At 36.9% G+C, this 72,089-nt stretch overlaps 1 protein-coding gene across 1 annotated transcript; it reads left to right on the forward strand.

The window, feature by feature from the left end:
- Positions 1–41,516: 41,516 nt before the first annotated feature.
- Positions 41,517–47,193, forward strand: ncbp2 (nuclear cap binding protein subunit 2). The gene is made up of 5 exons (XM_085376115.1): positions 41,517–41,638; positions 41,985–42,071; positions 42,769–42,863; positions 44,199–44,337; positions 46,671–47,193. The coding sequence occupies exons 1-5, from the start codon at positions 41,564–41,566 to the stop codon at positions 46,767–46,769; spliced, it is 495 nt and encodes a 164-aa protein (XP_085232241.1). The 5' UTR covers positions 41,517–41,563; the 3' UTR covers positions 46,770–47,193.
- Positions 47,194–72,089: the final 24,896 nt, after the last annotated feature.

Genomic DNA, 72,089 nt, shown 5'->3' on the forward strand with positions numbered 1-72,089 from the left:
GCTAACCTACTTAGCGAGGTACGAAGAACGGGCCCCTGTTCTTGACATATCTACTGAGATTCGTTTGTCTTGAAAGGCTGATTCAACCCCGTTGTTGACTTTTATTTTGCCTTCCAGATTTCCTCAGTTGTATCGTGAGTGTAATTTCAAATAAAATAAAATAAAACTCAGAAGCGTCTGTGTGTTGTATTCTTCTTCTTCTTATAATTATTATTATTATCATTATTGTGATTATGCTTCATTTTCATGTACTGGGGTATCAATGACCCCCACGCTGCCACAGCAGCTTCTGTGCGCGGCCCCCCAAGTGCTACGTTTTCTTTCCCGATCCCCTGACGAAACCCATTAGAATTGCTCTGGGGCACTTGACGACCCCAAATGATCGTTCTGTTTTTTTTTTTCATTTTCATTCACCTGTCTCTACTGAGGGTGGGGTACTCTGGGACCCCCGGGGTCTGGGGCTGCCCCGAAGGGGAGCACAAGGGTTAACAGCGGCCTCCCATGGACGAACGTCATAGAGCCTGCCCGAAACAAGGAGAAAAATTGAAACGGGATTGGCATTCAGGGAGGGAAACGTGGGTGTACGGGGCGCGGGAGCCAACCCTGATGTGCGGCCTGCGAAATGCAACCAAGGGGTACTCTATGACAACCGGGGTCCGGAGCTGCCCCAAAGGGGAGCACAAGGGCTAATGAAAACAACAGAATTTGAATAAAAACAGTAGAATTAGAATGAAAACAAAAGCATTTGAATGAAAACAACGGAATTTCAAAATAAAGAACGGAATTTGAATGAAATGAATAGAGTTTGAATGAAAACAACGGAATTAGAATGAACAGAACAGAATTTGAATCAAAACAATGGAATCTGAATGAAAACAAAAGAATTTGAATGTACAGAACAGAGTTTGAATGAAAACAACGGAATTAGAATGTACAGAACCGAGTTTGAATGAAAACAACGGAATTAGAATGTACAGAACAGAGTTTGAATGAAAACAACGGAAATAGAATGAACAGAACAGAGTTTGAATGAAAACAACAGAATTAGAGTGTACAGAACCGAGTTTGAATGAAAACAACAGAATTAGAATGTACAGAACCGAGTTTGAATGAAAACAACGGAATTAGAATGTACAGAACAGAGTTTGAATGAAAACAACGGAATTAGAATGTAGAGAACAGAATTTGAATCAAAACAATGGAATTTGAATGAAAACAACAGAATTTGAATGTACAGAACAGAGTTTGAATGAAAAAAACGGAATTAGAATGTACAGAACAGAGTTTGAATGAAAACAACGGAATTAGAATGTACAGAACAGAATTTGAATGAAAACAATGGAATTTGAATGAAAACAACAGAATTTGAATGAAAACAATGGAAGTTCAAAACAAAAACAGAAGTAGAAAGAAAACAACGGAATTTGAATGAAAACAACGGAATTTGAATGAAAACAACAGAAGTGGAATGTACAGAATAGAGTTTGAATGAAAACAACGGAATTAGAATGTACAGACCAGGGCCCTATTTCAGGAAGCCGGTTTAGAAAACTCAGAGTGAAAAACGATACGCAGGGTTGAGTAACCCCGAACTGTCCAACTCGGAATATTCGGTTTCAGAAAGGCTGATAACAAGTAGTTCAATCAACGCGGAGTTGCTTTAACCCCAAGTGAAGCGCGCGGACGAGGATACATAAAGCCCTGATAAGCGGAGCACAGATTAAGCGAGTCATCATGGAGACGGAGGGAAAGAAGGCGCGGTCAATGTATTTTACAGCGCTTGAGGCCGAAATTCTGATGGCAGCATATGCCGATAACATGCAAATTCCGCGGAAAAAAGTAACACAGCCACAGCTGCAAAAGAAAGGGAGCATGCATGGCAAAACATAGCCGACAGAGTCAATGCGTGAGTGTTAATATAAACATTGATCTAGGGATTTCCACCCATTTAACACGTTATTTTATCATATGTTATTTTATTTGTTATGTTATACATTTTATTTTGTGACGTGATGTGAGCGCAGGTGCAACCCAACAGGCCCCAAACGTGCCTGGTAGCAAGTAAAAATGAAATATAAAAATATAGTCCAAACAGGTAAGGTGTAATTGTATTATGAGCCATAGTGCTTGGTCTGTTTGTCCTATGTAAATCAATTGCAGTTAGAGGCTACATTAATTTCCCCTCTGTAAGCACTTATTGAAATTATCTGAGTACATTACAAGTACATATTTGCTTACTCTGTATGCTCAAATGTGGCCCGTTATAGCCAACAGAAAAAAAGCGGAGGCCCGAAAAACAGGTGGGGGTCCTCCACCACCACCACTCACAGAGGCTGAGCAGTTGGCCCTCAGCCAAAACAGTGGGCGCCCTGTGGCCGAAGGCATCTCTGCGGGGACATCCTCTGAGTCAATAACCCCGCAAGACAGAAGTGCCTACATAGGGGGTAAATTCAAAATAATACATGATGTGCATACATCCTTTCTTCACAGTCACCTTTGCAGTGCTACTCATTCATTTGATAAACTCTTTACCATAATGGAGTATTTTGTAGTGAAGTTATTTTCCTACTGATTTTGCCTTCCCTCAGTCTTGGTTGTCTTTGAGAGCATAATGACAATGAAGTGTAAGGTGATAGGTATGTTTGTTAATTGCCATTTGGTCCCTTGTAAGTTATAAGTGACCTGTATGAACCTCATATTCTATCAGTTGATGGTGATGGTGTACTGCATCTGGTGCAGCCTCCTGTTGAGCCAGACCAACATGCAGTTGTGAGTACTCTTAATACTCCACAGATTATATGAGTTTACAGTAGAACAGCAATGTTGTTTATTTCTTTACTACAGGAAAATAATGAAGAAACATTGACAGCTGTTACAGAGGAGGAAGCAACAGAGACACTTTATGAGGTTTACATCTTGTAATACTTTGTGTACAGGAAATACAGGCGACCAATAAAGCCAGTTGAACAAAAAATCTGTTTATTCTTCTTTCAACATGTTGAGGTGATGGGTCAAAAGAAATGATTGTGACATATGGTGTCTCTGACTGCTCTTCCATCTTGTATGTCCGTGCGAGGGTCAGGATGTTCATGGTTTGGATCACTGCTGATGTTTGGTTCAGAAGGACAGTGTTCTCCTCTAATTGTGGCAATGTTGTGAAGAATCACACATGCCACAATAATGTCACATGCCCTTTCTGGGGTGACCCTGAGTCTTTGCAGGCACTGGAACCGGGCCTTAAGCATTCCGATAGTCATTTCAATTCTGGCTCTTGTCCTGCAATTAGCCAGATTATATCGCTGCTGTGGGCCCGGTTCAGGGTCAGGGTAAGGGGTAAGCAAATAGGGTAAACATGGATACCCCCTATCACCAAGCAAGTAGCCAGTGAACTCTCCTAAGACAGAAGGATACACTTCAGTTCAAATGTCCCTGTAGCAATTGGTCTTTATATATTTTAAAGTATTCTCAACTCACCATGTCCAAATTTTGTGCTCAGTGTACATTCACGGAATATTTGTGAGTCATGGACAGAGCCTGGCCACTTGGCTTCCACATTTGTGATGATGTTGGCAGCATCATATATGATCTTCACAGTGCAGAGAACACAAATTAGCATCCATTACTATAATGAAATAATTTGTTAGTTTGAAATGCTACAGGGAACTATGTACCTGTACATTAATGCTGTGGAAAGACTTCCTGTTCACATAGTCTCCTTCATTTACTGAAGGAGCAATGATTGGAATGTGAGTGCCATCTATACAGCCAATCACGCCTGGGAACCGTGAAAATAAATGTAAAATTTAAGTAGTAGTTCAAATATCACCACATCATGAATTAAGTTTTGTTCATCCTGATACCTGCAATTTTGTGGAATCCCTCTTTGATAAATCTTGTGGGTCTATGACCGGGGAACACCACAAACGAGTACAGGAGACGTTTCAGTGCAACTGTAACATTCCTGACTGCCCGACAGACGGTAGCCTTGGAAACGTGCTCAGCGTCACCAATATTATACAGAAAGCTCCCGTTTGCAAAAAACCGAAGTGCAATACAAATAATATGTACAGAACTGAGAGCATGTCCGCGATGTGTCACATGCGTAATATATGGCCTGAGGATGTTATCCAAATAACTTATAGATTGTGCTGAGAAACGGTAACGTTCGCACAGAAAATCATCAGGAAATGATAAAATGTCCAAACACGCTCTAATCACTCTCTCCCGGCGGAGAGCTCTGCGGAGAATTTGGGCTTCACGATCTACTGGCTCTTCAAGGAAGGGACACGCCATGTCCGACACTTCCTACTGTCAGGTTTCCGACAAAGGGGCGGAGACAGTCAGGGTTAGTTGTAGTAAACCTGCTAGGGGGCAGGTTAACTTCACGGAGTGTGTCGTCATAGTGACTCACTCAGGCTTCAGCTGAACTCGCTTTGTGAAACCGGAAAACCAGAGTTTTCGTTAACTCAGGATATACTTAGTCAGACTTTGCACTAAACCGGCTTCCTGAAATAGGGCCCAGAGGTTGAATGAAAACAACGGAATTTGAATGAAAACAACAGAATTTGAATGAAAACAATGGAAGTTTAAAACAAGAAACAGAATTAGAAAGAAAACAACGGAATTTGAATGAAATTCAAATTCCGTTGCCCAGGGCCCTATTTCAGGAAGCCGGTTTAGAAAACCCCGAGTGAAAAACGATACTCACGGTTGAGTAACCCCGAACTGTCCAACTCGGAATATTCGGTTTCAGAAAGGCTGATAACAATTAGTTCAATCAACGCGGAGTTGCTACAACCCCAAGTCAAGCGCGCGCACGAGGATACATAAAGCCCCGATTAGTGGAGCACAGATTAAGCGAGTCACCATGGAGACGGAGGGAAAGAAGGCGCGGTCGACGTATTTCACAGCGCTTGAGGCGGAAATTCTGATGGCAGCATATGCCGACAGCATGCACATCATGCAGAAAAAAAGTAACACAGCCGCAGCTGCAAAGGAAAGGGAGCATGCATGGCAAAACATAACCGACAGAGTCAATGCGTGAGTGTTAATCTAAACATTGATCTAGGGATCACCACCCATTTAACACGTCATCTCAGTATATGTCATTTCATTGCCTATGTCATACATTTTATGTTGTGATGTGATGTGAGCGCAGGTGCAACCCAACAGGCCCCAAACGTACCTGGCAGCAAGTAAAAATGAAGTATAAAAACATAGTCCAAACAGGTAAGGTGCAATTGTATTATGAGCCATAGTGCTTGGTCTGTGTGTCCTATGTAAATCAATTGCAGTTAGAGGCTACAGTAATATACCTCCTGTAAGCACATATTGAAATTATCTGAGCACATCACAAGTACACATTTGCCTACTCTGTATGCCCAAATGTGTGCCGTCACAGCCAACAGAAAAAAAGCGGAGGCCCGACAAACAGGTGGGGGTCCTCCACCACCACCACTCACAGAGGCTGAGCAGTTGGCTTCCACATTTGTGATAATGTTGGCAGCATCACATATGATCTTCACAGTGCAGAGAACACAAATTAGCATCCATTACTATAATGAAATAATTTGTTAGTTTGAAATGCTACTGGGAACTATGTACCTGTACATTAATGCTGTGGAAGGACTTCCTGTTCACATAGTCTCCTTCATTTGCTGAGGGTGCAATGATTGGAATGTGGGTGCCATCTATACAGCCAATCACGCCTGGGAACCCTGGAAATTTATGTACCATTTGAGTGGTAGTTCACGTATCACCACATCATGCATTGAGTTTTATTCATCCTGATACCTGCAATTTTGTGGAATCCCTCTTTGATGAATCTTGTGGGTCTGTGACCGGGGAACACCACAAACGAGTGCAGGAGACGTTTCAGTGCTACTGTAACATTCCTGACTGCCCGACAGACGGTAGCCTTGGAAACGTGCTCAGCGTCACCAATATTGTACAGAAAGCTCCCGTTTGCAAAGAAACGGAGTGCGGTACAAAGAATATGTAATGGACTGAGCGCATGTCCGCGATGTGTCACATGCGCAATATATGGCCTGAGGATGTTATCCAAATAACTTATTGATTGTGCTGAGAAACGGTAACGTTCGCACAGGAAATCATCAGGTAATGATAAAATGTCCATACGCGCTCTGATCACTCTCTCCCGGCGGAGAGCTCTGCGGAGTATTTGGGCTTCAAGATCTACTGGCTCTTCAAGGAAGGGACACGCCATGTCTGACACTTCCTACTGTCAGGTTTCCGACAAAGAGGCGGGGACAGTCAGGGTTAGTTGTAGTAAACCTGCTAGGGGGCAGGTTAGCTTCACGGAGTGTGTCGTCATAGTGACTCACTCAGGCTTCAGCTGAACTCGCTTTGTGAAACCGGAAAATCAGAGTTTTCGTTAACTCAGGGTATACTTAGTCAGACTTTGCACTAAACCGGCTTCCTGAAATAGGGCCCAGAGGTTGAAAGAAAACAACGGAATTTGAATGAAAACAACGGAATTAGAATGTACAGAACACAGTTTGAATAAAAACAACTGAAGCAGAATGTACAGAACAGAATTTGAATCAAAACAGTGTAATTTGAATGAAAAACACAGAATTGGAATGTACAGAACAGTTTGAATGAAAACGACGGAATTAGAATGAACAGAACAGAGTTTGAATGAAAACAACGGAATTAGAATGTACAGAACAGAGTTTGAATGAAAACAACGGAATTAGAATGTAGAGAACAGAATTTGAATCAAAACAACGGAATTTGAATGAAAACAACAGAATTTGAATGAAAACAATGGAATTTGAATGAAAACAACAGAATTGGAATGTACAGAACAGAGTTTGAATGAAAACAATGGAATTTGAATGAAAACAACAGAAGTGGAATGTACAGAACAGAGTTTGAATGAAAACAACGGAATTTGAATGAACAGAACAGAATTTGAATCAAAACAATGGAATTTGAATGAAAACAACAGAATTGGAATGTACAGAACAGAGTTTGAATGAAAACAACAGAATTAGAATGTACAGAACAGAGTTTGAATGAAAACAACGGAAATAGAATGTACAGAACAGAGTTTGAATGAAAACAACGGAATTAGATTGTACAGAATAGAATTTGAATCAAAACAATGGAATTTGAATGAAAACAACGGAATTTGAATGAAAACAATGGAATTAGAGTGTACAGAACAGTGTTTGAATGAAAACAATGGAATTTTAATGAAAACAACGGAATTGGAATGTACAGAACAGAATTTGAATGAAAACAACGGAATTAGAATGTAGAGAACAGAATTTGAATCAAAACAATGGAATTTGAATGAAAACAACAGAATTGGAATGAACAGAACAGAGTTTGAATGAAAACAGTGGAATTTGAATGAAAACAACAGAAGTGGAATGTACAGAACAGAGTTTGAATGAAAACAACGGAATTTGAATGAACAGAACAGAATTTGAATCAAAACAATGGAATTTGAATGAAAACAACAGAATTGGAATGTACAGAACAGAGTTTGAATGAAAACAACAGAATTAGAATGTACAGAACAGAGTTTGAATGAAAACAACGGAAATAGAATGTACAGAACAGAGTTTGAATGAAAACAACGGAATTAGATTGTACAGAATAGAATTTGAATCAAAACAATGGAATTTGAATCAAAACAACGGAATTTGAATGAAAACAACGGAATTAGAGTGTACAGAACAGAGTTTGAATGAAAACAACTGAAGTAGAATGTACAGAACGGAATTTGAATCAAAACAATGGAATTTGAATGAAAACAACGGAATTGGAATGTACAGAACAGAATTTGAATGAAAACAACGGAATTAGAATGTAGAGAACAGAATTTGAATCAAAACAATGGAATTTGAATGAAAACAACAGAATTGGAATGAACAGAACAGAGTTTGAATGAAAACAACGGAATTGGAATGTACAGAACAGAATTTGAATGAAAACAACGGAATTAGAATGTAGAGAACAGAATTTGAATCAAAACAATGGAATTTGAATGAAAACAGAATTGGAATGAACAGAACAGAGTTTGAATGAAAACAGTGGAATTTGAATGAAAACAACAGAATTGGAATATACAGAACAGAGTTTGAATGAAAACAACGGAATTAGAATGAACAGAACAGAGTTTGAATGAAAACAACGGAATTAGAATGTACAGAACAGAGTTTGAATGAAAACAACTGAAGTAGAATGTACAGAACAGAATTTGAATGAAAACAACGGAATTAGAATGTACAGAACAGAGTTTGAATGAAAACAACGGAATTAGATTGTACAGAATAGAATTTGAATGAAAACAATGGAATTTGAATGAAAACAACAGAATTGGAATGTACAGAACAGAGTTTGAATGAAAACAATGGAATTTGAATGAAAACAACAGAAGTGGAATGTACAGAACAGAGTTTGAATGAAAACAACGGAATTAGAATGTAGAGAACAGAGTTTGAATCAAAACAATGGAATTTGAATGAAAACAGAATTGGAATGAACAGAACAGAGTTTGAATGAAAACAGTGGAATTTGAATGAAAACAACAGAATTGGAATATACAGAACAGAGTTTGAATGAAAACAACTGAAGTAGAATGTACAGAACAGAATTTGAATGAAAACAACGGAATTAGAATGTACAGAACAGAGTTTGAATGAAAACAACGGAATTAGATTGTACAGAATAGAATTTGAATGAAAACAATGGAATTTGAATGAAAACAACAGAATTGGAATGTACAGAACAGAGTTTGAATGAAAACAATGGAATTTGAATGAAAACAACAGAAGTGGAATGTACAGAACAGAGTTTGAATGAAAACAACGGAATTAGAATGAACAGAACAGAGTTTGAATGAAAACAACGGAATTAGAATGTACAGAACAGAGTTTGAATGAAAACAACTGAAGTAGAATGTACAGAACAGAATTTGAATGAAAACAACGGAATTAGAATGTACAGAACAGAGTTTGAATGAAAACAGTGGAATTTGAATGAAAACAAGAGAATTGGAATGTACAGAAAAGTTTGAATGAAAACGACGGAATTAAAATGAACAGAACAGAGTTTGAATCAAAACAACGGAATTAGAATGTACAGAACAGAGTTTGAATGAAAACAACGGAATTTGAATGAACAGAACAGAATTTGAATCAAAACAACTGAAGCAGAATGTACAGAACAGAATTTGAATCAAAACAGTGGAATTTGAATGAAAACAACGGAATTAGAATGAAAAAAACGGAATTAGAATGTACAGAACAGAGTTTGAATGAAAACAATGGAATTAGAATGTAGAGAACAGAGTTTGAATGAAAACAACGGAATTAGAATGTACAGAACCGAGTTTGAATGAAAACAACGGAATTAGAATGTACAGAACAGAGTTTGAATGAAAACAACAGAATTAGAATGTAGAGAACAGAATTTGAATGAAAACAATGGAATTTGAATGAAAACAACAGAATTGGAATATACAGAACAGAGTTTGAATGAAAACAACGGAATTAGAATGAACAGAACAGAGTTTGAATGAAAACAACGGAATTAGAATGTACAGAACAGAGTTTGAATGAAAACAACTGAAGTAGAATGTAGAGAACAGAATTTGAATGAAAACAACGGAATTAGAATGTACAGAACAGAGTTTGAATGAAAACAACGGAATTAGATTGTACAGAATAGAATTTGAATGAAAACAATGGAATTTGAATGAAAACAACAGAATTGGAATGTACAGAACAGAGTTTGAATGAAAACAATGGAATTTGAATGAAAACAACAGAAGTGGAATGTACAGAACAGAGTTTGAATGAAAACAACGGAATTAGAATGAACAGAACAGAGTTTGAATGAAAACAACGGAATTAGAATGTACAGAACAGAGTTTGAATGAAAACAACTGAAGTAGAATGTACAGAACAGAATTTGAATGAAAACAATGGAATTAGAATGTACAGAACAGAGTTTGAATGAAAACAACGGAATTAGATTGTACAGAGTAGAATTTGAATGAAAACAATGGAATTTGAATGAAAACAACAGAATTGGAATGTACAGAACAGAGTTTGAATGAAAACAACTGAAGTAGAATGTACAGAACAGAATTTGAATGAAAACAACGGAATTAGAATGTAGAGAACGGAATTTGAATCAAAACAATGGAATTTGAATGAAAACAACAGAAGTGGAATGTACAGACCAGAGTTTGAATGAAAACAACGGAATTTGAATGAACAGAACAGAATTTGCATCAAAACAATGGAATTTGAATCAAAACAGTGGAATTTGAATGAAAACAACAGAATTGGAATGTACAGAACAGAGTTTGAATCAAAACAACGGAATTAAAATGTACAGAACAGAGTTTGAATGAAAACAATGGAATTTGAATGAAAACAACAGAAGTGGAATGTACAGAACAGAGTTTGTTTTTTTTGTTTTTTTTTTATTATTAATATTTTTGGATGGACAGAAACATTAATAAATAAATATACAACTGCAATAATCATACTGTCAGTTCTCTGTCCATTTCTAAACAAACAAACAAACTAAGACAAGCAAACAAACAACACACTAACAAACAAAAAAAAAAAAAAAAAAAAAAAATTACATGAATAAATAAATAAATAAAATAAATAAAACCCAGGAGAAACAAAATAATACACCGCCTCCTGGAAAACATCAGCAAAAACAAAAACGAATAAGGGTAAAACCCCCTGGTGCAAAAAAAAAAAAAAAAAAAAAAAAAAAAAAAAAAAAAAAAAAAAAAAAAAAAAAAAAAAAGACAACAACCAAAATACCAATGACACATGAAATATCCCTCTAAGAGACCATTTATCATAATGTCTAAGAGACATTGTCAATGTACCGCAAAAAGGGACCCCAGACCTGCTCAAAAATATCTTCTCTTCCCTTCATTCTATACATAACCCGTTCATATGATGCCATCCTAGACATTTGTTCGGTCCATTCCTTGAAAGAACAGGGGCTGGATGACTTCCAATGCCTAAGAATTACCCTGCAACCAGTTATAAAAGCCAGACGCATCCACAATCTCTGTTTTTTTGAGAGAATGTTATCGTCAGGTAGTAGGCCCAGGACGCATATAGCTGGAGATTTAGAAAGATTAAGTTTAAAAATATCATTCACCAAGTTGATGATCCCATCCCACAAATAATCATTTTTCCGACATGTATACAACATATGAACTAGAGTCCCGACTTCCTGCTGACATTTCCAACAAATGTCCTTATCTGCGAGCTTCAACCTGACTAATTTACTGGGTGTCCAATAGTTTCTGTGAAGCAACTTGTACTGGATAAGTTGAGACTGTGTTTCAGGTGAGCAAACATACCATGATGAGATCAGCATCTTCCAACTGTCCTCTGAGATCTGGATACCCAGATCTTTCTCCCAACACCGCCTCAGTCCCCCCAAACTGGGAGCATGTGCCTCTCTGAAGCTCCCATAAAATTTAGATGCCCTGATTCTGTTATTGTCAGGGGTTGCAAACATCTTCTGAACACTAGATGGAGGGTCTAGATTATTTTTCAAAATGGCTTTAATACAATGTCTTATTTGAAAAAACCTCCAAATTTCCCTTGGATCCAAATTGAATTCTCGTCTGATTTCTGCAAACGATTTCATGCCAGTCTGCCCAAATAGGTCCCCCATCTGATTAATACCTGTCCTAGCCCAGGCCTCCCACCAGACCGGTTTCTTCCCTATTAATACTTTCTTATTATACCAAATAGAGGCTCTAGCGGTGAGATAAGGGCTGCTGTTGGTATATTGGTGAGCTCTAAGCCAGGTCTCTTGCATGAAAGACAGTACTGGATCTTTAAACGGTACTGGCCTACCCTTCTGAGTAAGGAAGGCCTCTAAAGACGAAGGGGCCACAAGACTTTCCTCAATCCCAACCCATGATGGCTTATCAGTAGAGGAATTATGTATCTTAACTAACTGAGAGAGGGAGAAAGCGTAATGATACCAGACCATCTTAGACAATGCCAACCCACCACTCTCTTTAGCAGCATATAATTTAGACCGATTGAACAATGGCTTTTTACCTGCCCACACAAAACCCTCTACACATGTATTATAAAGCTTTAGCAAATTATGTGGGACTGCTATCGGTAACATGTGAAGAAAGTACTGAAGTTTAGGGGCAATAATCATCTTCACCAAATTAATTCTGCCCAAAAGGGACAGATTTATTTTAACCCAATTCTGCAACAGCGAACGGATGTTTTGAATCACTGGGGAAATATTTACTTTCATTATGTTGTCTAAACCAGGGGTCAATTTAATCCCCAAATAAGTCAGACCCTCGGGCTTCCACTTGAAATGCCATGAACTCCTCATAACAGGCGGACACAATTTAGAAATAGGCATAGCTTCAGACTTAGACCAATTTATAGTGTATCCAGAGATTACAGAGAAAGAATCAATAATTGAGGAAATTGCAGGAACGGCCTGTTCTGGGTTAGTTGAAATCAGTAAAATATCATCTGCATACAAAAAAGTTTTATGTTCTTCTTGACCCAAATCCACCCCTCTAATTTTCTTACATTCACGTAAAGCTATGGCTAAAGGCTCCAAAAACAGAGCAAAAATGAGAGGTGATAAGGGTGAACCTTGTCTAGTACCCCGACTTAACGAAAATGAGGGTGACATTATCCCATTGGTAATAACTGTAGCCATTGGATCTGTGTATACCACCTGAATCCACTGCCTAAAAAAGGGACCGAAACCAAATCTCTTCAAGGTATGAAACAGAAAAGGATACTCAACTTTATCAAAAGCTTTCTCTGCGTCCAAAGAGAAGGCAACGACAGGGTCTAGCTTAGTCCTGCTCTTCCAGAGTATATGCAATACCCTACGTAGATTATCCGCAGAGCTTCTATTTTTCACAAAACCGACCTGATCCCTATGCACCAAATACGGAAGAACTTTTTCAAGCCTAAAAGCTAATATCTTAGAAATAATTTTTTCATCCACATTAATTAATGAAATTGGGCGATAATTCCCACAATGCTGTGGGTCTTTCCCTTTTTTATGTAATAACGTGATCACTGCCGATCGCATACTAAACGGTAGTCTCCCTCTTTGAAACGCATCTTGATATACCGACAGTAGTCTTGGAGCTAGTTCGTCCACAAACACCTTATAAAAATCTGATGGAAATCCATCATTACCTGGAGATTTACCCACTCTAAGGCTGCCGATTGCCTGCTTAACTTCAATTAATGTAATCTTACCTTCTAATATACTTCTTTGATCTTCCGACAGGCTGGGAATTTTAATAGAAGAGAAGAAATCTGACAGCCTCTGTTCCTCCACCAGTCCATTAGAAGTGTACAGCTCCTGATAATATTTAGTAAAAATATCATTTATTTCTTTTTTACTAGTAGTCAACTTATTATTATTACTAGGATCAAAAATAGATGGTATAAGGTTACTAGATTTTATCTGCTTAACCCTGTGTGCCAACATTTTACCTGTTCTCTCCCCTTGTTCAAAGTACTTCTGATTTAGACAAAACATTGCATATTCCACTTTTTTCTCCAATATGCTATTCATCTCAAATTTAAATTTAATTAATTTGTTCCATAAGTCCCTCTCTGGGAGCAACATATGTTGTTTTTCAAGCTCCTTGATATCCTGTTCCAACTTCATCAGCTTATCCCTCTCAGCTTTTTTAATCAAGGAGCAATATTGAATAAGGCGCCCCCTTAAATAGGCCTTAAAAGCATCCCAGGTCATTCCAACGTCGTCAATAGAGCCCTCATTGTACAACCAAAACTCCTTTATCATTTCCCTTATACATTCGCAATGACCCTTATTCTTCAATATTGAGTTATTCAAGCGCCACCTAGGTGACGGTTTAATATTATCAGTGTCAGTAAGAACAAGGTCAATACAGAACAGAGTTTGAATGAAAACAACGGAATTAGATTGTACAGAATAGAATTTGAATCAAAACAATGGAATTTGAATGAAAACAACAGAATTGGAATGTACAGAACAGAGTGTGAATGAAAACAACGGAATTAGAATGTACAGAACAGAATTTGAATCAAAACAGTGGAATGCGAATGAAAACAACGGAATTTGAATGAAAACAACGGAATTAGAATGTACAGAACGGAATTTTAATCAAAACAATGGAATTTGAATGAAAACAACAGAATTGGAATGTACAGAACAGAGTTTGAATGAAAACAACAGAATTAGAATGTACAGAACAGAGTTTGAATGAAAATAACGGAAATAGAATGTACAGAACAGAGTTTGAATGAAAACAACGGAATTAGATTGTACAGAATAGAATTTGAATCAAAACAATGGAATTTGAATGAAAACAACGGAATTTGAATGAAAACAATGGAATTAGAGTGTACAGAACAGTGTTTGAATGAAAACAATGGAATTTTAATGAAAACAACGGAATTGGAATGTACAGAACAAAATTTGAATGAAAACAATGGAATTAGAATGTAGAGAACAGAATTTGAATCAAAACAATGGAATTTGAATGAAAACAACAGAATTGGAATATACAGAACAGAGTTTGAATGAAAACAACGGAATTAGAATGAACAGAACAGAGTTTGAATGAAAACAACGGAATTAGAATGTACAGAACAGAGTTTGAATGAAAACAACTGAAGTAGAATGTACAGAACGGAATTTGAATCAAAACAATGGAATTTGAATGAAAACAACGGAATTGGAATGTACAGAACAGAATTTGAATGAAAACAACGGAATTAGAATGTAGAGAACAGAATTTGAATCAAAACAATGGAATTTGAATGAAAACAACAGAATTGGAATGAACAGAACAGAGTTTGAATGAAAACAACAGAATTAGAATGTACAGAACAGAATTTGAATGAAAACAACGGAATTAGAATGTAGAGAACAGAATTTGAATCAAAACAATGGAATTTGAATGAAAACAACAGAATTGGAATGAACAGAACAGAGTTTGAATGAAAACAACGGAATTGGAATGTACAGAACAGAATTTGAATGAAAACAACGGAATTAGAATGTAGAGAACAGAATTTGAATCAAAACAATGGAATTTGAATGAAAACAACAGAATTGGAATGAACAGAACAGAGTTTGAATGAAAACAGTGGAATTTGAATGAAAACAACAGAATTGGAATGTACAGAAAAGTTTGAATGAAAACGACGGAATTAGAATGAACAGAACAGAGTTTGAATCAAAACAACGGAATTAGAATGTACAGAACAGAGTTTGAATCAAAACAGTGTAATTTGAATGAAAAACACAGAATTGGAATGTACAGAACAGTTTGAATGAAAACGACGGAATTAGAATGAACAGAACAGAGTTTGAATGAAAACAACGGAATTAGAATGTACAGAACAGAGTTTGAATGAAAACAACGGAATTAGAATGTAGAGAACAGAATTTGAATCAAAACAACGGAATTTGAATGAAAACAACAGAATTTGAATGAAAACAATGGAAGTTTAAAACAAAAAATAGAAGTAGAAAGAAAACAACGGAATTTGAATGAAAACACCGGATTTAGAATGTACAGAACAGAGTTTGAACGAAAACAACGAAGTAGAATGTACAGTACAGAGTTTGAATGAAAACAACTGAAGTAGAATGTACAGAACAGAATTTGAATGAAAACAATGGAATTAGAATGTAGAGAACAGTGGAATTTGAATGAAAACAATGGAATTTGAATGAAAACAACAGAATTGGAATGTACAGAACAGAGTTTGAATCAAAACAACGAAGTAGAATGTACAGAACAGAGTTTGAATGAAAACAACTGAAGTAGAATGTACAGAACAGACTTTGAATGAAAACAATGGAATTAGAATGTAGAGAACAGTGGAATTTGAATGAAAACAATGGAATTTGAATGAAAACAACAGAATTGGAATGTACAGAACAGAGTTTGAATCAAAACAACGGAATTAGAATGTACAGAACAGAGTTTGAATGAAAACAACGGAATTAGAATGTAGAGAACAGAATTTGAATCAAAACAATGGAATTTGAATGAAAACAACAGAATTGGAATGTACAGAACAGAATTTGAATGAAAACAATGGAATTTGAATGAAAACAATAGAATTTGAATGAAAACAACGGAATTAGAATGTGCAGAACAGAGTTTGAATGAAAACAACTGAAGTAGAATGTACAGAACAGAATTTGAATGAAAACAACGGAATTAGAATGTAGAGAACAGAATTTGAATGAAAACAATGGAATTTGAATGAAAACAACAGAATTGGAATGTACAGAACAGAGTTTGAATGAAAACAACGGAATTAGAATGTAGAGAACAGAATTTGAATCAAAACAATGGAATTTGAATGAAAACAACAGAATTGGAATGTACAGAACAGAGTTTGAATCAAAACAACGGAATTAGAATGTACAGAACAGAGTTTGAATGAAAACAACGGAATTAGAATGTAGAGAACAGAATTTGAATCAAAACAACGGAATTTGAATGAAAACAACAGAATTTGAATGAAAACAATGGAAGTTTAAAACAAAAAACAGAAGTAGAAAGAAAACAACGGAATTAGAATGTACAGAACAGAGTTTGAATGAAAACAACGAAGTAGAATGTACAGAACAGAGTTTGAATGAAAACAACTGAAGTAGAATGTACAGAACAGAATTTGAATCAAAACAATGGAATTAGAATGTAGAGAACAGTGGAATTTAAATCAAAACAATGGAATTTGAATGAAAACAACAGAATTGGAATGTACACAATAGAGTTTGAATGAAAACAACGGAATTAGAATGTACAGAACAGAGTTTGAATGAAAACAACAGAATTAGAATGTACAGAACCGAGTTTGAATGAAAACAACGGAATTAGAATGTACAGAACAGAGTTTGAATGAAAACAACGGAAATAGAATGAACAGAACAGAGTTTGAATGAAAACAACGGAATTAGAATGTACAGAACAGAGTTTGAATGAAAACAACAGAATTAGAATGTACTGAACCGAGTTTGAATGAAAACAACAGAATTGGAATGTACAGAACAGAATTTGAATCAAAACAATGGAATTTTAATGAAAACAACAGAATTAGAAAGAAAACAACAGAATTAGAATGTACAGAACACAGTTTGAAAAAAAAAACTGAAGCAGAATGTACAGAACAGAATTTGAATCAAAACAGTGGAATTTGAATGAAAACAACGGAATTTGAATGAAAACAATGGAATTAGAGTGTACAGAACAGAGTTTGAATGAAAACAACGAAGTAGAATGTACAGAACAGAGTTTGAATGAAAACAACAGAATTGGAATGTACAGAACAGAGTTTGAATCAAAACAACGGAATTAGAATGTACAGAACAGAGTTTGAATGAAAACAATGGAAGTTTAAAACAAAAAACAAAAGTAGAAAGAAAACAACGGAATTTGAATGAAAACAATGGAATTAGAATGTAGAGAACAGAATTTGAATCAAAACAATGGAATTTGAATGAAAACAACAGAGTTTGAATGAAAACAACGGAATTAGAATGTACAGAACAGAGTTTGAATGAAAACAACGGAATTAGAATGTACAGAACAGAGTTTGAATGAAAACAACGGAATTAGATTGTACAGAATAGAATTTGAATCAAAACAATGGAATTTGAATGAAAACAACAGAATTGGAATGTACAGAACAGAGTGTGAATGAAAACAACGGAATTAGAATGTACAGAACAGAATTTGAATCAAAACAGTGGAATGCGAATGAAAACAACGGAATTTGAATGAAAACAACGGAATTAGAATGTACAGAACGGAATTTTAATCAAAACAATGGAATTTTAATGAAAACAACGGAATTGGAATGTACAGAACAGAGTTTGAATGAAAACAACGGAATTAGAATGTACAGAACAGAGTTTGAATGAAAACAATGGAATTTGAATGAAAACAACAGAATTGGAATGTACAGAACAGAGTTTGAATGAAAACAATGGAATTTGAATGAACAGAACAGAATTTGAATCAAAACAATGGAATTTGAATGAAAACAACAGAATTGGAATGTACAGAACAGAGTTTGAATGAAAACAACAGAATTAGAATGTACAGAACAGAGTTTGAATGAAAACAACGGAAATAGAATGTACAGAACAGAGTTTGAATGAAAACAACGGAATTAGATTGTACAGAATAGAATTTGAATCAAAACAATGGAATTTGAATGAAAACAACGGAATTTGAATGAAAACAATGGAATTAGAGTGTACAGAACAGTGTTTGAATGAAAACAATGGAATTTTAATGAAAACAACGGAATTGGAATGTACAGAACAAAATTTGAATGAAAACAACGGAATTAGAATGTAGAGAACAGAATTTGAATCAAAACAATGGAATTTGAATGAAAACAACAGAATTGGAATGAACAGAACAGAGTTTGAATGAAAACAACAGAATTAGAATGTACAGAACAGAATTTGAATGAAAACAACGGAATTAGAATGTAGAGAACAGAATTTGAATCAAAACAATGGAATTTGAATGAAAACAACAGAATTGGAATGAACAGAACAGAGTTTGAATGAAAACAGTGGAATTTGAATGAAAACAACAGAATTGGAATGTACAGAAAAGTTTGAATGAAAACGACGGAATTAGAATGAACAGAACAGAGTTTGAATCAAAACAACGGAATTAGAATGTACAGAACAGAGTTTGAATGAAAACAACGGAATTTGAATGAACAGAACAGAATTTGAATCAAAACAACTGAAGCAGAATGTACAGAACAGAATTTGAATCAAAACAGTGGAATTTGAATGAAAACAACGGAATTAGAATGAAAACAATGGAATTAGAGTGTACAGAACAGTGTTTGAATGAAAACAACGGAATTAGAATGAAAAAAACGGAATTAGAATGTACAGAACAGAGTTTGAATGAAAACAATGGAATTAGAATGTAGAGAACAGAGTTTGAATGAAAACAACGGAATTAGAATGTACAGAACCGAGTTTGAATGAAAACAACGGAATTAGAATGTACAGAACAGAGTTTGAATGAAAACAACGGAATTAGAATGAACAGAACAGAGTTTGAATGAAAACAACGGAATTAGAATGTACAGAACAGAGTTTGAATGAAAACAACTGAAGTAGAATGTACAGAACAGAATTTGAATCAAAACAATGGAATTTGAATGAAAACAACAGAATTGGAATATACAGAACAGAGTTTGAATGAAAACAATGGAATTAGATTGTACAGAATAGAATTTGAATCAAAACAATGGAATTTGAATGAAAACAACGGAATTTGAATGAAAACAATGGAATTAGAGTGTACAGAACAGTGTTTGAATGAAAACAATGGAATTTTAATGAAAACAACGGAATTGGAATGTACAGAACAAAATTTGAATGAAAACAATGGAATTAGAATGTAGAGAACAGAATTTGAATCAAAACAATGGAATTTGAATGAAAACAACAGAATTGGAATATACAGAACAGAGTTTGAATGAAAACAACGGAATTAGAATGAACAGAACAGAGTTTGAATGAAAACAACGGAATTAGAATGTACAGAACAGAGTTTGAATGAAAACAACTGAAGTAGAATGTACAGAACGGAATTTGAATCAAAACAATGGAATTTGAATGAAAACAACGGAATTGGAATGTACAGAACAGAATTTGAATGAAAACAACGGAATTAGAATGTAGAGAACAGAATTTGAATCAAAACAATGGAATTTGAATGAAAACAACAGAATTGGAATGAACAGAACAGAGTTTGAATGAAAACAACAGAATTAGAATGTACAGAACAGAATTTGAATGAAAACAACGGAATTAGAATGTAGAGAACAGAATTTGAATCAAAACAATGGAATTTGAATGAAAACAACAGAATTGGAATGAACAGAACAGAGTTTGAATGAAAACAACGGAATTGGAATGTACAGAACAGAATTTGAATGAAAACAACGGAATTAGAATGTAGAGAACAGAATTTGAATCAAAACAATGGAATTTGAATGAAAACAACAGAATTGGAATGAACAGAACAGAGTTTGAATGAAAACAGTGGAATTTGAATGAAAACAACAGAATTGGAATGTACAGAAAAGTTTGAATGAAAACGACGGAATTAGAATGAACAGAACAGAGTTTGAATCAAAACAACGGAATTAGAATGTACAGAACAGAGTTTGAATGAAAACAATGGAATTTGAATGAAAACAACAGAAGTGGAATGTACAGAACAGAGTTTGAATGAAAACAATGGAATTTGAATGAAAACAACAGAAGTGGAATGTACAGAACAGAGTTTGAATGAAAACAACGGAATTAGAATGAACAGAACAGAGTTTGAATGAAAACAACGGAATTAGAATGTACAGAACACAGTTTGAATAAAAACAACTGAAGCAGAATGTACAGAACAGAATTTGAATCAAAACAGTGTAATTTGAATGAAAAACACAGAATTGGAATGTACAGAACAGTTTGAATGAAAACGACGGAATTAGAATGAACAGAACAGAGTTTGAATGAAAACAACGGAATTAGAATGTACAGAACAGAGTTTGAATGAAAACAACGGAATTAGAATGTAGAGAACAGAATTTGAATCAAAACAACGGAATTTGAATGAAAACAACAGAATTTGAATGAAAACAATGGAAGTTTAAAACAAAAAATAGAAGTAGAAAGAAAACAACGGAATTTGAATGAAAACACCGGATTTAGAATGTACAGAACAGAGTTTGAACGAAAACAACGAAGTAGAATGTACAGTACAGAGTTTGAATGAAAACAACTGAAGTAGAATGTACAGAACAGAATTTGAATGAAAACAATGGAATTAGAATGTAGAGAACAGTGGAATTTGAATGAAAACAATGGAATTTGAATGAAAACAACAGAATTGGAATGTACAGAACAGAGTTTGAATCAAAACAACGAAGTAGAATGTACAGAACAGAGTTTGAATGAAAACAACTGAAGTAGAATGTACAGAACAGACTTTGAATGAAAACAATGGAATTAGAATGTAGAGAACAGTGGAATTTGAATGAAAACAATGGAATTTGAATGAAAACAACAGAATTGGAATGTACAGAACAGAGTTTGAATGAAAACAACGAAGTAGAATGTACAGAACAGAGTTTGAATGAAAACAACAGAATTGGAATGTACAGAACAGAGTTTGAATCAAAACAACGGAATTAGAATGTACAGAACAGAGTTTGAATGAAAACAATGGAAGTTTAAAACAAAAAACAAAAGTAGAAAGAAAACAACGGAATTTGAATGAAAACAATGGAATTAGAATGTAGAGAACAGAATTTGAATCAAAACAATGGAATTTGAATGAAAACAACAGAGTTTGAATGAAAACAACGGAATTAGAATGTACAGAACAGAGTTTGAATGAAAACAACGGAATTAGAATGTACAGAACAGAGTTTGAATGAAAACAACGGAATTAGATTGTACAGAATAGAATTTGAATCAAAACAATGGAATTTGAATGAAAACAACAGAATTGGAATGTACAGAACAGAGTGTGAATGAAAACAACGGAATTAGAATGTACAGAACAGAATTTGAATCAAAACAGTGGAATGCGAATGAAAACAACGGAATTTGAATGAAAACAACGGAATTAGAATGTACAGAACGGAATTTTAATCAAAACAATGGAATTTTAATGAAAACAACGGAATTGGAATGTACAGAACAGAGTTTGAATGAAAACAACGGAATTAGAATGTACAGAACAGAGTTTGAATGAAAACAATGGAATTTGAATGAAAACAACAGAATTGGAATGTACAGAACAGAGTTTGAATGAAAACAATGGAATTTGAATGAACAGAACAGAATTTGAATCAAAACAATGGAATTTGAATGAAAACAACAGAATTGGAATGTACAGAACAGAGTTTGAATGAAAACAACAGAATTAGAATGTACAGAACAGAGTTTGAATGAAAACAACGGAAATAGAATGTACAGAACAGAGTTTGAATGAAAACAACGGAATTAGATTGTACAGAATAGAATTTGAATCAAAACAATGGAATTTGAATGAAAACAACGGAATTTGAATGAAAACAATGGAATTAGAGTGTACAGAACAGTGTTTGAATGAAAACAATGGAATTTTAATGAAAACAACGGAATTGGAATGTACAGAACAAAATTTGAATGAAAACAACGGAATTAGAATGTAGAGAACAGAATTTGAATCAAAACAATGGAATTTGAATGAAAACAACAGAATTGGAATGAACAGAACAGAGTTTGAATGAAAACAACAGAATTAGAATGTACAGAACAGAATTTGAATGAAAACAACGGAATTAGAATGTAGAGAACAGAATTTGAATCAAAACAATGGAATTTGAATGAAAACAACAGAATTGGAATGAACAGAACAGAGTTTGAATGAAAACAGTGGAATTTGAATGAAAACAACAGAATTGGAATGTACAGAAAAGTTTGAATGAAAACGACGGAATTAGAATGAACAGAACAGAGTTTGAATCAAAACAACGGAATTAGAATGTACAGAACAGAGTTTGAATGAAAACAACGGAATTTGAATGAACAGAACAGAATTTGAATCAAAACAACTGAAGCAGAATGTACAGAACAGAATTTGAATCAAAACAGTGGAATTTGAATGAAAACAACGGAATTAGAATGAAAACAATGGAATTAGAGTGTACAGAACAGTGTTTGAATGAAAACAACGGAATTAGAATGAAAAAAACGGAATTAGAATGTACAGAACAGAGTTTGAATGAAAACAATGGAATTAGAATGTAGAGAACAGAGTTTGAATGAAAACAACGGAATTAGAATGTACAGAACCGAGTTTGAATGAAAACAACGGAATTAGAATGTACAGAACAGAGTTTGAATGAAAACAACGGAATTAGAATGAACAGAACAGAGTTTGAATGAAAACAACGGAATTAGAATGTACAGAACAGAGTTTGAATGAAAACAACTGAAGTAGAATGTACAGAACAGAATTTGAATCAAAACAATGGAATTTGAATGAAAACAACAGAATTGGAATATACAGAACAGAGTTTGAATGAAAACAATGGAATTAGATTGTACAGAATAGAATTTGAATCAAAACAATGGAATTTGAATGAAAACAACGGAATTTGAATGAAAACAATGGAATTAGAGTGTACAGAACAGTGTTTGAATGAAAACAATGGAATTTTAATGAAAACAACGGAATTGGAATGTACAGAACAAAATTTGAATGAAAACAATGGAATTAGAATGTAGAGAACAGAATTTGAATCAAAACAATGGAATTTGAATGAAAACAACAGAATTGGAATATACAGAACAGAGTTTGAATGAAAACAACGGAATTAGAATGAACAGAACAGAGTTTGAATGAAAACAACGGAATTAGAATGTACAGAACAGAGTTTGAATGAAAACAACTGAAGTAGAATGTACAGAACGGAATTTGAATCAAAACAATGGAATTTGAATGAAAACAACGGAATTGGAATGTACAGAACAGAATTTGAATGAAAACAACGGAATTAGAATGTAGAGAACAGAATTTGAATCAAAACAATGGAATTTGAATGAAAACAACAGAATTGGAATGAACAGAACAGAGTTTGAATGAAAACAACAGAATTAGAATGTACAGAACAGAATTTGAATGAAAACAACGGAATTAGAATGTAGAGAACAGAATTTGAATCAAAACAATGGAATTTGAATGAAAACAACAGAATTGGAATGAACAGAACAGAGTTTGAATGAAAACAACGGAATTGGAATGTACAGAACAGAATTTGAATGAAAACAACGGAATTAGAATGTAGAGAACAGAATTTGAATCAAAACAATGGAATTTGAATGAAAACAACAGAATTGGAATGAACAGAACAGAGTTTGAATGAAAACAGTGGAATTTGAATGAAAACAACAGAATTGGAATGTACAGAAAAGTTTGAATGAAAACGACGGAATTAGAATGAACAGAACAGAGTTTGAATCAAAACAACGGAATTAGAATGTACAGAACAGAGTTTGAATGACAACAATGGAATTTGAATGAAAACAACAGAAGTGGAATGTACAGAACAGAGTTTGAATGAAAACAATGGAATTTGAATGAAAACAACAGAAGTGGAATGTACAGAACAGAGTTTGAATGAAAACAACGGAATTAGAATGAACAGAACAGAGTTTGAATGAAAACAACGGAATTAGAATGTACAGAACACAGTTTGAATAAAAACAACTGAAGCAGAATGTACAGAACAGAATTTGAATCAAAACAGTGTAATTTGAATGAAAAACACAGAATTGGAATGTACAGAACAGTTTGAATGAAAACGACGGAATTAGAATGAACAGAACAGAGTTTGAATGAAAACAACGGAATTAGAATGTACAGAACAGAGTTTGAATGAAAACAACGGAATTAGAATGTAGAGAACAGAATTTGAATCAAAACAACGGAATTTGAATGAAAACAACAGAATTTGAATGAAAACAATGGAAGTTTAAAACAAAAAATAGAAGTAGAAAGAAAACAACGGAATTTGAATGAAAACACCGGATTTAGAATGTACAGAACAGAGTTTGAACGAAAACAACGAAGTAGAATGTACAGTACAGAGTTTGAATGAAAACAACTGAAGTAGAATGTACAGAACAGAATTTGAATGAAAACAATGGAATTAGAATGTAGAGAACAGTGGAATTTGAATGAAAACAATGGAATTTGAATGAAAACAACAGAATTGGAATGTACAGAACAGAGTTTGAATCAAAACAACGAAGTAGAATGTACAGAACAGAGTTTGAATGAAAACAACTGAAGTAGAATGTACAGAACAGACTTTGAATGAAAACAATGGAATTAGAATGTAGAGAACAGTGGAATTTGAATGAAAACAATGGAATTTGAATGAAAACAACAGAATTGGAATGTACAGAACAGAGTTTGAATCAAAACAACGGAATTAGAATGTACAGAACAGAGTTTGAATGAAAACAACGGAATTAGAATGTAGAGAACAGAATTTGAATCAAAACAATGGAATTTGAATGAAAACAACAGAATTGGAATGTACAGAACAGAATTTGAATGAAAACAATGGAATTTGAATGAAAACAATAGAATTTGAATGAAAACAACGGAATTAGAATGTGCAGAACAGAGTTTGAATGAAAACAACTGAAGTAGAATGTACAGAACAGAATTTGAATGAAAACAACGGAATTAGAATGTAGAGAACAGAATTTGAATGAAAACAATGGAATTTGAATGAAAACAACAGAATTGGAATGTACAGAACAGAGTTTGAATGAAAACAACGGAATTAGAATGTAGAGAACAGAATTTGAATCAAAACAATGGAATTTGAATGAAAACAACAGAATTGGAATGTACAGAACAGAGTTTGAATCAAAACAACGGAATTAGAATGTACAGAACAGAGTTTGAATGAAAACAACGGAATTAGAATGTAGAGAACAGAATTTGAATCAAAACAACGGAATTTGAATGAAAACAACAGAATTTGAATGAAAACAATGGAAGTTTAAAACAAAAAACAGAAGTAGAAAGAAAACAACGGAATTAGAATGTACAGAACAGAGTTTGAATGAAAACAACGGAATTAGAATGTAGAGAACAGAATTTGAATCAAAACAACGGAATTTGAATGAAAACAACAGAATTTGAATGAAAACAATGGAAGTTTAAAACAAAAAACAGAAGTAGAAAGAAAACAACGGAATTAGAATGTACAGAACAGAGTTTGAATGAAAACAACGAAGTAGAATGTACAGAACAGAGTTTGAATGAAAACAACTGAAGTAGAATGTACAGAACAGAATTTGAATCAAAACAATGGAATTAGAATGTAGAGAACAGTGGAATTTAAATCAAAACAATGGAATTTGAATGAAAACAACAGAATTGGAATGTACAGAATAGAGTTTGAATGAAAACAACGGAATTAGAATGTACAGAACAGAGTTTGAATGAAAACAACAGAATTAGAATGTACAGAACCGAGTTTGAATGAAAACAACGGAATTAGAATGTACAGAACAGAGTTTGAATGAAAACAACGGAAATAGAATGAACAGAACAGAGTTTGAATGAAAACAACGGAATTAGAATGTACAGAACAGAGTTTGAATGAAAACAACAGAATTAGAATGTACTGAACCGAGTTTGAATGAAAACAACAGAATTGGAATGTACAGAACAGAATTTGAATCAAAACAATGGAATTTTAATGAAAACAACAGAATTAGAAAGAAAACAACAGAATTAGAATGTACAGAACACAGTTTGAAAAAAAAAACTGAAGCAGAATGTACAGAACAGAATTTGAATCAAAACAGTGGAATTTGAATGAAAACAACGGAATTTGAATGAAAACAATGGAATTAGAGTGTACAGAACAGAGTTTGAATGAAAACAACGAAGTAGAATGTACAGAACAGAGTTTGAATGAAAACAACAGAATTGGAATGTACAGAACAGAGTTTGAATCAAAACAACGGAATTAGAATGTACAGAACAGAGTTTGAATGAAAACAATGGAAGTTTAAAACAAAAAACAAAAGTAGAAAGAAAACAACGGAATTTGAATGAAAACAATGGAATTAGAATGTAGAGAACAGAATTTGAATCAAAACAATGGAATTTGAATGAAAACAACAGAGTTTGAATGAAAACAACGGAATTAGAATGAACAGAACAGAGTTTGAATGAAAACAACGGAATTAGAATGTACAGAACAGAGTTTGAATGAAAACAACTGAAGTAGAATGTACAGAACGGAATTTGAATCAAAACAATGGAATTTGAATGAAAACAACGGAATTGGAATGTACAGAACAGAATTTGAATGAAAACAACGGAATTAGAATGTAGAGAACAGAATTTGAATCAAAACAATGGAATTTGAATGAAAACAACAGAATTGGAATGAACAGAACAGAGTTTGAATGAAAACAACAGAATTAGAATGTACAGAACAGAATTTGAATGAAAACAACGGAATTAGAATGTAGAGAACAGAATTTGAATCAAAACAATGGAATTTGAATGAAAACAACAGAATTGGAATGAACAGAACAGAGTTTGAATGAAAACAACGGAATTGGAATGTACAGAACAGAATTTGAATGAAAACAACGGAATTAGAATGTAGAGAACAGAATTTGAATCAAAACAATGGAATTTGAATGAAAACAACAGAATTGGAATGAACAGAACAGAGTTTGAATGAAAACAGTGGAATTTGAATGAAAACAACAGAATTGGAATGTACAGAAAAGTTTGAATGAAAACGACGGAATTAGAATGAACAGAACAGAGTTTGAATCAAAACAACGGAATTAGAATGTACAGAACAGAGTTTGAATGAAAACAATGGAATTTGAATGAAAACAACAGAAGTGGAATGTACAGAACAGAGTTTGAATGAAAACAATGGAATTTGAATGAAAACAACAGAAGTGGAATGTACAGAACAGAGTTTGAATGAAAACAACGGAATTAGAATGAACAGAACAGAGTTTGAATGAAAACAACGGAATTAGAATGTACAGAACACAGTTTGAATAAAAACAACTGAAGCAGAATGTACAGAACAGAATTTGAATCAAAACAGTGTAATTTGAATGAAAAACACAGAATTGGAATGTACAGAACAGTTTGAATGAAAACGACGGAATTAGAATGAACAGAACAGAGTTTGAATGAAAACAACGGAATTAGAATGTACAGAACAGAGTTTGAATGAAAACAACGGAATTAGAATGTAGAGAACAGAATTTGAATCAAAACAACGGAATTTGAATGAAAACAACAGAATTTGAATGAAAACAATGGAAGTTTAAAACAAAAAATAGAAGTAGAAAGAAAACAACGGAATTTGAATGAAAACACCGGATTTAGAATGTACAGAACAGAGTTTGAACGAAAACAACGAAGTAGAATGTACAGTACAGAGTTTGAATGAAAACAACTGAAGTAGAATGTACAGAACAGAATTTGAATGAAAACAATGGAATTAGAATGTAGAGAACAGTGGAATTTGAATGAAAACAATGGAATTTGAATGAAAACAACAGAATTGGAATGTACAGAACAGAGTTTGAATCAAAACAACGAAGTAGAATGTACAGAACAGAGTTTGAATGAAAACAACTGAAGTAGAATGTACAGAACAGACTTTGAATGAAAACAATGGAATTAGAATGTAGAGAACAGTGGAATTTGAATGAAAACAATGGAATTTGAATGAAAACAACAGAATTGGAATGTACAGAACAGAGTTTGAATGAAAACAACGAAGTAGAATGTACAGAACAGAGTTTGAATGAAAACAACAGAATTGGAATGTACAGAACAGAGTTTGAATCAAAACAACGGAATTAGAATGTACAGAACAGAGTTTGAATGAAAACAATGGAAGTTTAAAACAAAAAACAAAAGTAGAAAGAAAACAACGGAATTTGAATGAAAACAATGGAATTAGAATGTAGAGAACAGAATTTGAATCAAAACAATGGAATTTGAATGAAAACAACAGAGTTTGAATGAAAACAACGGAATTAGAATGTACAGAACAGAGTTTGAATGAAAACAACGGAATTAGAATGTACAGAACAGAGTTTGAATGAAAACAACGGAATTAGATTGTACAGAATAGAATTTGAATCAAAACAATGGAATTTGAATGAAAACAACAGAATTGGAATGTACAGAACAGAGTGTGAATGAAAACAACGGAATTAGAATGTACAGAACAGAATTTGAATCAAAACAGTGGAATGCGAATGAAAACAACGGAATTTGAATGAAAACAACGGAATTAGAATGTACAGAACGGAATTTTAATCAAAACAATGGAATTTTAATGAAAACAACGGAATTGGAATGTACAGAACAGAGTTTGAATGAAAACAACGGAATTAGAATGTACAGAACAGAGTTTGAATGAAAACAATGGAATTTGAATGAAAACAACAGAATTGGAATGTACAGAACAGAGTTTGAATGAAAACAATGGAATTTGAATGAACAGAACAGAATTTGAATCAAAACAATGGAATTTGAATGAAAACAACAGAATTGGAATGTACAGAACAGAGTTTGAATGAAAACAACAGAATTAGAATGTACAGAACAGAGTTTGAATGAAAACAACGGAAATAGAATGTACAGAACAGAGTTTGAATGAAAACAACGGAATTAGATTGTACAGAATAGAATTTGAATCAAAACAATGGAATTTGAATGAAAACAACGGAATTTGAATGAAAACAATGGAATTAGAGTGTACAGAACAGTGTTTGAATGAAAACAATGGAATTTTAATGAAAACAACGGAATTGGAATGTACAGAACAAAATTTGAATGAAAACAACGGAATTAGAATGTAGAGAACAGAATTTGAATCAAAACAATGGAATTTGAATGAAAACAACAGAATTGGAATGAACAGAACAGAGTTTGAATGAAAACAACAGAATTAGAATGTACAGAACAGAATTTGAATGAAAACAACGGAATTAGAATGTAGAGAACAGAATTTGAATCAAAACAATGGAATTTGAATGAAAACAACAGAATTGGAATGAACAGAACAGAGTTTGAATGAAAACAGTGGAATTTGAATGAAAACAACAGAATTGGAATGTACAGAAAAGTTTGAATGAAAACGACGGAATTAGAATGAACAGAACAGAGTTTGAATCAAAACAACGGAATTAGAATGTACAGAACAGAGTTTGAATGAAAACAACGGAATTTGAATGAACAGAACAGAATTTGAATCAAAACAACTGAAGCAGAATGTACAGAACAGAATTTGAATCAAAACAGTGGAATTTGAATGAAAACAACGGAATTAGAATGAAAACAATGGAATTAGAGTGTACAGAACAGTGTTTGAATGAAAACAACGGAATTAGAATGAAAAAAACGGAATTAGAATGTACAGAACAGAGTTTGAATGAAAACAATGGAATTAGAATGTAGAGAACAGAGTTTGAATGAAAACAACGGAATTAGAATGTACAGAACCGAGTTTGAATGAAAACAACGGAATTAGAATGTACAGAACAGAGTTTGAATGAAAACAACGGAATTAGAATGAACAGAACAGAGTTTGAATGAAAACAACGGAATTAGAATGTACAGAACAGAGTTTGAATGAAAACAACTGAAGTAGAATGTACAGAACAGAATTTGAATCAAAACAATGGAATTTGAATGAAAACAACAGAATTGGAATATACAGAACAGAGTTTGAATGAAAACAATGGAATTAGATTGTACAGAATAGAATTTGAATCAAAACAATGGAATTTGAATGAAAACAACGGAATTTGAATGAAAACAATGGAATTAGAGTGTACAGAACAGTGTTTGAATGAAAACAATGGAATTTTAATGAAAACAACGGAATTGGAATGTACAGAACAAAATTTGAATGAAAACAATGGAATTAGAATGTAGAGAACAGAATTTGAATCAAAACAATGGAATTTGAATGAAAACAACAGAATTGGAATATACAGAACAGAGTTTGAATGAAAACAACGGAATTAGAATGAACAGAACAGAGTTTGAATGAAAACAACGGAATTAGAATGTACAGAACAGAGTTTGAATGAAAACAACTGAAGTAGAATGTACAGAACGGAATTTGAATCAAAACAATGGAATTTGAATGAAAACAACGGAATTGGAATGTACAGAACAGAATTTGAATGAAAACAACGGAATTAGAATGTAGAGAACAGAATTTGAATCAAAACAATGGAATTTGAATGAAAACAACAGAATTGGAATGAACAGAACAGAGTTTGAATGAAAACAACAGAATTAGAATGTACAGAACAGAATTTGAATGAAAACAACGGAATTAGAATGTAGAGAACAGAATTTGAATCAAAACAATGGAATTTGAATGAAAACAACAGAATTGGAATGAACAGAACAGAGTTTGAATGAAAACAACGGAATTGGAATGTACAGAACAGAATTTGAATGAAAACAACGGAATTAGAATGTAGAGAACAGAATTTGAATCAAAACAATGGAATTTGAATGAAAACAACAGAATTGGAATGAACAGAACAGAGTTTGAATGAAAACAGTGGAATTTGAATGAAAACAACAGAATTGGAATGTACAGAAAAGTTTGAATGAAAACGACGGAATTAGAATGAACAGAACAGAGTTTGAATCAAAACAACGGAATTAGAATGTACAGAACAGAGTTTGAATGACAACAATGGAATTTGAATGAAAACAACAGAAGTGGAATGTACAGAACAGAGTTTGAATGAAAACAATGGAATTTGAATGAAAACAACAGAAGTGGAATGTACAGAACAGAGTTTGAATGAAAACAACGGAATTAGAATGAACAGAACAGAGTTTGAATGAAAACAACGGAATTAGAATGTACAGAACACAGTTTGAATAAAAACAACTGAAGCAGAATGTACAGAACAGAATTTGAATCAAAACAGTGTAATTTGAATGAAAAACACAGAATTGGAATGTACAGAACAGTTTGAATGAAAACGACGGAATTAGAATGAACAGAACAGAGTTTGAATGAAAACAACGGAATTAGAATGTACAGAACAGAGTTTGAATGAAAACAACGGAATTAGAATGTAGAGAACAGAATTTGAATCAAAACAACGGAATTTGAATGAAAACAACAGAATTTGAATGAAAACAATGGAAGTTTAAAACAAAAAATAGAAGTAGAAAGAAAACAACGGAATTTGAATGAAAACACCGGATTTAGAATGTACAGAACAGAGTTTGAACGAAAACAACGAAGTAGAATGTACAGTACAGAGTTTGAATGAAAACAACTGAAGTAGAATGTACAGAACAGAATTTGAATGAAAACAATGGAATTAGAATGTAGAGAACAGTGGAATTTGAATGAAAACAATGGAATTTGAATGAAAACAACAGAATTGGAATGTACAGAACAGAGTTTGAATCAAAACAACGAAGTAGAATGTACAGAACAGAGTTTGAATGAAAACAACTGAAGTAGAATGTACAGAACAGACTTTGAATGAAAACAATGGAATTAGAATGTAGAGAACAGTGGAATTTGAATGAAAACAATGGAATTTGAATGAAAACAACAGAATTGGAATGTACAGAACAGAATTTGAATGAAAACAATGGAATTTGAATGAAAACAATAGAATTTGAATGAAAACAACGGAATTAGAATGTGCAGAACAGAGTTTGAATGAAAACAACTGAAGTAGAATGTACAGAACAGAATTTGAATGAAAACAACGGAATTAGAATGTAGAGAACAGAATTTGAATGAAAACAATGGAATTTGAATGAAAACAACAGAATTGGAATGTACAGAACAGAGTTTGAATGAAAACAACGGAATTAGAATGTAGAGAACAGAATTTGAATCAAAACAATGGAATTTGAATGAAAACAACAGAATTGGAATGTACAGAACAGAGTTTGAATCAAAACAACGGAATTAGAATGTACAGAACAGAGTTTGAATGAAAACAACGGAATTAGAATGTAGAGAACAGAATTTGAATCAAAACAACGGAATTTGAATGAAAACAACAGAATTTGAATGAAAACAATGGAAGTTTAAAACAAAAAACAGAAGTAGAAAGAAAACAACGGAATTAGAATGTACAGAACAGAGTTTGAATGAAAACAACGGAATTAGAATGTAGAGAACAGAATTTGAATCAAAACAACGGAATTTGAATGAAAACAACAGAATTTGAATGAAAACAATGGAAGTTTAAAACAAAAAACAGAAGTAGAAAGAAAACAACGGAATTAGAATGTACAGAACAGAGTTTGAATGAAAACAACGAAGTAGAATGTACAGAACAGAGTTTGAATGAAAACAACTGAAGTAGAATGTACAGAACAGAATTTGAATCAAAACAATGGAATTAGAATGTAGAGAACAGTGGAATTTAAATCAAAACAATGGAATTTGAATGAAAACAACAGAATTGGAATGTACAGAATAGAGTTTGAATGAAAACAACGGAATTAGAATGTACAGAACAGAGTTTGAATGAAAACAACAGAATTAGAATGTACAGAACCGAGTTTGAATGAAAACAACGGAATTAGAATGTACAGAACAGAGTTTGAATGAAAACAACGGAAATAGAATGAACAGAACAGAGTTTGAATGAAAACAACGGAATTAGAATGTACAGAACAGAGTTTGAATGAAAACAACAGAATTAGAATGTACTGAACAGAGTTTGAATGAAAACAACGGAATTAGAATGTACAGAAAAGAGTTTGAATAAAAACAACTGAAGTAGAATGTACAGAACAGAGTTTGAATGAAAACAACGGAATTAGAATGTACAGAACAGAGTTTGAATGAAAACAATGGAATTTGAATGAAAACAACAGAAGTGGAATGTACAGAATAGAGTTTGAATGAAAACAACAGAATTTGAATGAAAACAATGGAAGTTTAAAACAAGAAACAGAATCAGAAAGAAAAAACAGAATTTGAATGAAAACAAAGGAATTAGAATTTACAGAACACAGTTTGAAAAAAAAACAACTGAAGCAGAATGTACAGAACAGAATTTGAATCAAAACAGTGGAATTTTAATGAAAACAACGGAATTAGAATGAAAAAAACGGAATTAGAATGTACAGAACAGAGTTTGAATGAAAACAACAATTAGAATGTACAGAACAGAGTTTGAATGAAAACAACGGAATTAGAATGAACAGAACAGAGTTTGAATGAAAACAACGGAATTAGAATGTACAGAACAGAGTTTGAATGAAAACAACGGAATTAGAATGTAGACAACAGAATTTGAATGAAAACAATGGAATTTGAATGAAAACAACAGAATTTGAATGAAAACAATGGAAGTTTAATACAAAAAACAGAAGTAGAAAGAAAACAACGGAATTTGAATCAAAACAACGGAATTAGAATGTACAGAACAGAATTTGAATCAAAACGATGGAATTTGAATGAAAACAACAGAATTTGAATGAAAACAATGGAAGTTTAAAACAAAAAACAGAAGTAGAAAGAAAACAACGGAATTTGAATGTAAACAACGGAATTAGAATGTACAGAACAGAGTTTGAATGAAAACAACGGAATTAGAATGTACAGAAAAGAGTTTGAATAAAAACAACTGAAGTAGAATGTACAGAACAGAGTTTGAATGAAAACAACGGAATTAGAATGTACAGAACAGAGTTTGAATGAAAACAATGGAATTTGAATGAAAACAACAGAAGTGGAATGTACAGAATAGAGTTTGAATGAAAAAAACGGAATTAGAATGTACAGAACAGAGTTTGAATGAAAACAACGGAATTTGAATGAACAGAACAGAATTTGAATCAAAACAATGGAATTTGAATGAAAACAACAGAATTTGAATGAAAACAATGGAAGTTTAAAACAAGAAACAGAATTAGAAAGAAAAAAACGGAATTTGAATGAAAACAAAGGAATTAGAATTTACAGAACACAGTTTGAAAAAAAACTGAAGCAGAATGTATAGAACAGAATTTGAATCAAAACAGTGGAATTTTAATGAAAACAACGGAATTAGAATGAAAAAAACGGAATTACAATTTACAGAACAGAGTTTGAATGAAAACAACAGAATTAGAATGTACAGAACAGAGTTTGAATGAAAACAACGGAAATAGAATGTACAGAACAGAGTTTGAATGAAAACAACGGAATTAGATTGTACAGAATAGAATTTGAATCAAAACAATGGAATTTGAATGAAAACAACGGAATTTGAATGAAAACAATGGAATTAGAGTGTACAGAACAGTGTTTGAATGAAAACAATGGAATTTTAATGAAAACAACGGAATTGGAATGTACAGAACAGAATTTGAATGAAAACAACGGAATTAGAATGTACAGAACAGAGTTTGAATGAAAACAACAGAATTAGAATGTGCAGAACAGAGTTTGAATAAAAACAACTGAAGTAGAATGTACAGAACAGAATTTGAATGAAAACAACGGAATTTGAATGAAAACAACAGAATTTGAATGAAAACAACAGAATTAGAATGTACAGAACAGAGTTTGAATGAAAACAACGGAATTAGAATGTAGAGAACAGAATTTGAATCAAAACAATGGAATTTGAATGAAAAACACAGAATTGGAATGTACAGAATAGAGTTTGAATGAAAACAACGGAATTAGAATGTACAGACAACACGTTCTTACTCCCAAAGCGTAACATTTTACGCTAGGTGACAAATCGTCAACATATTACGTTTTCGGCTACCCAGCACGTTCCTAAATGATGACCTCGTAAAAAAGAGGAAATACGAGAACCGCCTGGACTCCATCTATACATGTTCGCTCTTTTTCTTCAAATCACTTAGAAACACGCTATTTAACATCATTATAGTCCTGGTTAAGATCAGGAATAAGGTTATGGTTAGGGCTGGGAATAAGGTTAGGTTTAGGGCTGGAATACAGGGCTGGAACGTCTATTACCGCGGGAGCGTCATTGCACTGGATTCCAGCCATAACCCGCTGCGTACCATAAGAACGCCGAAGGTCTCCTTTCGCGTTCCTCAGGAATGCCGCGGGACGTGACAAAACGTCGACATGTTACGCCTCGGGAGTGAGAACGGGCTGTAGATGTTGTCCAACAGGGTGAGAGAGGGAAGCTCAGGTCCAAGAGAAAGCTCAGAGGGGACAGGGCCTTCTCTATTGCTGCTCTAAATCTCTGGAACAATCTGCCCCAGCACATTAGAGAGGCCCCTTTCACTGTCAACTTTTAAAACATGTCTTAAAACCTATTTTTACTCCTTGGCATATGACCCTGATTTTATTGTTTTAATCTAATGTGCTGATTTTATTTATTTTAAATGTTATTCTAATTACCATTTTATACTATTTTATTTATTTATTTGCTATTTGTGGTTGAATTTTATTATTTTAAATGTCATTTTAATTATCATCTTTTTAAAAAAATTTTATCTTATCTTTTATTTTTTAACTTATTCAATGTATCATTTCTGGCATGTCAAGTGTACAGCACTTTGTGTTCAGGTGGGATTTGTTTTGAAAGTGCTATAAAAAATAAATTGCTTGCTTGGTGTTCAGATTTAAGACATGAAATTTGAAGTGTGGGCTGCAGGAGGTTTCATTCCTGTAAATAAAGGCAAGCAAAGTCTGCACCTCTTAAGGAAACCTGCTTGGCATTTAACATGCCTTGTTTGCGACAGCTTTCACAGGACCTTAGAAGCATTACTGTGATGAAAAGAAGTGGGAAAGGCGAGAAAAACTACAGTGACATGAATGTTCATCAGTCTACAATGAGCCAAATTGTCTGTAAATTAGGTGTAATTTAGGGCTGCTGCTCCTCTGCATTTGAGACATACTGCAGAGATCATCCCAAGGCTTCAATCCCAAAAGAGGTAGCAGCAAAACACCTGCAGACATCTGCACAAATAGGATGAAAACAGTAAGGAAACCACTGCACTCCAAGAAAACCTGCTCCTAAGTATTAAGCATGGAGGTGGTAGTCTCATGTTTTGCCACTGCGTTCTCGAGCCCATGACACCTTGCGACAATTGAAGAAATAATGAAGTTAAATTGCATGAAGACATTTTGTCAGGACAGCAGTCCATAACCTGGAGCTTGCAAAGCAATAAGAATACCAATCAAAGCTTTATTTGTCACATGCAGGTTGCCCTGCAGTGAAATGGGACCCCCCCCCCCCGACCTTACACATATAGCACAAACATTACATGGGGATACAGGTCGGAGATTGGTAGAATCAGAGAAAAAAACATTGAAATGTACACCACAGTGGGGAAAGTACAAGAGGAAAAAAAGAGACCCCTACTCATGCTGTGCTTCCATGGTAGGACAGCATGAGAACAGGAAACAAAAAAACTCCTCTGCTGTCACGGTTCTGGGTCCGTCGGACCCAGTAGTTTGAGTTTTATTATGTTTTGGTTTTAGTTTGCATCAGGGATTGTTTTCTTGTTCTCTTGTAGTGTTGATTATGATGATGTTTATTATTTGAGTTTCATGTTTCTGTGGTGTTTAGGATTTGTTCTTCAGTTGTGTCTGCTTAGTATTTGTCTAGCTCCATGTGCCATTTTCTGTCTGTCTCTCCATGTCGAGTTTGTGTCTTAGTGTGATGGTTGCTTGTTCCTGTTTTATTGTGATGGTCTGCGTCTCATGTGAGTGTGTTCAGTTTTACCTTTGTCTCGTCTTGTTGATTATTCCCAGCTGTGTCCACCACCTGTGTGTAATTCCCCTGTGATCCTCTGTGTATTTAAGTCATGTCTGCCGTCATTGTAGTTGCTGGTCCGTCTGTGTATTCCACCCTGCGTCATCTGTGTGTTTCCCTGCTGTCAACCGCTAAGTGTTTCTGCTCATGTTCAGGTTCGTGTTCTGTAGTTAGTTTGTTCCCAGTCTAGTTAGTCATAGCTCCCTTTGCCGTTTGTATTTACTTTCATGCTCAATAAACCACCTTCACACCTTCACGACTGCCTGCGTTTGGATCCTCCTTCATTGCCTCCACACGGCTCACCTCACTCGCCGTGACATCTGCAGAAAAAAAGCACATAAATGTCCACAGCACAACATTGTGAAGACATGACAAGCCACAGGGGTGGGTGGGGGGTGAGGAGTAATCCGAAGCGAACACAGCAGCCGCCCTGCACAGCGCTACCATTCCAGCGCGGCACACAGACCCGCCGTGTTCCCTCGCAGGAAACAAGCATCGAAGGCGTTGGAAAGGGAGGGGGGATGAGTGAGTGCCTATCAGTGTAAGTGTATGTGTGTGCGTGTCCATAGTTCAGCTGAGACCGTGTCCTTCGGCCTATCAGGCTAAGTAAACAGTCCTCCAGCCAATCCAGGTGTCCTTGCATGGGATGGGAAGAATAGCCGTAACACAGTCGTTATCAGGGAGTGATTGTTCGGCTCCAGCCTTGGGCCTGCAGCTGGCGCCGTGATGGGGATCCGCAATGTTCATGTTGATTTTGTTCATTTCCATGCGAGCAGCCCAGGAGAATTTTCAGGCTGCTCTTTAACACTCCGACGCTGGTCTCTCAATCCCGTTGGAGAGTCGCGAGCCTCCCCATGATGGTATCAAACTTCTGTTCCATGGTGTTATCATTCTTTTGATTCTGAGACCTCACAACTGCAGTGATCCGTTCCGCGATGTCTTCCAACTGTCGCTCAAGGGTCTCATTTTGAGCAGGCCTCTCTCTGATGTTTCCCCCCATACGCTCAATGGTGTTGTTTTGAGCCTTCACAGCAGCTGCAAGCGTCTCCAAGGTGTTGACCATATTACGTTCATTGTGAGAGGTTGCGCCTCGTTCCATTTCGATTCCAGTGGGCAGCCTTGGGGGGGTTTGAACAGCCGCTTCCGCTCTCTTATTTCTCCGATAAACCAGGGCTAAGCCAACTCCGATCAGCATGAACCCTGTTATCACGGTTCCGAATAGATAGATATCTTCAGCGTCCTCGATCGACAGTCCCGCCAGGCACATGATCCTCCAGTTCTGCCACCCGTCCATCGTGTATCCGGCAGGGAAAGTCCCTCCAGGGCACTCAGGCTCTCCCGAGCCCAGATTTCTCGTTGAGAAAAGGGTGTCAATAGCATTCAGAGACCAGTTGATCAAATCCATAATTCTCTTTTAGGTTTTAGAGAACGACAGTGGGAGGCTATTCCAGGGAAAGTAATGCACACAAGACAAGACAAGGACATAGAGGCTAAGCAGGGAAGATAAGGGTGAGGAGGAGAGGAGAAAAGTGCGACCGCCTTCGCTGAGAGCTGAAGAAGAAATTACGAGTTAATTAGCACCAGAATAACTGGAAGACAGTGAAACAACATTAAGGTTTTGATTAGGTTTGACACTAATCCAGCTAAGATCCTGGGGTAGGACCTTCAAAGGGATTTTTTGATCTTCACATCCTGGGAGTTTTGTAGGAAGGAAGGCTCCACTGTTTCTCCTCAGCATTCTGCGTGTTGCGTAAGCACTTATTGGCCATATCTGATTGTTAACTTGTTTCACAAGTTATTGAATTCAAGAGTTAATTTTTAACTCTTTCCAGTCTTTGCCATAATTTCTTAATGTGTTCAATTAAGCAATGAAAAGCACAACTATGTGTGTTAATTAGCTTATTCAGGTTCTATTCAAGTTTAGTGAAATCATCTTAATTCCAAATGATTCACAAACTCCCTTTTTGAAGCTGTGCATAGATTTTAGAAGATCGGCTTGTCCTTCTTCCTGACACAGAAGTAAGAATGTCTCTCACTTTTGCATTGTTTGCATGTCTTTTGAGCTTGGGTAGATTAGGTTAGCAGGTGTGTTAAGAGCAGGGATATTTACATTATGACTAAATCTCTGCCAGACCCAGCAGATCTGTCAGAATGGTCTGCATCACGCATTACTCACTTTCTCTCTCTTTGAGGATTGTTCGATCATTGAAAGGCCAATTGCTCCAGCAACAAAGCCGAAACCCAGACTAAACTATCTACACAGATAATAATGCTTTGTTCTTTGGAGAACTCAAAATGTAACTACTGCATATGAAAAACCTTCAGGATCTGTTAAGGGGATGATGTCCTTGGACATACTGATTTGATTGACACACACTGGTTGTTTTTTTGTTGTTTTTCTACTTTGACTATAACAATATGCGCTTTGACTTTATTTTTCCAGGTTCCAGGAGGTGCTGCTGAGTGGAGACCATGTGACCTCTGATGAAGATTAAAAGGCAAATGTGAGAGAAGAGTCAGCAAAGCTCCTGTTTTCCTTCTACCAGCTTTGGTTTTATGCTCTGAGTCATTGAATTGAAGTTGAGAAGATACAAGAACTGGCTGTTTGTACCAGCTAAGCTCTAGAGTGAGAGTTGACAGCAGCACCCTGTATTTTACTGTGGGCTCAATACGCTGTACCGTCTCTTCATCTCATTTCTTAATTTCTTTAATTTTATAAAGCGGGTTTATTCACATCTGCACACTGTTTTTGTTATTTAGGGGGGTTTTTTGTTCAGGAAATAATTTAGTGTGACGTGGGAGTAGTGTCAGACTAGGATACGTTTTTTTTTGGGGGGGGGGGGGGGGTTTAACAGTAAGAATTTGAATTATGTAATAAAATGTTTGTTAGTACTTTTGTTGTTTTGATTTGTTTTTGTTTTTTTTACTACTTGAAAACTACTTTAGCTAACCCCTAGTTATTTCTATTTTAATTTCAAGCAGGCTTGCAATTGTTTTTATGGTCTTCAGCAGTAGTTCTGCAGGCTTTCTGAAAGTCTTACTAGCATCCTGTTGCAAAAATGCAAATTTTGTTTTCACTCTTCTAATTGAAACTAGAAAGACCCAAAATGGAAGACTGTCTGTCATGTATTTACCTCATCAGAGCCCAGGCCTCAACATTACTGAAGTGGTGTTGAATCATCTTCACAGACAAGTAAAAGGCAGCCAACATCCAAAAAAGAGCTCTAAATGTCTGTTACGGAGCCTGGAGACTAGTTTGCCTAAGAGAGCTCAGCTTCATTAATTAATAATAACTTTTTGTTAAGCATAAGATTAAAGTAAATTAATCCCCCCCACACACAGACACATTTTCTCAACATATATAACATATATAAAACAGTAAAATATTAACAAAATAAACTATTTAAAAAATAGCAGAAGAAGAACGAAGGAAAAGAGGGGCACTGATCCTTTAGTAGCCAATAATAATAAAAGTGCAGTAGCCATCAGCGTGGCACCACATCTCACACAGCTCCAGCAGTCATGTGACTACGACTCAGTTTAACAGTAGCAAGCTTTCAGTCTTTTTGTGTCCAGTTTGGATACAAGAAACAAAACGAACGACAAACTTTTAAAACTGTAATATTAATGAATAAAAAATCTGTATTTTGGGAATAAAAGCCAAGTTTGTTGTTTTATTTTTATTTATTTATTTTTGTTGACTTTGAGGTACTGTGACCTTTCATTAAAAAACATATTTTTAGTATTATTTAAAAAAATAGTTGAAGTTCATGCGTGATTATGCCCTTGCACTTGTGTAATAGAAACAGGACTCAAAATAGTATTTTGATGCGTAATTAACATTTTTTTAACATCTGTTTTTAAGGTTTTGGGGTTTTATGATTTATGCAAATAGGTCTTTAAACTGTCACAGACAGTCTGCCTGCTGGTAACAGTGACTGTATTTTGGCAATGATTGAATATCAACCGATGACTGTACAAATCACTGTTATGTGTTTTCTACAGTCAGTGATACCAACAGGCGGCGCCATTAACCTGATATAGAAGTTGCTGTACCCGGACTTATTCAAAGGACGGACACATGAAACGGAAGCAACATCATCGCTTTTCCGGCATGCTCCTAGTTGAAGAGCAGCAAAGCGCCTCACTGCGATTTTTCACGATGTCTGTTAAACTAAATGCGCTAAACAGTGATTCTTACATTGACATTAGCCAATACAGAGACCAACACTTTAAGGTAAATGAGGAAGTGGTCTTTAGGAAGGCGGTGACTTATCGTAATTTACGGGAATGTAAATGTAATGTGTCTTTTAGCTAACTGTTAGCAAACAACAAAGGCGAGCGGTGCTGTGTAGTGGAGGTGGAGGTGACTCGGGAACAAACAGAACAGCAAAACACATCTCTGTATTTTAACCTGGCCTTAAAAACTCCTGATGTTGTTTTGTGATGCTTCGTTGGGACTAAAGCGTGGCTAACTTATAACTTAACTCCTTGCTTCAACACAGGTCGTTTGAACGCTATAATGTCAACTTATTGAGAGCAATTTTTTTTTTAAACATTTGTAACGTTGCTTGTGCTTTTAGGGTAATCGCTATGATCAGGAGAAGCTTCTGAAGCAGAGCAACACTTTGTATGTGGGCAACCTCTCCTTCTACACCACCGAGGAGCAGGTAAGACACAAAACCTTCACCAGTTAAAGTAATAACTCGGCTTTATTGGAAAGTTGCTGAATTTCTTCTTCAAAGAGACCAATATGATGGGGAAAATTGCTGACTGAGCTATTAATACATTAGGAGACTCATTTATAAAACAGTGCATGTGATCTGTCTTCAAAACAAATATAGTTAGTCAAATATTGTCCTATAGTTATGCCAGCAAAACACCACTGGCATTACACATAAGCTTCAAGTGTTTATATGGAGCAGGTTATCTACTAATTGGAAGATTGTTGGTTTTCCTAAGTATCCTTGGGCAAGATGCTGAACCCCAAGTTGCTTTCCCCAATTGTGTGTGACTGTGCGATAGAAAGTGCTTGTATGAATGGATGAGTGAGCCATGTTGTGTGCCTGACAAAAGTCATGTAAAAGTGGCATTTTAGCTGTTTTGAGCTTCACAGCAGCTTAACACTTTCAGCAGTACTGCACTCAAGCTGTCTTTGTGTTCAAGGGTTGGAAAATTTGATGGAAAAAAACTGAACGTCAATGTGTCGCACATAAAATATATGTCAAAAAACACATAATAGACATATTTTCAGTGTTGATTTTTCTGATAGTTTATCATAAGAGAAGTCCCAGAGTTGGAAAATTCACAGAAGATATTTTGTTAAATTTTCTCAAGTTTTCTAACTTTTTTTGCCACTGTGAACAGGTACACGAGCTGTTTTCTAAAAGTGGAGATGTCAAGCGTATCATCATTGGCCTGGACAAAATCAAGAAGACTGCTTGTGGGTTCTGCTTTGTCGAGTATCCTTCAAAAATATTTAATTCATGCTAAATGAAACTGTCAGTAATTTGACTGCCTTCAGAATAGGGCTGGGCAATATGGCCTAAAATCCATATCACGGTATAATTTTAGCACGTGTGGTAACGATATATATCGCGATATATTATTTTCTTCTGTATAACGTATTTTCCACACTATAAGGCACACGTAAAATCCTTTAATTTTCTCAAAAATCGAGAGTGTGCCTTATGTATGACCTACTGACCTCGAACTGATTTTGGCGTGCAGAAATCTGTTAAAAAATGTTTTAGTACTACTTTGGTAAGCTGCACTGCTTGATGGATTGTCAGAGCATTACGGCTGCCATAGTGAGGAGCTTCGCAGAGTAATCTGGGTCCAAAACTCCGTCCTCTTCAGCTCCCAAAGTCAAATGAACACAGAGTTAAAAACGATCTAAATTCTTTCATCTTTAATAAAATCATCAGCGTTGCTGCTTTACCAGGTGTAACAATTAAGTTTAACATCCAGGTTTCCACGAAAACAGAATTTATTACATTTAACGGAGTTACAAGTTAACAGGAAGTTAGCTCGCTAGTTTACACCTAAACATTTCATACCATGTTCTGACCGAGAGATTTTTGAAGCTAATTAAAACGTACAGCTCTGCTACCACTTCCAACATAAATGAAGACAGAAAACTAAACAGCAGTGGCGTTTACAGGGTTACTGAAGTTGGACTACCTGGTATATAATGTTGTGCTACGTGATTGCTAGCGACACAGCTATGTTAGCATAACATTAGCACAGTGAAGCTGGAGGATGAACGCCAACTTTTTTCCACTCGATAAAAGTTAACGTGAGGGATTCTGGTGGTCAGGGACAAATGCAATCGCATAGCAGGATGCTATGCACGGGCCAAACTTCAGTCAGGAGAACAACTGAGATTATTCATCCACAATACGAGGTTAGTTATCAATATACTGCAACAACATGGGAATAGAACAGCTGCGAGAGATTTCAACATTAATGAATCAATGGTACGGAAGTGGAGGAAGGGCAGTTTTTGGCTTTCCTCATATTCTAAAAGTGCTTCATCTCTTTGCTATGACTGTCGCCCGGCATAATTTGCAGATGATTATGGTTGAAGCCGCTGCGATGCTTTCAACCAAAACAGGCACAGCTTGATGACATCATCAACATGCGGTAGAGCGGTATAGTCAAAATCTCTATCGTTGGCCATATTTATATCGTTTCTATCGTATATCGTTTCTATCGCCCACCCCTACTCCAGAATCCCCTTCAGAAGTTACCAGAACATCATGAATTGCACGTGTTGTGCCTTAACGCTGTCCCAGATACTACACCCGTGGAGATGCAGAGCATGCCATGCGCTTCATTAATGGCACACGGCTGGATGACCGCATCATCAGGACAGACTGGGATGCCGGCTTCAAGGAAGGAAGACAGTTTGGTCGTGGCAAATCAGGAGGACAGGTGAGGGTTAGGATATGAGTACTTTAATAAATGGAAGCAACCTGCTGTGGATGCCGACTGCTGGTTTATTTATTTATTTTTATTGGAGCAAACTACAAAGCTTAAAGTTAGTTCTGTGAGTAACTGCACTCGTATTTGAATTAATCCAAAAAGATATTAACCCACGACTAAAGTAATGTTAAAGAACATTGTCGACGTCTCTGATCTGGGCTTTAGAGCTCAGCTCACTGGTATAATTTAAACACTTAGTTGTTCATCTTGTTTATTTGAACGAAATCAGCCTCCAATAGATCATGCTGTTGTGATTCGAACCCTGCATAACCTGCAGTTTTATCACTTTGATAAAAATATTGTTTCAGTTTAGTTTTTAATGTTATGTTTTGTTTTGTTTTGTTTTTTTTACTGATTGTGAGATAAGAGTTTTTAAACCTCTTGACTGGGGTGCACTTTGTTACTAAACATTCAGATCAGCAACTTTCAATTCAATTTTATTTATATAGCCCGAAAAACAACAGCCGCCTCAAGCCGCTTGTCCAGACTTCAGTCCAGAAATGCTTGCGTCTGCTTTTCAGATCCATATCATATCAGATTTGTTTCGTTTAATGCGCCTTATCATCCGGTGTGCCTTATAGTCCGGAAAATACGGTATTTTACTCATACAATTCATAAATGAACTCACCAAAGTAGGGACACTTAATTGGTGATTGTAGTAGTTTCCATTATGTTGAGAGCTCAGGTTTGGCTGATGCTTTTTGCCTGATTGTCATCATCATGACGATCATTGTCTATCATTGAACACTTCAGCAATCTCTGCACTGCAGATATTTTGGACAACAACATAAAATGCAGCATACTATGACATTTGAAAAATGACACATACTGAAATGGCATTCAAAAAATCAATACACTTTATCATGGCATTTTAATACACCAGTATGATATTTAGAACTTATAAAATAAATTATGCATGAATACCCATGGCCTTTAAATAGATGGCATTACCGTAGTAATGCATTAGCAAAATGAGCTGGTATATTATGCTGTTAACAAACACAACATAACATAATCATGTTTTATTTTGTCGAGCTTTCTGGGAGCGTAAACATGGCAGCAAATATTGGGCAAAGGACCTGATTATTGTTTAGATTTTCCTTTCCTACAAACACCCAGCAGTATGACTCCTGAAAATGTTTGTGTTGGAGCGTAAAAGTTTAGTCTTGGTCATTGAGAACAGCTCATTAACCCTTTACAGCCGATCGGAGCGGACACGCTCTGTTTTGCGTAACTATTTTTAAATCCCAGTAGCACTGCAACCACGTAAGCTAGCGCAAAAATTTTTTTTGCATATGAAACCGGAGGAGTTGTACTCACATCTTATGCCATCAGCTTGTCCTAGGTCACAGTTTCCTTCCACATAAAGCTTTGCAAAAACTGCATAAAAAGCGCTTGCAGGAACAAAAACATAATATTCCAGAAACACGCTGTGCCGGTCCGATCAGCTGTTCATAACACTTCCTACGTTGGAATAGACGTCAGCGCGAACTTTTGCATTTCCGCCATTACCTGCCCGAAACCGGAAGTGACGTCATTTTCGCGGAAATGTAGTCTTTTTTACTATCAGGCCCTCAGAGCCTATACTGGTCTTTTTAAAAGTTATCTTTGACTTTATGACTTTCTGTGTCGTTTCTGGGATGCTTAGGACTCATATTGCACTGCTGGAAATAGTTTATTTTGATGCATATGCTGCTTTTTTGCAAATTTGCAGTATAATATTTATTTTCGTTTTTCCTGCAGTGTATAAAAATTGGTGTATTTCAAAAATAAAACTATGAAGACACTCAAAATAAATTTCCTGTGGTGGGAAACTATTTTGTGCAACTTTTTTGTATTTACAGTTTTGAGGGATAAGCCTCTTAAATTTCTCCAACTAGAAATATATGTTAAAAAACAAAAACGATTTTCAATTTTTTTTGTAGTTTATTGCACTTTTTTGCAATTTATGTAATTACTATGCACTTAATGAATACATATTATTAAAATATGGGCTATAATGGTTGTATTGATGTATAGCAACTTGAAATGCTCCCAAAAATGGCTCCACAGCAGGTAAAAATATAATATAAGCTCTGGCGGACTTGGTTCTATGGTAGGTCTTAAAGGGTTAAACAAATGTCACGTTAAAGGTTGGAGTGATGAGAAGTGCTTCTCAAATGGTTGGATGCTGATTTTACAGGGTTGGGTAGAGTGTGTTAGTCTCAGTTGAACAAGTGATTGATTTATACTCTCTTCCTTTCCCCCCCCCTCTCTGTGTGTTTCTGTGTGTAACTGTGTAGGTGAGAGATGAGTACAGGCAGGATTATGATCCAGCGAGAGGCGGTTATGGTAAGCTGGCTCAGCAGCATCGACCCACAGAGGTGCGCAATAGTTTTTAGAATAAAGTCCACAGCAGTCTGCCTGGACTACAGAGTCCCAGCTGTCAGTCCTGCTCCGGATTAACTCTCCCACAAGGTCACAGCAAGCTACCACAGATCATCTGAATTTTGTCATGAAAGCCCTGTGCAGCAGTCCTGCTCGGACCACTGGATCCAGGTGTGAGCAGATGTTATTTATTTGTTTTGGAGGCTTGGTTTTTGCTCTGCCCACCTCTGCGACTAATATACCTGCCATCTGTCTACATGGTTGACATGTGATATTTGGTGATGTTTATTATCCTGTGTAAAGAAATGCCATTGATTTTCCTGCAGGCTGGAAACCCTCTGATAAAGTTGTCGTCTTGATTTTCTGTGTCATGTTCAAATAACAACCTGAAATTTTGAAGATGTAGTCTGCTGTTCCATGTTTGAAACCATGTCCAAAACTGCATACTTTTTAAAATAAAGTCTTGTTTTTTTGAAAGTTCATGTCATTTTGTGGAGTCTGTTTGATTAAACAGGTCTTTGCTTAAATCTTCGATCTCTCTCAAATACGGCTAAAGAACAAAATGTAGCAATGTTTGATTCCTTTTCCTCTTTGTATTTTGGCTGTTTGACAAATGCTAGTTGATGGAAATAAGCTGTAAATACAAATTGTGTAAAGTGTCCACTTGTGTTACTGTCTGCTGTATGCTACTTCTCCAGTGTGGAGACATGAGAGACATACATTGTTATTATCTGTCGCAGAAAGGTGGTTTTTTATATTTATATATATATATATATATATATATATATATATATATATATAACTCTTCTCTTCATTGTGGCACCTGTCAGTGGGTGGGATATATTAGGAAGAAAGTTAATATTTTGTCCTTAAAGCTGATGTGTTAGAAGCAGGAAAAAATGGACAAAAATAACAATGTTAGTGAAAAGGGCCAAATTGTGACGGCTAGCTTAGTCTCCAAAAGTGCCATCGCTTGTGGGGTGTTCCCGGTCTGAAACGGTCAGTATCTACCAAAAGTGGTTTATGGAAGGAACCATGGCGAAGCAGCAACAGGGTCATGGGTGGCAAAGACACATTGATGCATGTGGGGAGTGAAGCAAGGCTGTACGCAGTGTGTAGCATTGGACAATGTTCTGCTGGGAAACCTTGGTTCATGCCATCCATGTGGATATTACTTTCATCAGGGCAGCATAAGGGGGACCAACGCAATGTTAGGCTGGTGGTCATAATATGAGCGTAATAAAATAAAGGAAATCCAGCAATAAAAGGAGAAGAAATAGTACATTTTGGATATACACTTTAAACCCATCACCTCCCTACACTTTTATACAAACTAAATATGGAACAGTTTGAAAAGCTCAGGATTGTACAGTCCTCACTCTGCCTGTGATTTTAATATTGCAAGTTTTAATAGGTAGTCAGCTGCTCTCTTATCTCAACGTGAGATGTGGAGATGAAGCAATTAGCAAAGCAGAATACTAGAAATTAGCTTTCTCATTTTGCCCTCACCACCAGTTCCTACATCACATCCTTTCAAGCAGGTCTTGAAAATGAACACAAGATGGCAGAAGAGGAGGGTGGAGTTCCTTGAAATAATGAAGGGCAGAGAGACTGAAAAGAATACAATTTCCATGTGAGCTTAGGTTGTTCAGAGTGACGAGAGCGTAGAGTTAACAGTTTAAACACGTACTTGCACTTTCCCCCCCTTTTCTTTCACTTTCATAGCCTCTTCCTGGGGACTCCCCGGGAAAAAAAATCCCAAACAAACAAAAACTGTGATTCCCAATAGGAGGAAGTATTTGTGGAGTTGTCAGAGTACTTAGGAAGACTGTAGAGTACTGAGTAAGTATCTAAAAATAAACAAAAGCAGTTAATGGCTCAGCAAAGGTCAGTATCAGACAGAATTATAAACTCATTATGCTCCATTTCCATCTTTGGTCTGACACTGCGTCTGCTATCAGTAGTAGAGGTAGAGTAGAGGTAAGTGAAAAGTATTCAGCAAGTTGCTCAGATTGTTTTTGGCAGATGTGCCTCACACTCCGGCAGTGATTAGTTAACCCACTATGTACAGGTCTATTGCAGTTTAGAATCACCAGTTAACCTGACCAAGACCTTCTTGCTGTGAGACAGTAGTGCTAGCCACCCTGCTGCTCAAGGAACCAGTTGTCTTATAACCCATTTGGACCCAGGCATAGATAAGCAGCAACTGTGCCAGGAGGTCCAAGAGTATAATGGCCCCCAAACTGCATACCCATGCCCCACATACTTTATAAGTTGTAGGTGTCTCTGTTTCAATAATATCCCCACACTAAGATGCAAATATAAAAAAAGCTAAAAAATAAAGCAAATATTAAACCAGATGTAAAACGTGAAACTAGCCATCCCACACATGATTGAATACTGTAAACAAAAAACAAACAAACAACAACAACAACCTAAAACTATAGGCTATGTAATACTACTGAACAAACTTTTTTGAAATGATGAAATCTGATGCATGAAGAGACAATTTGATAGAAAAGACTCTTCATGTGGCAGCATAAATGTAAAAGTAGAATCAGACTGAATTATAGGCGCCTGTTTGTCTCTGTTGCACACCTTTAACCTGTATCTTCAGGCCCTTTTGTTACGCTGCAGGTGGAGTTTGAAGTTGAAGGAGGTCTGGCCTTGACTAATGGATTGTAAAAGGTTTTCACTCTGTCCTCAGTACCACAGAGAACCTGTTCTTATGTGGATTTTCATGCTTTCCATGAAAACTACCTTTGTTATAATTTGGGCATCATATATCACATTTTTTGCACGCTCGATGAAAGGTGTTAAAGTATTTTATTTTGAAAGTTCCATCTGCACTAACCATTTCGATCTAGATTGTGGTTCAGTGTTGTGTTTAGGTACCTGGAGACTGGCTAAGTCACTGTTTTATTTAGTGAATGTCTTGTCACACAGATGGATTCAACTCCAGTGTCTTTGAATGTGGCCGGCATCAGTGGTGCTTGTTCTGCTCTGAAGCCACAGTGTGTTCAGTGTAGCAGCACATGAACCAATTCTCCACCTACTCCTGATTCTGGTTGAAGTGGACCTCCATCTCTCAGCAGCTTCCAAGCCTGCAGGCAGGAAAACACAGCACATGATGGCCTGGTGGTTATCAGTAACCACACTTTTAAAAAACGCTTCATTCAGGCTCAACATGTAATTTTTAATGGGGTCAGATTATAGTCAGAATTAGCTAAACATCGTGTTATTGAGAGGACTGAAATGCATCACAGTCGCCTGCTTTTTTCTCATTAAGAAGAACATTCCTAAGACAACCTGTCGTTGGCAGGTTGGAGTTAAAGTCAGATAATGTTTCACCATCACAATTAAGAGCAACAGCTCTCAACACCAGCCTTTGGAGTGGGAGACAGCGTGGTTATTAATTCATGATGAGAGTGGTTCATGGATAAGCAGTCAAACAAACCAGCATAAACTCACTCATCTTTAAGCCTTTCTAAGCACTAAGTGTTTCCAAACCCCTGTCCACATACTTTCACATATGTCTTCTGTATGTCTGTTTTTAATTGAAGTTAGTTTAACCTCACGGAAACCTCAGTGTGAAGCTCTCGGTAACATTTGAGAAAATAGTATGCATTCAGAGTTCATGAAACATCTTTTAGATGAGTCATTTTTAAATGTTCAGCAATATACCTCCCAGCAGAGATTATGACTGGGAATAGCAGGAGGAGGTTAAGTGAAACCGATCCTGGTAGACTATTTAGGCCAGAAATACTGGGCCTACTAGACATTAAACCTGCACGAACTGCTCAGTCATGGAAACCCCTGCTATGAAGCCGTGCATATTTTTTGTGCTGATGCCAAAGGAGGCGACAACAGAGGCGACTTTTACACACTTACACGCCTCAGTGACCTGCCCGCTCTGTAGCATTACATCTTCTGGCACTATTTGCTGAGTCTCTGTGGTTCCTAAACGCATCCACATATTTTTCAGTTATGGCAAATGTACTGGTTCTTAGAAAACATCATTCACATAAGCATTTTTTTCTATGTCTAAGTGCTTTTTATCTAACATTCACTTCCCAGTGAAAGTATTAAGAGCTACTCTGGGTTCACTATCTTCCACAAGGATACTTTGGCATGCAGACTAGAGAAGCCAGGGATCGAACCACCAACCTTTCTACCTTGCACCACAGCCACAGTTCAACCCAAGTTAATCATGGAATATCTAGAAGGGAAGAAATTTCACATATTGTTAAGATAACACACTTGAATTCAGTGAGCACTTGAGAGCAACACATGTTTGTAAAGACAGGCTGCATGGCTAGTTGCTTGATCTTATACACTTGGGGCATTGGGATTGAAGATACTATGTGACCAATTTTTGTTCTGTGCATTGTAAGTTATGAGAGTTAGTATGCATAATAGCATCAAGAGGCTCAAAAAATGCCTTTTACACAACATTAAGATCTGGTGAGTGGAACATCCACCTACACTTCATCATTTCTCAGGTGATCTTAACTCATTTACTCACAAGTGAACTTTGGATAAAACAGCTTTTCCTTTTCTGTTTCCACATACAGAAAATTAGAGATGATGTTTTGATTTAAATATACCATCTTCCAAGAAAGAAGACAAAGCAGCCTTCACGTGAGATGCTTTCTGACCGAGTCAGCTAATAAATTAATTTCACAGTTAGAATACAATTTGGAGTTCATAATTAGTCTTCGAGGGAATATAAATTAGCGGGGAATATACAGCAGGTGAGAAGCACTGCAGAGAAACATGGATTGATTCAGTCTGTAACTGTTGGAGCCTATTTCTACGACGAATTTCATCACAACTTTGGAAATAAGGACTTGGTTAAATTATCATGTTTTTAGGAAGTCAATGCCATTTTGACCTAAAAACACTGAAAGTAAAATTGACACGATTAAAGATTAAACACCATCTCATTACTTTTCACCCAGCAGCCCAACATTTCACATATTAGCACTCTTTAGCACAATATAGACATGTTGTCCTGGGCTCACTGATGGACAAATGCGTCACCTTTCTACTGAGTCAGAAGAAACAGTCATTTTATCCCATTTCTTTCCTTTTCTTTCTATTTTTTTTGCCTGGAAAATATCAGCTACAGGCACTTCAAACAGTTCAGTGGCTAAACATGCAGATTTCCTGTTATTGAGGGGGGATCTCATTACAGCAAAGTAATTCACTCCTCAGTGGCTGCTTTGGAAATGCATCTACACCCGAGAGCTCCAGCGTGCCCATAAAAGAGCTAAATTAGCACATGGTAGTTCGACATTTTGTGGCCATAGGGGAAGTGTTTGTGGGAAATGAGGTGCTTTATCTGGCCGCCTGCTTTACATTCAGCGTAAATGTGAGCTCTTGATTCAGCACTGCGCTGAGGAAGAATCACTGTAACAGATATGACAGGTAGGTGCTCTGTGTCGAGCCCTAAAAAGCCCTCTGTCCTTCCTCACACATGCTGTTGGATAGTGTTTCATCATCGGCGGTTCCATTAAATTTGTTTCATCTGTCATCCGATACACCATAAAGGCATGACGCTGGGGACATAAAAACATGGGTTGCGTGTCAGTGAAAATAATGGCAGGAGTTAGAGCTGACACTGTAAAATCAACACAGAGGAAAGAGGAAAAAACCTAATATGATCTATGAAAGATCTTCCTTGCTTCAGATGGGAGAGTAGCTTCAATGTGATGTTCAAGGAAATCTGAAACATTTGACCCACGAATGGTCAAGTGCAGATCTACTTCAGGTATATTTATACTCCTTCACTCAGTAGGTCTGTTTGGTAGATCAGCCTTTCATCTGTCAGCGTGGCAATCGACTAAGATGAGAGACACGTGCTGGGTGGAGGAAATAGCTCAGATGGAAGAGTGAGAAAAGACAGGAGGGAAGGCGAGTGAATCAAATTTCTGAGGAGGAAACCTTGTTTTAGGGAAATGTAGCCCGGGGCTATGTTTAATACATTAAAAGCAACCAGTAATGTTATCACCCAGAGTTACAGGGAAATAAATAACATTAGATGCGACTAACATCCAGTAGCGGTCCAGTCAGAGGCTCTATTATCAACCACGAAATCATATTCTTGCTATGAGAAAAGTATGTGTTTTTAAATACAACAGTTTTTAGTCAGTGACTCATTTGTTGTGACACTCAAAGCATCAGAAGGTGATTTTTAAATATTAAAACATGATTTTCTTTATTACCATTCATGTATATCTGCACTGTCTTTTGTTGACTGTCTGTTGCTGAGCGTATTTGTACTGGCCTTTGGTGTCAGGTATGAGCCACATGGGTCATACTGTTATTCTTTGTGTGTTTGTTTTTGGGTACTGACAAAAAGGGAAAAGTCCAGGGAAGACATCACAGCGACACTAATACGGACATCCGTCAGACATGAGGCCACATCCCAGATGCTAATACAACTTTCATTTTTTTAACAGCCTTAAATGTTCTTAAATGGATGTTCATAGATCTGTGATCCATTTCCAGGAAATATTTGCCACTGAGGTTAAAGCTAACAGATGCATATCATTTGATGATCAATGACAGCTGTGTTCCTGTTATACAGTCTATAGTTAGTGAATATTTAATAAAAACATGGCTCCTGGCTTAAACACTGGCAAGACTTATCTTGGATGAGAGACTAACCATGGTATTAGATAACAAATGGGTTTGGAGAATACAGTCATGGCCAAAAATGTTTCGCAAAGGCTTAAAATGTGTTTTTTATGTACTTCATGCAGTTTTTATTTGTACAAGGACCAACTGCTCACCTACTGACACTGATGTGCACCATTGATCTGAGATATTCAGTTGTAGGGAAATTAAACTCAAATGTACACATGTCAAATCATATTCATCATGTTTATCATATTCAAAGAAACCCGCTCAAGTTTAAACCGAGGATCAAAATGAGGAAAGAACGACTTAAGTGACTTTGAATGTGGCATGGTTGTTGGTGGCAGGTAGGCTGGTCCGAGTATTTCAGGCACTGCTCATCGACTGGGATTTTTCCAGTGTACTAAATCTTTGAGAAATCTTTTCAGCACTAGTTCTTAAGCTAAAAAAGGGTCCAACCAAAGTTTACCTACCAAATTTCACTATCACCTGTGACAAAACAGATTTATTACATATACACTGATCGGGCATAACATTATGACCACTAACAGATGATGAAGGATAAAGCATTGAGTTAGAGGGTGAGCACGTTCTGTCGGTTGCAGGTGGACCCAAATGCAGAACACCAGACAGACAGAAATAATAGTAAATAAACCCTTTATTAGGAAAACAGCAAACTCTAATAACAAAGTCAAATAAAGGAGCAAACCACAGTCTAAAATAATCACAGGGAGCGAGGATAAACAGAGAGCACATCAGGACAATGTATCAGGGGAGACACGCAGACACTATGACAAAGATTAAAGGAAGATAGGACTATATATAAACTCAATGAGGAGTAACTGGGATACAGGGCACAGGTCAGAGCAGAGCACAGGAGGAAAGGATTCACATCAGGAGGTTAAAATAGAATGAGACACCTCCAGTAAAACAAGAAATGTCCAAAGAAAACTAACAATAAGACATGAAGCCGAACATTAAACACACAAACAGAGACGTGGATAAAGGCAAGGCAGGAGCGTGTAAACAAAACTTGGGAGACTGGAATAATAATAACATGAGAACAAGGACAGAAATACAACAATATCACTGTGAATAATATTCTATTAATAGGATAAAATATTTACCTTTAGGTTTATTGAATGCATTTTACTCTTTGGAGATTTTCCTTTCACGTGTCTGTGTGGGAGAAAAGTGAGACGCCACATTGAGTTTGTGTAGCATTTGTGTGTGCGATCAATGGAAAGATAAATTCTGCCCATGTTAAATATTTAAATATGACTTCTGTTAAGATATAATAATAATAATAATCATAATAATAATAATAATATGGATTCTTTTTCCCGCCATCTCTGATGATATATGGTTTCTAGTCCCTCCGGAGTTCTGTAGTACTGATAGAGACTAGGAGTGTAGGCTCATCTTGACTGTCTTAATACACATCCTGTTTTTGAGCTCGCAGGTATGAGTTGTTATGTAGTTTGAACAATTCCCATTGCCCCCTCCAACATCCCACACCTCACCATTTTGACACGTAGCCTGTAGTTTCATTTCCAGATGATATTCAGCTCACATCTGACGTCTTATTTTGATTTTTTTTTAAAAAGGGGATGAAGGTGTGAAGTGTCAGGCCCGGAGTGACAGCCTTTTGATCAAAGCTTGAGCCAGCTGTCCTCTCTGTGGTTGTTAGGAGCATTTTCAGTGTTGCTGATTGGATCCTATTACTATATTATTATTATTATTGTCATTCAGTTGTGTGAGCTATATTAATATTTTTGGCTCATTGCTGCTCTCAGCTTTAAGTGCTGGTTACAGTATGGTGTCCAGTGTAAAAAACATGGACCTGCAGGGTGATTCTGTCAACTTTTTGAATTCTTAAATTGCATGTTTTTGAAGCTTTGCCCACACAGGGCTGATGGGGCTGACAAAGCACTGCTAAATGTGTCTACATTCATTTTGGATAACTCCTTTAATAGTGAGTTTATTAAAGGATAGGTGAGGAGAAGTAAGGATTCTGCATACTGCTTTATGTCCAAAAAGAGAAAGAAGAAACTTGATTTGAGGCGTTCATTAAACTGGTACTCTAATCTCCAGAGTGTGTTACCAGTGACAATGAGTCCTGATTAGAACAAACACTCGTGGTGATAATGAAGGACTGACAATAGGTGCATTAGTTGCATAATGGCAAGTATGATCTCCTTCAATTTGGAATAACAATGTTGATGCAGTTTGCTTTCAGGTAGTTTCATTTGAGCATAATTCATAATAATGATCATAAAAAGGTGTCTGTTTGGACAGCAACTCTAAGTCTTTGCTATTCTTTTCTATGTCTTGTTCCAGCTGAGAGATCCTGTCTGTCATAACTGCTGGACTGGTGATGCTTGCAAACAGTTACGGCGTCGGTCTCTCGATGGGAAACATCGGCCCTAATATCACGCTCCACAACACTCTCAATACCCTACAGCTTTCTCCAGAGCTTTACCTCATCTTCTGTGCTCCCAAAGTGCCGCAGTACATGTGTTACTCGTGCTCACTCACTAAAGATCAATGTCAGCTGAGTGAAACACTTAGGGGAGTTTAATTTGAACGCACTCATACCTGTGCAGCCTGTGACTTCCGTAGCTACAGGTCAAGTGTTTTTTAAGTGACAAACTTGCTGTCAGGATTTTCACACCAGTATCATTCCTGTGATACCAGTGACGCTTTCCACAAGTGTAACAAATGTCAAAAGCTGTCATGCAAGATCTTCTTTTGCTCCAATTGCAGAGCACCTAGTCCCTTTGGTAATCATGTTAAGGCTAATTGAACACAATTATAATTACAGGAGATTTTCCTCAGTCACTTTCAGTTGTGCACAGTCCATTTCCTAACTCTGATCGATCAGCTCATTTACAAGCTGGTTTACAGTACAGAAACTTCCCACTAGTTTGCATGTGTATATACACTATATGGCCAAAATTCGCCTAGTGAAAATCGCATAGAGAGCTTCATGTAATGCGTTTTCGTGGCTGAGCAGCTACATCCAAGCCTTACATCACCAAGCACAGTGCAAACTGCCGGATGCAGTGGTGTAAAACATGTCACCACTGGACTCTAAGGCAGTGGAGATCTCTAGAGTGAAGAATCAGGTTCTCCGTCTGACAATCTGATGAACGAGTCTGGGTTTGGCAGTTGCCAGTTAGTCTGACTGCAGGGTGCCCAATGTAAAGTTTGGTGGAAGAGAGATTATGGTGTGGTTTTTTTTCAGGAGGTTCCAGTCAAAGGAAATCTTAATGGCTCAGTTTACCAAGACATTTTGGACAATTTCATACTCCAATGAAATTGTTGGGATGTTCAGTTCCCGTTGCAGCATGATTTGGTGTGGAGGAGGTTTACTGACCTTCGCTGACCTCAAACTGATAGAACACCTTTGGGATGAATTAGAGCAAAGACTTGTGAGCCAGGCCTTCTCATCCAACATCAGTATCTGACCTCACAAATGAGCTTCTGCAAAGAATGGTCAAAAATTCCCCTCAAACACTTTCCTAAACCTTGTGAAAAGCATGTCCAGAATCTTGGTGAGCAGGGTTTTTTGCTTTGTTGTTTTCGATTTAGTAGGTTATGGTATTAAATGTAACCTTTGTGCTTTTAAAAATTTAAATAAAGGTTGCTCTTCAGATTACATTTTATTGAAGTCTGGCACAACTTACAACGATATGGTACAAATACTGGTCAAAGGAGCTTGTAAAGAAAAGCGTCTGGACTTCTTTAAGTTTCTTGAAGACGTTTCACCTCTCATCCGAGAAGCTTCTTCAGTTCTAAGGTCAAATGGTGGAGAGTCCCAGATTTAAACCTAGTGGGAGTATCCCCCCAAAGAGGGGCAAAAGGACCTCCTGATGATCCTCTAATCGCCTGAGCCAAGGTGGGAAAATGGGTGTGGGTCCCAATCAGCCAGGGTTTCGGGTGAGCTCATTGTGAAACCTGGCATTAGAACTGAAGAAGCTTCTCGGTGAAATGTCTTCAAGCAACTTAAAGAAGTCCAGACGCTTTTCTTTACAAGCTCCTTTGACTACGATGACCTGGATGACTGAGAACCTTCACAGACATACAAATACTGGTAATTATATAGCACCTTTCCACTCAATTTGTGCACTCAAACCACTTTCTGCTAAAAGTCTCATTCACACAATAACACACTCAAACTCCAGTAGGTGCATTAGGGGTATTTCAGGGTTCAGCATCTTGCCCAAGGTTACGCCAACATGCAGACTAGAGGAACTGGGGATTGATCCACCAATCTCCCTGGATGACCTGTTCCACTACCTGAGTCACATGATATGTCAGTTCATAGGAGGCATTGTAGAACCACTCAGAAGGGGGCTGAATGCTTTGAAAGGCACTTGAATTAGTACTTTCATTATCCTAAAGCCTTTTTGTAAATTTATCTCAAGTATTTTGAATTTCAAGTAATCTTTCAAGCCAGAACCAAACAGTGCCAAATGAAAGTTTTTTTCATCATTTCCATCTTGAAACTCCTTATTTGTCCTAAAATCTTTTCCTCATCCATAGAGAACATGATATAATACTGCATACAGTACTGTATATTTATATAATTCTGTTGGTGGGATGCTGCCTCTCAGCAGGCTGGGGTCCTCCTTATCATCTTCACAGTTTAGCTGTTGATGTTTAGGCCAAGCTGCAGCTGTCAAATGAAAAGCATCCCGTGGAGCCAGTGTCTACAGGTTCACATCAAACCCTGGCAGACTCCATCTGCTCAGAAGGCAAGACCTATATTTATCCTACCTTGAAATGCCTGACTGTAATTGCATCAGCTAGTGTAGGTATCAAACTGAATCATACACTCCTTTTTTCTTCCTTACTAAAATAATTTGCACTTTAGGTTCCTCAGTACCTACATTACCTTCTTCCTGTGAGTATTAACAGCAAAAAGTTTAAACTGTGACTTTAATGTCGATAGATACACCAGATATAACGCTGCAACCAAGGGATTAGCTAAGTTTCATTTATCAACCTGACTGAGCATGTGGAGGGAAAAAAGCTACAAAGGGCTAAACAAAAGACACATTAAAAAAAGAAATGTAGAATAATTCCTTGGTGAAGCAACACTGAGTGGCTGCTAAAGCTAAGAGACAACTACAGTTAGGTGTTGTCATGGTCCTGAGTCTGATGACTCAGTGTTTTGTGTTTCTTTATATTACTCTGTGTTCTTGTTTATTCTGTTATGTCTTTGGGTTTGGTTTGCCATTCGTTAGGGTTTTATTTTGTGCTGCCTGCTCCCACTGCTCTGTGTTCCCTCTGTCTGTCCATGGTGTCACTGTGTCTGCTTGTGAGTCTGTCTGTTTAGTTCAGTGTCTTGTCTGGTTCTCTGTGTCTGTTAGTTTCCTGTTTTATTCTGAAGGTCCTTGGCTCAGGTTACGTTTCTCCTGCCTCGTCAGTTGTGATTTCTCCCACGTGTGTTTCCCTCCTGTCTCCCATCCCCTGATTACTGCTGTGTGTATTTAAGCCCTGTGTGTTCTCCTGCTTGTTGCTGGTTTGTATGCGTTATTTGGTGTTTTCTGGTCTGCTGTGCTCCCGTCGTCATCCTGTGAATTCTCCCTGCAAGTTACCCTCACTCGTGTTCAGGTTTTGTTTAAGTTTTCCCAGTTTAGGTTTTACTCAGTTCTGTTTTTCGCCACCCTCGCCTTTGTTGTTTGAGCACGTTCCATAGATAAAGCTTCCTCACCTCAGTTGTGCCGCATCTTAGGTCCGTTAATAATTCCGAACCGTGATAGCTGTGCTGGAACTGCTAATACCTAATTGTTGCTACCCAAAGTTGGCTTATGGCAAAAGGGAGCCATAATAATAATGATAATATTAATAATTATATGAGATGGAAAAACACGTGGAGGCTGTTTGGGTAAGTTTGAAAAGGCTTAACTTTTTAACAATAGTCAATTTAGAATTGCTTAAAACGCGGCTTGAGAGAAATGGAGCCCCAGGGAGAACGACCACAGGTACAAACTTTACACAGAAAGTCCCGATAAGGTTTGAACCCATAATGCTAACAACTCAGCTACATGGCACACCAATAGATCCACCCATCTTTTAGTTTGGGTGGGGGGACTGGGGCCCATTCCAGCCATGCAGACACCCTGATAGCAACGTCTGATTGATGATGTGGGATGTGTACAACTACTTCTATCAATCATGTTAATTCTGAGGCAGAACCACAGCTTTCCAGCAACGTGGAGTTTAGACTTAAATTAATTTCCTTTAAATAATCTTTTCATTAGTGAGGTGAAATTGAATTATATTTATGGATATAATGAAACAGTTTCCTTTTAGATTATTAATGCACAAAAATGAAAATACATTTGAAACCAAAGTGAACGACAGGAACTCAGCAGTTAACTGTGAAGCCCTGATCAATGGAGTGCCTGTGAAGATATCATCTCACTGTGTTACATGGTTATTGTGCCTGATTCCATAGAAACAACCTGCACGTATAAAGTATGACTTCACATGAACTTGAACAGAAAAAATGACGTCTGAGGAGAATCCCCAAGGATCTGAAAGCTTCATGTCAGTGCTGTTAACTGTCTTTGGAGGAGAGACTTACTGACACCACCACGTACTTCACAACAAACTAAACTGATATACTACCTCTGCCAAGGCAAGGCCAAAGTGATCAGTGCTGTTTTTTAGTTAGCTCATTTAAATTTCACTGGTAGAGAGATGAAACATGGTGTAAAGAAAAACTACATTAAGTGCTGATATAAATATGGGTTAGATTTTATATGAAGTAATAATAATGGATTGGATTTATATAGCGCTTTTCAAGGCACCCAAAGCGCTTTACAATGCCACTATTCATTCACGCACTGGTGGAAGCAAGCTACGGTTATGGCCACAGCTGCCCTGGGGCAGACTGACAGACGCGAGGCTGCCATATCGCACCATCGGCCCCTCTGGCCATCACCAGTAGGCGGTAGGGTAAAGTGTCTTGCCCAAGGACACAACGACCAGGACAGAGAGCCCAGGGATCAAACCGGCGACCTTCCGGTTACAGATGCGCTTCCCAACCCCCTGAGCCACGGTCGCCCCAAATGAAGTCAGGCAGTGGCTTTAGTAAAAACTTCGATCCTGGAGTGCTCTTACATATATGTTTTGTTGGATATTAATTATAAATAAATCAGTAATAGATAAAGTTGGTAGGAACTTCAAACGAAACCAGTGTTTTTCCCAGAGGGGAACAAGTGGGATTAAGAAAGGCATTGTTTCCAGATATGTCATACCAGAATGTTTCACGAATGAGCCAGAAGAAACATGTATCACATCAGCTTTATGGAGTGCTGTTCTCTCCTCTCGTCTGACCTTGCTTTATAAATCTAGTCTCATAAGTAACACCTCGAGGCTGTGTTTGTTTTCATTACAAGGGTAACTGGACAGAGATGTAAAGCAGCTCTCAGCATACTGACAAAACCTTCCTTAAACCTCAAAAATGGACTTCACTTATACAACATAAGCTAAATAATGACTGTTTAGCGTAGTAGGTGTGAAAGTGAACCTTAGTGCCAGCGTTTCAGTGCTCTTCCTTCCACCCATTGCATGATGGGATAGGCCTTCAGCTCCATGTAACCCTGAACAGGAAAAAGTAATATTGGAAAATGAATGAATAATACAACTAAGCTTATGCTGAGGTTCTTTCAGAAACTCACAGCCGTGGAGACGACTGAATACTTTTCCAGGCAAATGACCTGCCAAAATATTCCACGAGCAGATGCTGTGAATAAAAAGTTAGAGGAAGAGTGTATTGATCCCTTGGCTGGCTCCGTTTGGTTTGCAGAATAAATAAGAGCATGCGAGGAAAATTGGGACAGGGGACTGTGGGGTGGCTTTGAAATTGGTGGCAAATTACAGCATCGCATCGGGACAAGTATCTAGAAAAGCCACAGGGCCTGGTAAATCTTAGCCCTTCATCACTTAACACTGCCAAATAATTTTACTGGAGCAGACTACAAGCACATATTGTTGCAGGAAAGCTTGCTGAGTACACATGCTCATTTTTAGCATAAGCTGCATATAGTTACACCTGGGAGAGTCCAACACAGCCGCACACACACTCTCATTGTTTGCCCCCCCCTGAGTCCAATTATGATGAGAGGCACGGTCACCATTATAAGCACAGATATGAAATTTCATCATCTTATATCAGCTGAACTCAACCATAAAGGACACTGAAGGGAAATAACCACTTCTATCAATATTCAGACAGTGAATCAGCTGACACGTAACTGTTGAAAATTCTCCAGTTAAATGTCCTGTGTTCAAATATTCAGCCATGAATATTCCCCTCTCACTTATTCCATATTAAAAAATGTAAAATGTAAATGAGGCAGCTAAAGCTATGCTCAAACTAGAGGTGATAATGATAAGGAAAGTTGATGTAAACTGTATGCATCAGCAAAATGTCCCTGTTATATCCCCACCCCAACCAGGCCATTACATTTACTCATTACATTGATTTATATAGACCAGCAGACCAGCTCCGAACAAACTAAAGGCACAGACGCTGCTAGACGAATGGATATTTTCTTTCTCTGTCTGTCTTCGTCTCACCTCCATTTCTCCAGATTCCTCTCTGCAGCGGACAAAAAACTATCCAAATCTACCTGTTACAATTGTGAACCTAATAATTGGTTGTGCCACCCTTGGCAGCAAGAACTGTGATCAAATGCACATCTCTGCAGAGGAGTTTTGGCCAACTCTTCTTTAGAGAATTACTTAAATGAAATTATTTAAAAACTACACTGGAGGGTTTTCAAATATGGATTGCCTGTTTAAGGTCATGCCAAAGCGTCTCAATCTGATTTAAGTATGGACTTTGATCAGACCGCACCAAGAACTCATGAACTCTGACCTTTGACCTGGTTTTGTTGTTTCTGCTTCCTGTCTACTATCAAATGTTTAGAATTACTAATGAGTCCTTTTATAATTTTACAGCTGTTGGCACCATCGATTGTTTCGTATTTGTCTCCATCTGGTATAGGTAATATTGAAATTAAACATAACCGAAATTCCCCAAAAATTGGAATGTAAAATTAACTCATTCACTGCCATTGACGTCTATAGACGTCAATTACGTTTTTCAATGGGAGGGGGCAGGTGTGGGATTTGAAGGGGAAGGTGACTGGAAAGGCAGAAAAACCCCAAGGGCACCTTACAACACCGACCCTGATAGCAGGCTAGACGGTGACCTAGGCAGGCACCAACTTGAAAAACTGAAGCCCACCAGCAGTAAAAGTAGACCTGCAAGGAGGTGCAGGGTTTGCGCACGTAAGGGATTGCGCAGTGAGACAAAAATGTGGTGCAAGTCTTGTTGTGTGCCCTTGCATCCCGGAAAGTGTTATAATGATTACCACACAAAAGTGAATTATTCATTGTGAATAAATGTTTCACTATGTACATTTTATTTTTTCATATATTTGTAAATAAATTGTTTTGATAAAACATAACCTTTCTCAGTGTTATTTCTGTTTTATAGAAGTGAAAAACTATTTTATATGTTAGAGGTGTCACAAAGCAAGAAATATTAGTGTCAAAGGCACTTTTCTGCTTGAAATGTATTTTTCACAAAAAGCTCGTTTTCTCCCTTTTTTTGGTCAAAACAGGCATTTTTGGTGGAACCCACCTCTCTTCTACAGCTGATTACTAAAGAATGGAAAATGGTAGAAACAAGCTTTTTTTTTGGATGAAAGAAGAGAGTCTGTTCTTCATTTTGGCAGGTTCAGCGTTTATATGATCATAACACACAGTTTTCTGTGGCTCTTCAAAAATGAGTAAAAATGCTCAAAAACCCTGGCAGTGGGGAGTTACCTGATTTGAAAATGGCTGGCAGTGAATGAGTTAAAATAAAAACAGAATCCAGTGATTTGCCAATCATACCATGAGATATGCTTCCTTTTGAACTGAATGCTGAAAACAAGCCAGACGGTCTCTTTCCTCTTCAGTTTGGAGGATGTCACATCCATATTTTCCAAAGAGAAGTTCATATATTGATTTGTCTGACCCTAAAACAGTTTTTTCTCTTTGTCTCAATTCATTTTAAATAAGCTTCAGCCCAGAGAAGACGGCAGTCCTCCTGTATCATGCTCAGCTATAGTTTCTTCTTTGCACAATAGAGTTTTAACTTGCGTTTGTGGGTGGCACAGTGTTAACAGACTGATTTCTAGAAATGTTCCTGAGCCCATGCAATGATTTCCACGACTGAATCATGTGTGTGTTTAATACAATGCCAAAAGATCACAGGTTTCCAGTACTGAGTTTCTCCAGATTGTGTGAATCTTATGATGATGGCATGTAGATATCATCGATATGATATCCAAAGTCTTGCAATTTTATGTGGCAGAACATTATTCTGAAATTGTTCAATGATTTAAAGAAGCAATTTTCTGCAGATTTGTGAATCTCTGTCAATTTTTACTTCTGAGAATCTCTTCCTCTTTTCATATGTAGTCACGTTAGTGCCCTGATGCCAGTTAACGTTATTAGTTGCAAAATATTTCTCCAGCTGTTTCTTTTTATTACCACTTACATTTCCAGCCTTTTATTGTCCCTACACAACTTTTTTGAGACACGTTGCTGTCATCAAAATTTAAAATGAGTTTAAACTTGAGCTTTTCTTTATTATATTGTGAATAAAATATGGATTTATGAGATTAGCAAAACATTGCATTCTCTTTTTATTTATATGTTACACAGTATCCCAACCTTTTATAACTGGGTTGGCAAGATGGAGCTGAACGCTACACTACTCCAAAAGGTAAGGTAATGCTTGATCAAGTCTCCCAAAGTCTGTACAAAATGACCTCCCGTTGGCCACTAATATGCATACACAGCACTTAACTTGTAAGTTATCCTGTTCTTTAGGATGCTAAACTCACGTTTTTACAACAGGTTTGGTGATGCAACATCTCAAAGAGACGCAGCAAAAGTTGACAGAAGATGACTATAAAATAATTTGTAAAATAACATTTCTGAATGTCACACCATCATTTAATTAAACATACTTTTATCAGTTATCTGACTATAAATAACTCTGTTACATGTAGCTAAAATTAGTAATTCCCCAGTGCAGATGGATTAATGCTTAGGAAACAAAAGAGAAAAAAACAGTTTAGCATTCTATGTATGGAGGAAGCGTTTGTCTTTTTCGTGTGTGGATGTGTATTTGTTTGCCTGTGACTGTGAGAAAGCCTAAATATGCCAGCGTGCATCTGTTTACATTTTAATGGGCAAAAAGATTTCAATATCAAAGTGAAGCGGATGTCTGGATAAATGAGGCAATTATTTTCACAGATTCCACTGAGACTCATTTGCATTATATGCTAACTAGGGCTAACAGCAGGTAAGCGGGGAATGAGCACCAAGAGTAGATGTTATCTGACACAGCAACTTAATTCTGTCCCCAAGATAGATTTGGAGAGGAGGACTATATTTAAACATTGTCAAGAAACACAAGATGTGTTCTGCTGGGAATAAATAGGTTTCTACAGGAGGTTTAACATAACAGATGGCAAAAAAGGTGCAAACTCAAAGTTCCAGAAATCAGTACTATATATCAGCAATATATTAAATTTGCAATGATAAAAGCATTACTGGTATTACCAGACTTTCTGTGCTGTAGCAAATCGAAGCAGTGATGTCCAATAAACATCTTAATATTATATATCTATAATATTATGTTCACAGCCTCCAAAGTTCAAGTTCCCAAACACATTGGTAGATGCACTAAGTTTTGCATCTTCTTAGCTGGTCTTCATCTTAATTTTTACCATTCTTGCTATTTTCTCTTTTCTTTATGTTTGATTAGAATCTTCTTTGTGTTTATTATTTCACTGTTTGATTTTGTCATTTGCTTTGCTGTGGAGCACTTTTCAGAGGAAAAGGGCTGCATAAATATGATTTTTTCCATCTTGCATCAGGACTGCTGATCTTTGATCTTTGATGCAAACTCATAACTTTCTAGTTAGTGAATCCTTCAATCTTAATAAAGTGTTCAACACAGGCTAGGAATGCCTCCTCTTGAACACAAGGACATACCAGTTAGTAACAGTGGGTTTAAGTGTTTTTCAGTCAGCACCACAGTTAGGTTTCATAATATGAACTGCTTGTTCTTTCTGCATTTTAGCAGGGCTTGTTAGTAAATCAAGGGAGCCTTCTCTTCTTTGCCTGTGCTTGTCGATGTTTGACTCTCCCCCACAGAGTACACAGAAACACCAGTCTGCAGTACAGAAACCTGCACAGAGTAGTTATTTTAGAACAGAACTGGCCTTTGTATGCCCCTGGGCCACATCTGGCCCTTCTGTTGTCCCTGACAGACCTCGTTAGGTCAATAGAAAATTAGGATAGTTAGTCATATAGTTAGCTCCATTTAATCCAGCAAAGATTTAAAAAAAAGAGCACTTGATAGAGTTTTTTTTTTTTTTTTTAACAGGAAACAGATATAAAAGTATGTAATGAAGTCAGAGGTAAAGCTGTGTGAGGTGCGTGTGAGGAGCAGATTGCTGTTTGACTGCAGTTTAATTAATTTAAGAATGAGCCCCTCTCTGGGCAAATTGTAACAAGATGGATCAAATGCACTGCTGGAAATTTGGACATTTCTGACTTCATCTTTAATACGAGATGTTGAAGTGATAATTGGGATAAACAATTTTTTTGGAGATTATAATGGAGCTGGCAGTCAGACGAACTGGCAGATTTTATGACCAAATCTGGCAGGAAATAAAGTCCAAGTTTTGAACTGGATGCAAGATAAAGTGACTTAAATGAACCCAGAACTGAAATGAGTATTTTTGCATTGTGTTATACACCAAGAAGTGTGTACCTCAATACTAAAATTGAATTACATTATTGATGTTTTAACTAGGGGTGGGAATTTAACGCGTTAATTGCGATTAATTAATTACAAAAAAATATTGCGTTAAAAAAAACATAACGCATTTAATCACACTTTGCATTCCAATCAAACTTCGAACTTTTGTTAATGCACGATTTCCTAGTACGCAGATTAGACTGATGGACACATCAGAGCTACATAAATGGATAAATCAGAAGAAAGCGCGTTGCTTGGACTGATTGGAGACAAATTTCATTTCAAAAGACTACCCGACGGAAGCCTTAATAAAAGCGTGGTTTTGTGCAAACTGTGCAAACAGGAGTTTGCATACCACTGAAGCATTACAACCTTAGGGTACCATCTAAGTGTGAAGCATGTTACAGCGAGCACAGAAACTGTGGGAGCTGGTAGCGTTAGCTGTCCCAGTTCGGCACCCCAAACTTGATGAAATGACTGGCTTCAGGACTGTAGACCACTATCAGTGGTAGAAGACAGGGGGTTAGCAAATGTGCTACAGTTAGCGTCAGGCATAGCTGGACTGGCCATCGGGCATACTGGGCATTTGCCCGGTGGGCCACTGGCGATTTTTTGTTTTTATGGGCCGATCAATTTTATTTATTTTTTTTGGAAGGGTATAAATAATGAAAGGTGTTGGATTGGCCAATTGGTCATGATCGACTCTGGGCTGGACCAATTACAGCCGAGGAGGTCGGATGCACCCCCCCCCCCCCCCCCCCCTTGTTTAGTAATCTTATAGACAAACTAAAGAAAATGGAGAACAAAAAAAGGAAAGGAGGTGCAGAAAAAATTAGGGCCAAAAAGAAACAAGCCCTTCAGGCAGACGCTGCCAAATGTGTAAAAATAACTGAATTGTTTGGCGGTAGCTATGGCATAGCTTCCACAGATTTAGCAACATCAGCAAGTGGTGGAGGCCAGCAGGTGGATAAGGGAAAGGGGAGGCAAGAGGAGGAGAGACCCGAGGCGGCCGCCGGTCATAGTGGCAGACGAACTGAACTTCAGGTAAGAAGTTATGACCTGCTGTCTATCTGTGTCAGATATAAACCAAGTTTAGTTGTAGTTTGTTTTCGTTGTGCTGACTTTTTACAGTCGCTTAGAATGACTGGTACTGCGTACTAGCTAGCATGATAGAGTTTATATACTGCTGGGCGGGTGCTATGAAGTTACTGATAGTAAATTTTATTTTATGCTTAAGGTTAGTTTCTCAAACTCCTCAAAATCTTAACAAATTGTGCCAATCCTTACATGTTGCACCAGGCTGATTTATCATCAAAAGTGGAGAAGTCTGTGACAGAGGAGACAGAAGAGCAGCAGAGAGAGATGGAGCAAGAGAGAGAAATAAAAGAGCAGGAGAGAGAGATGGAGAGATGACTTTATGTCATCCATGAGGGATGCATTTGACATATGTTTCACATATTATAGCCCAACAAGTTACTTATAGCAATTTAAATACGAGCAATCAGCTTTTGGCAAATACCGGAAATCAGTTTTTGGCAGACAATCACCTTTTGGCACAACACCGGCTATTGCAGTTAATAATACAACAGCTTCTTGCCATTTTTTGTGTTTCTTTTTATCGCTGTGTAACTGAGTTCAATTGAAAGCCTGCATGCGCTAGTACCTCTTGCCACAAGTTCCCAGAATCCTTTGCGGTTTTACCCCTGAATGACGTCACATTTTTGGTGGGCTGGTCTCTAGTCAAAATGCCCGGGCCGATTTTTTTGTTCCAGTCCAGCCCTGGCGTCAGGTGATCTAACTTTCGAACTCCTGTGCTGAAAGACTACATACAGGATGCTTCCACACAGTGTAATTCAACCCTGGATATGGTTTCTTGGTTACTAAAGAATCAAGAGGCTATTTTTCCTGCTTTAGACAAACAAACGCACAAGCTACTCATTCCATCAGAGCTGGTAAAACTCCCAAAGCTGTCGGCTGTCTTTGAGCCATGCAGGCAAATAAAACAATTTTTAAACTTATTGTTACTGTTTCTTCAATAAGCTTTAGTTGACAGTAATTATGTAGATTAATAATTACTTTCTTGAACTGTCTACAACAGATTTGTAACTGAGCTTCTTGGAGGTGAGACATATGTTCAGTGGTTTTACCTGCTTTCTGACGCCTGCATCACATCATGGAGGTCTCCGATGATGAATGAAACTACGTGGTGAAATTTAAGACTGCCTTCACAAAGGACCTATCCCAAAGTGTAGCTATAGTCAACCATCAGTGGCTCAAGAAAGCTATTGTGCTTGACCCATGCTTTATAGATTTAAAATGTCTTGCAAAGGGAGAGCGAGAAGAGGTTTCGACCAGCCTTGAGGATCTGCTGCAGGAACAGTGTAACTGCGGTGGTGGTCCAGTTGAGCAGGGACCCACCCACAGCTGTCTGTCCTGGCCCACAAGTATCTGATTAGTCCTGCCACGTCTGTCCCATGTGAGAGACTTTTCTCACTCGCAGGTCACATAGTAACAAAAGAGAGAGCTGCCTTGAGCTCTGAAAATGTGAACAGGCTAGTTTGTCTAAGTAAATGGCTGAAAAAGACGGACAGTAAATAAGCATGGAGGTATTGTGAGTCCAATGGATTTGTTATTTTTGGCACTAAAATGTTCAGCGATCACACTGTGTTAGCCTAATGACTTAAAGTACTTAAAATAGCACTTTAGTTTTTCAAGTCTGCTCAATTTTGGCCAGGGATATTATTTTGTTCCTCTGTTTTGAATTGAAATACAGTTTTTACTTTTTTTTCACCAGAAATGAAAAGAGCTCAAGTTTACAATATTCATGAATATTCATTAAAAAAATAAAATAAAATTGTGATTTGGGCAAATTTTCTTGTGCAATCAAATGTGATTGATCGAGATTAATAAATTACAAAGCCTCTAATTATTTAGATAATTTTTTTAATTTGAGTCCTATCCCTTTTTTTTTTTTTTCGCCTGTCCCGTTTGGCTCTTTTGCCATCAGAATTATTGTCTAAAGGCAAAGAAAGATGCCCAACGGATTTACTTTACCAAATTGACCATCCCAGCCTTGCCGTAATGGTCCATTTGATTCACCTTTTATTGTTTATTTTATTTTCACTTGCTGAATACGGGACAGACTTGACTGGAGGAAAGAAGGGGAGAAAGAAAGAGGGAAAGAGAAACAGCTGAGAAGAGGGACGGGGGAGAAGGGCAAAAAACAAAAACCAACAGAATGAGCAGAAAAAAAATGCATATATCAATCACCTGGATCACCTGCTGAGAAAGAAAAAAGAAAACAAGCAGAAGAGAACAAGAGTAATAGAATAAACAACATCACAATGATATATGGGAATATGACAGTAAATACTAAATATTAAACATTATTGTGCAGCACATAAGATCAACAGAACACAGTGTGCTTTGAGGTAGGAGCCAAAAAGGGTGTAGTTTGTGGGTGTGATCACCCGTGTGTACACCTGTGAGCATGGACGCGCTTGTTTTTTTAAAAGGTTCCTTCGTGTAATGATCTGCTAGAGGGTGTGGGGGGGCCACAGCCCTGTCCTCCAGGGCATGAAGCAGGTATGGAGGAGATCAAAACTCCAGACATCCAGAGGCCCCCAGAACGCAAGAGACCAAGGAAGACCAACAGAGGGGCAGCCGCGCCACTGTCCCAGAAAGAGCTGAGGAGAGTCCCAGATGAGGGCTCACTCAGCAGCCGCGGAGCAGAAGCCAGGGGGAGTTGCAGTGACGCGCCCGTGAGCTCTGCCGGCAGCCAGCCGTGCCTGAGTGACCGAGCCCCAGGCCGAGAGGCCGGGGGCACCCCACCTCCGAAGTGGCCCGAGCGAGCCCCAGGCTCCAGGCCCCGAGTCCTATCCCTAGTTTCAATCTGAAATGGCTAGCATCACCATAGCAAGAACACTGAAGTACTAAGAATTTGTTGCAATTGTAGAGCAACATGAAACTGAACATAGTGACATAGGCTACCACGCAGCTGTCAGGTAAGCTTGGGCAAAGTGCTAAACAGAAGAATCTCAAACACTGAATTCGACTTCATGTCATGGTCCTGAGTCTGAGGACTCAGTGTTTTGTGTTTCCTTATGCTTTTGTTTATTCCGAGTATGTATTCTGTTGTGATTTTGCCATTTGTTAGGTTTCTGTTCTTTGCCTGCCTGCTCCCACTTCTCTGTGTTCCCTCTGTCTGTCCATGGTGTTATTGTGTCTACTTATGAGTCCGCCTATCAAGTTCAGTGTCCTGTCTGGTTCTCTGTCTGTTAGTTTCCTGTTTTATTGTGAAGGTCTCTGTCTGATGTGAGTGTGTTCAGTTTACGTTTCCCCAGTCCCATCAGCTCTGATTCCTCCCAGCCGTGTTTCCCTCCTGTCTCTCATCCCCTGATTACTGGTGTGTGTATTTAAGCCCTGTGTGTTCTCCTGCCTGTTGCCGGTTCGTCTGTGTTAACCTGTGTCCCAGTCTCTCTGCGTCTCATCCCTTTATCGTATGCTCCCAGGTCTGTTATTTTTAGTTCTCCCAGTTTAGGTGTCTTCAGTTATTTGTCATGCCCCACTGCTTGTTTGCCACTACACCTTTGTAAATAAACCTCACTAGCATTTCATCCACTGCCTGCATCTTGGGTCCTTCTTCCAACTCCACACGGCTCGCCTCGGCAGCCGTGACACTTCAATGTATTTTTCAAGCCCAAAACCAACTAAATTCCTCTCACTGAACAAGAAAAAAAATAACAGAAAAAAATGCAGATTAAATCTTTAAACAACAAACAAAAATATCAATAGCACTTAAACCCAAACCAAAATAAAAAAAGCCTCTGAAATTGTCACAGTTTGCCAGGGAAATGTGGGAAAGGAGGACCAAAAATGCAGGACTCTGCATGTGGTGAACAATGCATTTATTTACAGTGAGGTAAATAATAATCCAACAATAAATCCTCGTGCGCTCCCCTGACTCCTGTGCCTCGTGCTCTCCGCTACCGTGCCTGCACTCCCCGTGTTTGCTGCTCTGTGGCCTTCCACGCACTTCCTGCCGTAAACAATAGAAACAGCCGTCAAGACACTCTACTGCTGCGGGCATACACTCACTGGACTTGTCTATCTAAGAGCACTGACATGGAGTCTCACACAACGATCCTGCGCCAAGGAGCATTCAGCCACACTGTTAAGTAGCTCCCCTATGAGTCAGGTGTGGCCAGCCTCCAGACGGGACACACCCACCAGGTCTGCCTGAAACCCAGTGCTCAGCCACACCCATACACACACCCACTTACCTATACGTACAAGCATGGAGAACACAACAGCAGCAGCACACAAACATACATAATATAAAATGAGACCACAACAGCTCATCGACCCTGGGTCGCTCAGACCAGGGTCCCTGACAGAAATCTTACAAAAATGAACATTTGTTCACAGCTGGTTTGTGGATTTTTTATTTTATTTATTTCACATTTCACATTTTCATTACTAGTAGCGGTTTATAAAGAAAAAAATATTATTGAGCAGAATTGCGGTCACCTTATTGATGAGGCCATCCAGAACAGTCGCAGCTTTTCATGACACCCCTTGGACAAAGTAAATTGCCCACCCCTACTTTAGACAGGACTCATGTGAATCAAACTTTACTATCAGTGTAAGCCTACTTCCTGCTATCATTAGGACCAAGGTCTGCACTCAGCCTACAGACAGGGTGGGAGAAAAACCAAGCATGCAGAAAGTTTTACTACTTTTTTCATATGTTTGGTTTCCTTTTTTTTTTTTGTTAAAGCACATTTGAAATGAAATTCATGCAGAACATGGTCATTATGATTAAGCTCAGAAGTAACAA

Source organism: Diplotaxodon limnothrissa, linkage group LG17 (genome assembly GCF_057381915.1).
Source record: "Diplotaxodon limnothrissa isolate DT_005_m linkage group LG17, D_limnothrissa_male_GT1.1, whole genome shotgun sequence".
Lineage (NCBI taxonomy): Eukaryota > Metazoa > Chordata > Actinopteri > Cichliformes > Cichlidae > Diplotaxodon > Diplotaxodon limnothrissa.

What these genes read in the sequence shown, in the direction of transcription:
- ncbp2 (XM_085376115.1), top strand. Translation starts at nt 41,564, where the DNA reads ATGTCTGTTAAACTAAATGCGCTAAACAGTGATTCTTACATTGACATT. An exon ending in ACAGAGACCAACACTTTAAG is followed by an intron (nt 41,639 to 41,984) that starts GTAAATGAGGAA and finishes TTGTGCTTTTAG; the next exon opens with GGTAATCGCTATGATCAGGA. An exon ending in GTGGCAAATCAGGAGGACAG is followed by an intron (nt 44,338 to 46,670) that starts GTGAGGGTTAGG and finishes GTAACTGTGTAG; the next exon opens with GTGAGAGATGAGTACAGGCA.